The sequence below is a fragment of the Delphinapterus leucas genome, chromosome 18 (assembly GCF_059928025.1).
Source record: "Delphinapterus leucas isolate spDelLeu-1000000601 "Yukka" chromosome 18, BTC_Dleu_Yukka2, whole genome shotgun sequence".
Taxonomy (NCBI): domain Eukaryota; kingdom Metazoa; phylum Chordata; class Mammalia; order Artiodactyla; family Monodontidae; genus Delphinapterus; species Delphinapterus leucas.
The window spans coordinates 68,875,030-68,935,977 of NC_143146.1; the positions used below are offsets into that span (position 1 = coordinate 68,875,030).

The 60,948-nt window shown below is 40.1% G+C and overlaps 1 pseudogene; it reads left to right on the top strand.

Annotated features, from left to right (window-relative positions):
• Positions 1–37,475: 37,475 nt before the first annotated feature.
• Positions 37,476–38,780, top strand: LOC111175229 (destrin pseudogene; annotated as a pseudogene).
• Positions 38,781–60,948: the final 22,168 nt, after the last annotated feature.

Here is a 60,948-nt window from a genome sequence, read left to right on the forward strand (position 1 = left end):
AAATCATTGATCAGTTTGCTTAGTGACTAATAGTGTATAACTTTGGGGCTTTCTCTGTGCTTTCAAGGATATTTCAAAGCAAAGTTAAGGATGGGCCAGAGAAAAGGTGCAGAGCATCAGACACAACACTGAAAACCAATATAACAATCCCTGCATGCATTCTTTTAACTCAGGATCTAATAAAGATCACGGGAGAATTTGGTGAGACTTTGCAGAACTTATAATTTGAATGAACTGTGCAAACTTACTAAACAAAGGAAGCAAATGCTTGTGAGTGTTTATGCATATTCTCATGTAAGCTTCTAATATTAACCCAATGCTCCTCCTAAGAAATTGGTGAAACACTTGGCCAAACATGGCTGATGGCAATTCCAGTCACTTTGGGTTCTCAGTTTTGAGTCCCTTGTCTTCTTCTATGGCATAAGCTGGTGTGCTTTGAAATATTCTCTTCTTTCCATGCAGTGTAGGGAATTCTCTGTCTCTCTCCTAGGAGACAAGTGTCTTCATCCATTCTATTTCTATGTCTCTAGCTTGTACTTCCTTTTGTTTCTAGCTGGCTACTGAACAGACTAATTTAATGCTAAGACATTCAGTGTGCCCGTTGCCTTTCAGCTGAAGAAGTCCTGTCTGTTCCTCTTTCTCTGCTTGCCTTATTCTGTGTGCTCTTTCAGCTGACGTAATGGTGAAAATTATGTAGGTCTCTGTGATTTTTTGCCTAGAATAAAACAATTTTCAGATTGAATTCACTTGGGAAAAAGTCTCCTTATCTGCACAGGAAGTTATTGACTGTCCTACTGTACTTCCTGGGATGAATGATCAAAATGTCCCAGTGGCTGCAGCGGCCTTGGGCTCGGCTGTTTAACCATATCATGCCCAGCATGTGGATTGTATACACTCATTAATGGTGACTAATCCTAAACTTCATTCTGAATAGTGTTAAGGAAGGTTTTAATGTTTTGAGCTAAATGCAATTTACTTCAGTCAAGTCTTTGCTTACTTGAAGCCCTTAATTCACTTACTATTGAGTATATATTACTACTCGCCAGGCACTAAAGGCTAGAGATACAAAGACCAATAAGAAAGAAATTACAGGCTAATGCTGCAGAGGTAAAAGAAAACAACCAGTTGAAATGCAGGGTGATAAGTGCTGTAATAGAGATCAATACAGGGCTTCGGGCACTTAATCCAGACTGGACATATCTCTAAAGAGTACTGTGAGGCTTTTGTCTTGTTTTGTTTTATTTTTACCATCTTAAGTATATTCCCATTAAAGAATATCATTCTAAGAAAAGGATAAGAGGCATTATTTGATACCTTTTTTGATATTATGGCAGCACCAACTTTGGTAATTGGGCATGTGTGCTTTGAGTGATGCTATCTCCCTGACTCTCTGATGTTTGTCTCTCCTGGCATTTTATGCTATTGAAAAAAACAATTATTCTGACACAGTCAAAAAGATTCATTTATTAAGCTCCAAACACATTTAACATTCTCACTCCTATGTTTTTGATCATGCCTTTCCCCTTTTCTGAAATGTCATCCCCTTTTTTTCCACGTATCCACAGCTTTGGTCTATCTGCTCCTTAAGGCCCAAGATAAACCCCACCTGAAATCTATTTTCTTCAATCACCCACTTCAGGAAATCACCCCATCCTTTACAACTGTACCAACTTATTTGGAACTTAGTATATGTTACCTTGCAATGTTACTTTGACATTAATATATAAATCCTATCTCACCAACTAAGGTAGAAATCCCTCGAGGGAAAGGACCAGGTTTAACAATAAATCACATGTGCTTAGACCCTTAAGCATGCATTTAAAATGTATTAATAATTTACTATGTACAGAGACTATATTCAACATGAGGACATGATGACGCAGTTCCTGTCATAGAGAAACTCACTACCTAGTGCTTTCATTTACACGATCCTATTTCCTCTTTCAAAAAAAAAAAAAATCTGTGCAATAGTTAGGGAAGACACTATTATCCTAATTTTATGATAAGGATAATGAGAGTGGAGAGACTAAGTGGTCTGCTGATGGCATCGCCTACTATTTTCCAGGGCAATGCAACATACATAGTGAAGAGAACATGGGCTCTTGAAGAGATGGTGCTTTGGATTCCCACTCTGGTAATGGCCATCTGAGTGGATTTGGAAAAGTTATTTAATGTCCCAGAGCTTCAGTTACCTCATCCATGAAATCTGGTTGATAACGCCTAATGGAGTTGTTGGAAAGATTAAATCAAATCATTATGAGTAGTGTCCAGTGCCTAGTAAGCCCCTAACAAATGATAGTTATTACTACTACTGCTGCAACCATTACTACTGTTATACTCTTATTACAGCGTCTATGTCTATAATGCATCCCCAGAGCCTAGCACATGGTAGGTACTCATTAACAGTGTTGCACTCACCCACAAGCAGGGCTGAGACCTGGGCAGTGCATGTCAGCACAAGTGCCAGTTCTTTACAGCCGGTGTACATTCTGACTGGGCCAGTGTCCATTTTGATTGGTTGGTGCTTTTGATAGCTTAGTTGTGAAATATTTTGTACAACACCCCTGCCCATAAATGTTGTAGGACTGCTGTTTTATGCATTTTATGTAGTGTAGGTAACCACCCGTAACAAATGGCTCTACTTTTCTCCATCAGCAAACACCTGCCACAAAGAAACATTCCACTCAAAGACTTATTAGACTAACACAGTTTTGGAGAATATTCACAATACCTGGCACACTACCCATTGAGAGCCAATCTTGCGTAGGGATTCTCTGTAAATACTATACCAGGCAGCTGGATATCAGGGAAATAACTTGAAGTTGGGTTTAATGAACTAGCAGCCATGGAACTGATTTCCTTATCGCTCTGGTTCAGGAATTTCCATTTAGCTATATTTCTGACAGGTCAGACATTTCCTACATGTGATTTAATTTAATATAATTTATGATCCTTGCTCAATAATCGTGACTCCAAGCTAACAGATGCTTTGAAAAGAATAACAGTGTAGCAAGTGGGCCTTTCAGATGTCTCAGGTCTCAGGGCATTTTCCACTGTACCCTCGGTCTTAATACAACCAGGAGAGGTGGTCAGAAGAGGAACCTCATTAAACATCTGGGGGCAATGGAAACACAAAACCAATGAGCCAGATGGGACCATAACCTGCATTAACACTGCTCTTTTGAGTAAGGCCATGTGTGCCAATGGCACAGTGTAAATGCACACAGGTTTTTCAAATGGCCTCTGCCTCTGGTGCCAGGGAACAGGTTCCTGGCAACAGCAGCTTCTCTGACTCTCTCTGTGGCATTCCTCTGACAAAGAAAGTATTGTCAAAATCCAAGCTGGGAGCATGTGCTGTTTGGGGGAGCAGTAACAGAGATTAAGGGCATGAAATGCAAGTGTGCACTTGTAATGAAATTGCCCTAACTTACCGCCTGGTTAAAACTTATGATTGCCACAGTATGCCTCTGTGATCAGGCTTAGCATAATGAAAAACAGCAGCAAAGCTTAGCTTTTCAGATGGCTTATATCAGGAGTAGATAGAAGTGTTTTCAAGGCTGAGGTGGTAATGAAGAGGAATCCATGATGCACAGAATAGCAATTGATGCTTACTCATGGATAAAGGAGGGGTTCTCTGGGTGAGAGATATATTAGCTGGAGGACTTCCTACACACAGGTCTTAGTGATTTAATGTCTCTGTCCAAATGTCAACATCACACTGTGTTTCTGACTATCCCATCTTCCTAACAGATTGTATCATTTTCTTCGAGAAGTAATATAGCTTTACTTATAGCAGGTGGGAGTCAAGAAAGGTACAACTTTTCTGGAATAGAATTTGACTACACACACACACACACACACACACACACACACACACACACACTCACTCTCTCTCTCTCTCCCTCCCTCCCTCCAGAAACAGGGATTCCACTTCTGGGTATTTGGGTATTTATCCAAAGGAAATACTCATGTAGGTTGCAAATGTTTAATTTTACAGCTGTTCATTGCAATACTTTCTATATTTTAAGAGAAAAACCATAAATCGTCCAGATATCTAACAATAAGAAATAGGTTACAAAATCATGGCACTACTATATAATAGAATATCATGTAGCAAAAGAAATACTTGTAGAGAAAGTTTAAGGATGGGGAAAATGTTTCTAATATATTAAATATATACATATATACGCACACACACTGTAGGTAATAAGAATATATAGAGAATGTGAGCAGTGATTTTTTTTGGTAGTAGGTTTTGGTTGCTTGTTTTATTCTTTTTGCTTAATGATTCAATATAAGAAAAGGCATTACTTTTATAATAGGAGAACTGTTTTTTCTTTCTTTAAAGAAAAAAGAGAAAAATAAAAACTACAAAAACAGGTGCGTGAGTCAGTAGTGGACACACATAATTATTGACTATTAGAGCTAAATACTTATCTATACCTGTAACTATGATTCCATATCAACATGTGGTATAGGTTTAAGTTTTCATTTTATCTGCAGTTATTGTTATTCTTGGCTGTGCACAGAAAATATCTGACAGAGGTACGTAAGGATGCTGTCCATTCAGGGGGTTCTTTATCATCATCATAATGGATATACACCCCATATTTTTCCATATTGCTGTTTCCTCCCCTTGGAATACCTTTTCTTACCCATCCTTAGAAAGCCTACCATTCACCAAGACCCAATCCAAATCCTACTTTTGAGGATTGCTCTAATTCTACTCATTCAGATGAAAATTCTAATTCTTCATCTTTCTAGACTTTTGACATTTTGCATTGAGTTGTGTGCATATCTTCTCTCCTCTAATAGATTGTAAGCTGACGGAGGGCACAGTCTTTACTCATCATTCTGTATTCTAAAAATGCGAGGCATCGACGGGACAGGTACTTAAGTATTCACTGAATGTGTAAATGAAGTAACTGTTTTCGGAATACAGAGATACACAAAAGTCTGACTGTTTGCTTGAAAGTCTGACCCATCACTGATCTGAATGTGAAACCAAAATAAGTGTAGATCCCTGGCTATTTTGTGATTTTTTAAAAAATAGTTTCAAGTTTAAGTAGTACTCACTTTTTGAAGCTAGTCCTACTATAATAACTCAATGAGTATTTATGTAAAACAATCACTGCAAGGGAGGAACTCTGAAGTGCAATAACAACCTCAGTTTATGATCCTTTCCAGGAAAATTTTAGCCCTTGGGACTCACTAGTGCAAAGGTTAGGAATATGGTAGCTGGAAATGGTAGTCTTCTGACACTGGCTGCTCACCCATCTTTCCATGGCCCCCAAGGTAGTATTGTTAAGATCCAAGCTGAGTGCTTCTGAAATGACATCTTGGGTTGGAAGCACTTTGCAAACCATAAAGGGCAAGTGAAATGTCAGTTGTAATTATTACTATTCAGAGAAATCTTTTGTGAGATGCTTGGGGCATGAACCTTCCCATTTGAGAAGGTGAGTTTGGTACGCCTGAGTTGATGTGCACTGGTTGTTTCCCTTTCTCTTCTAGAACACACTTCAGGGGCTTGCCCTCTCTGGAAAATGACTCATTTTGTAAGTGTCAATGATTCAAAAACATTTCTAAGGGGGATTCCCACCACATACAAATCAGAGGCTCAGTCAGAATTCTCTGATACTTGAGGCCAACACTCATGTTCAGTCCCACAGTAGGACTTTCCCTCTGACCTTACATTCCAAGGAGTGCTTCCCAATGATTAGCCAACACCTCCTACGAAGTCCTCATTTGCCCCTCAGTATAAAGGACACTCTGATTTGAGCTTGCAATTGGCAAACTTTTTAGTAGCTATGTTTACATTTGTTCTTACTATTGTTCATAGGATGGATTCAAATGTGATTCCACTTGCAGACAGTTCATAAATAGTTGGTTCTAAGTTTAGCCTTAATTCCTTTGGGAATGAGTTCCTTTTATGGTTCACAATGTGACTTGCTAGTTTGAAAAAGAAAAAATAAGCAAATCCTCTAAGACTTGGAGAAACGCACTTTCTATTTCATGAGCTTTCATAAAAATTCTGGGAACATGATTAAGCTGCCTGCTTCCCAGCATGACATCACAAAGGAGAAGGCAGAGGTGACAGAACTTGAGGCAAGAGAGGAAAGAAAAAGATTCTTACAACTGTCAGAGTCTACAGAAATAGACAAACAAACAAAATAATAAGTTCAGAGTATTTTAAAAACAGAATCTAAAGCAAATTCAGTCATTCATTCAACTTGTCTAGCTTCAGAAATAATGAATACAGAATGGTATAGCCATAAGATACTAATACCTTGTATTACTTTCACTCCTTTTCTGCCCTCTCTGTTCCAGACATACTCACATTATTATGGGTTTTTACTTTGAGGTGTTAAACAAGAAAACACAAAATCTCCACTGTTTTAAAAAGTGAAGCTGTCCAACCCTTTGACTACCACCCACAATGAGAAGGTACTAGGACCAATGGAATCAGAGCCTGACCAAATCCATCGAGACACATGGATCAGGGATCCCGTCCAAGAGACAGACTGACGGTACCACGGCTGCTCCAGACTCTACCCATTTCACAACTCCCATTTTCCACTTGTGGCCACAGCCTCAATCACTTAGATTTAAAGTACTAATTAAATTGTTGTTAATCCTCCACAGTGTAGCTTTACCTCAAAGAAATCCTTTTGCTGTCTATTTTAAGTGGGTTTATGTGAATAATAATGAAATTACAGAGATTTCCAGATAGGGGAACTACATAGCATGTCTTCCAAACCAGGACATTTTTTAGAGTAAAAAACTTGCTATTAATAATTTCTCCAAGAGAGCAGGCACAAACCAAAACTGCCTAAGAAATTTCCTTTTTTTCCTCTCTCTTTCTTTCTGCTTACCCATGAAAGAAAAAAATATATATATATGAAAGACTGCAAAATGAACCAGAAAGATTATTGTGTATCTTCAATGGAGAACTAAGTGTTTTCTAAGCACCCTTCCAGATTGGCTGGTTTGATGGGGTCTCCACAACTTTCATTGTCTTTGAGCGATTATACTGGGTTAGCCAGCAAGTTTGCTGGGGTTTTTCCATTCAGGTTTTTCCATAACAGCTGAGGGAAAACTCCAAACGAACTTTTTGGCCAACCCAATATTTCTTGTGAGTTATATATAACTGACAGAAATGTAAATGCCTCTTGTCTGCAAAGATAAAAATAAAAAGGTGGAAATACAATTGATTTCCTCCCCCCTTCTTTCCAATAAGCCCATTTCACAACTGTTTATAAATTCATTTCAGCATTACTTATTGCTGCTATATCAGTGTTACTTTGGATTCATCTTTTAACTGGTTGTAACTTCTTACTGGTTCCTTCATTAATTAACAAATTAACTAAAACCTTTGAAATGTGTTTGACATATGTTTATATTTATAGAATTTTACCCTTTAAAAACAGTCCTTAATGTCTAAAATTTAATTTCTTCTCTTGTTTTCTTCTTTACATTATCCATGGACCAACAAATTCTCCATTTCACCATAATAGTGGTCCCTCAGTAGCTAAAGAGATCACTATCTTCTGAGGTCATTTACGCATTCATTTAACATGTACTAAGTATTCACTAGGTTCCAGACATTGATAAAATGGAGAAGAGAGAGGAGATTATAAGCAAGCAAGATTGGAAGCAGGGAGACCATTTGGGAGTCTATTGTAAGAGTCCCAGTGGAAGATGAGGGAGTGTGGATTATGATGAATGAACTTTGACTATAAGTAGAGGACCACTTTAAAGGAAGAGCTGACCGGATTTACTGATGGAGTTGATGTGAGGTAAAAATGAAAGAGAGAAGCCAAGGAAATCCCTAGGCTTTGGCATGATTAATGAGGTAACTGGTGGTGCCAATTTCTAGAGATTGGACAGACTAGGGATGGGGTTGAACTGAAACAAACACTCACTCCCCCAGCTGATTGGCTTCAGCTGAACAAGCTCCCCCCTCTTCTTTATCCAGTGACTGACTGATACAGGGATAAGGCCTGACCCCATTGGCCCAATCTGATTCAACTCTGAATGGCCATCCCAGCTCTGGGGGTCCCTCTGGGATAAACTGAGGCCTTTATCATGATGGCAGCAGCACTTCTCCCTCTGCCTAATCCTGCTGCCCTCACTCCCTCACAGGCATGGATCCTAAGGGCAAGCCCCCCAAACTCCTGCCCACAGGTCTCCACCTCTGAAGCTGCTTCCTAGGACCAACCTACAACAGGGAGCTAGAGTTCAAGGATCAGGAGTTCTCTCACACATCATCTTCCACACGCCTATAAAAGGTTATTGAAAATGGATATTTGATGCTAGACCCTTATTGTTTATCCTCCCCTCACTCCCAAAAAGAAAAAGAAAAACTTAATGGCTCTCTATTGCCCACTGCCAGCCTCCTTCAGGACATCTCACAACCTGGCCTCTATATTTTCAGCCTTTTCTCTCACCACCTTGCTGTAACCTCCCACCACAACCCATGTTTTTAATTGCAGTGACTATTCAATGTTTCCTGGAAACTACAAATAGCTCCAATTTATGATGGTTGACTTACTAGTTTTCAACTTTATGTTGGTGCTAGAAACCGTACTTCAACCACACAACCGTACTTCAACCACACAACCGTTCTGTTTTTCACTTTCAGTACAGTATTCAATAGATTACATGTAATATTCAACACTTTATTATAAAATAGGATTTGGGTTAGATGATTTTGCCCAACTGTAGGCTGATTTAAGTGTTCTGAGTACATTTAAGATAGGCTGGGCTAAGCTAAGGTGTCTGGTATGTTAGGTGTATTAAATGCATTTTTGACTTTGGATATTTTCAATTTACGATGGGTCAGTCAAGACATAACCCCACCGTAAGTCGAGGAAGATCTGTATGCATGTTTTCACAACTGTCCTTTTATCAAAGAGACTGGTACTCTCCCCGTCCATCTCACGTTCTTTTCTCAATGGTAAAACTATTCATACTCTAGCACCTAGTTCAAAACCACACTCCAAAATCTATCAATCTTTCATGAAATCTTCCCCAATTTTCTCCAAAAGGACATGTCATCTTTTTCTGTTCCCATAGCACTCTGCATTCTTTCTATTGTTTATAGAATCTACAGCATTATTAAGGCCCCACCATCCTGATCTTCCAATGAACCCTCTTAAGTCATCCATTCTCTATCCATATATTTCTAACAGAAATAAAATGAAAGTCTTTTGTTCGAGACTTGGTCTTTCCCTCTCAATTTTTTCATCTTTCCCTCCTCTGGACTGGGCAGAAGAATGCCAAAATGAACACCCAGTGTGTTCTCCTCCTCTTTATCCCTAACCCTGAAAGCCTAGATCTAGCTCTGATAAACTCCAATAATTTTATTCCTTTCTCCTGGTCCCACAAGGGCCCTTTTTATTTCTCAGCAAAACCACATCTAGCACCAAACATTGCTAAATGAAATGTAATTTTAAAGTATAAGTGTGCTGAAGAAATGTTCTTGAGTCTCCTCTGCCTGGTTCCCTCACACCCTGCCATATCCCCAAGAGTAAACACCCTCTTTGCATCTTGTATGATCCCTCAGCTCCTGGGTTGGGGACACTTGCAAAAAGATGAAGAACAGGACTTCATCTCTCTCCACTCCTCTCTTCTCTCCTACTCATTTGTAAGGATCCTCTCTGTCTTGACTCTTTGGTAGGAACTTGTGATCCCATTTTTATTCATATCTTCCAAAGAAACCTGGAGTAAATGTAGAAATCTAAATATCTGGTCAACTCTGGAGTTCAAAACTGCTTATTAATGGGAGGAAGGGAGCGAGGAATAAAGGAAGAGAGGGAGGGAGTAACAATCCAATTCAAAGTTCCATTTCTGCTGCTTCCCAGGCCAATAGAAGGTGCAAGAACATGCTTGGCACACATCATAGGCTTGTTCAACAAGGGGTAGTTTCTGAGGAAAATGCAGAGGAATGAATATAAGAAGTTAGTACCTTAGATTCTCATTCATACAGCTGTAATATCAAGTCATATTTAAAATGTGGCCCCAGGAAAAAAAAATTACTTTTTTCTCAGAAATGTATTTTAAGGTGATCAGATTACTTTAGACTTTCTTAAAACTTCTGAATCCGTGAAAGGTTGATTTTGATGGTAGAATTAAATACTTCCTTTGCAAAGACCTAAGTCTACTGAACTTAAGGTTAAATGGAAAATTACTTCCTCAGAATTTTCCTACCCTTTAAAAATACACAGTGTTCCCATGCCATTTTGATGAAAAGTGTCAGTGGCATAAAAAATTAAGGGAACAAAATACCTAATAACAGCTCATTAAAATTTAAAATCCACTAGTTCAGAATTTATGATAATCTTGACACTCACTAGGTTGATGCTTTCCTTTCTATTGCCTATGATAAATTATTTTGAAGTTATTAACATGTACAAGTAGATATTCAGGGGAAATAGTTCACTCTCCAAGGGAAGAAACTTCTGCAGTATTGTGGCAGCATCTCTTTACTGGCAAACAATAGTATAATTATTTTTAAATTTGCTCTTCCAATGAATCAAGTTGGATGAGGACCTCTACACTGGTTTATGAGGCTAATTTAGATTCTGAGCAGCCTGGTGGAGTGGAAAAGTCTCCCTCAGGTGCTATCTGTGTGATGTAGGAGATGGGTTTCACTTTGGGTCGATCTGCCCTCCCACTATCTTAGCTGCTATGAGAAGTAGAAGAGCTGCTCTCTGTGAAGGTCACCCCTTCCACCCTCACCAGACCCACTAGCTCTGCGAGAGGAGGGACTAGGTTTGTTCATCTTGTTTTCAGTGCCTGTCACGTAGTAAGTATTAGACACGTGAGCCATAACTATGAATGATATGCTGTAGACTTGCATTTCCTTTTGGAATATCTTTCATTTTTTTCTATTTATTTATTTCTGCATCCTTCCCCCATGCCCCCAGCCCAGTCATTCCAAATGTGTCTGGTGTTCAGCACAGCTCTGTGGGCAGAGCATGAATCGATTGCCTATTGTGGGCAGACAAAAGCTTTCATTTCTAGCAGGTGTGTGTCTGTGAATAACCTTAGAAATATTTCTTTTTCTGTGTTCTCTCTCTAATGCCATTTCAAGACATGAAGGCTTTCCTGGGAAGCCCCCAGCCACCAAGTCCACATGTGGGGGTCACTAGGTAACAGGATCCACGGCCACAGGAGCACAGTGTCCATACAGCCTGCTGCTGCCCAGGGCTCAGCGGTCTCCTTAGAAACCATCAAGGTTGCAGTGAGTCAGGGCAGCAGCAGGAGCAGGGCGGTGAGTCACATCAGGAAAGGGCCCATTCCCCACGCCTCTGATTCATCCCCACCTACTCCCATCTCTGTCTGTGCAGAGTTCATTCATCTCACCTCGTAGTGAATGCTTATCGAGGCCCCAAAGTAATGCCGGACACGGTACACCTGCTTCTGGGAAGAAACACTCTAAGGAGGAACTGTCATCCCTGTGTTTTCCCCAATTTTCAAGTTAAGAGCCTTAATGAGCTTCAGGCTGAGGATCATTTTCTGACAAGCCCCTCCCTTCTCTGTCCTCTGATTATTTTGTCTACAGTGGACAAATGTGCAGTGGCTCTCAGCACATTAAAAACAATACGATCACTAGTTAAGTTTCCTTGCTTGACTGGGGAAAGGGATCCAGGGTCCTGTCCTTCCATTTTTCAACCCAAAGTTGAAGAATAACCCTGTTAACAGGGAGAGGCTGAGGAGAAGGGAAAAACGGAAAGTTAAATGCAGCCATGAACACTGTGGAGAATCAATAAATATTGACAGGCGAGGGGGGCAGAGGGAGGGAGGTTTTGCCAACCTCAACTAATACCTGCTAATAATATGAAACAGCAATTTGTCACCAGCCTGGAGACTCCAGCCTTCCATCCCCCAGGGAAATCCCAGAGGCCCCTCCCAGCAGCCCTTGGAGAAACAGCACAGAGTTCCGGGTTGCTGGGAGAGGATAAAGTGCATGGAGGGTCAGAGCACCTGAGATTTACTGCTGACAATTACACTTACTTACGTTTTCCTTAGGTGCAGACTTGTATTATAAACAGAGTAATCTCCAGTTACCTAGCAGAGCTCACTAAGGCTATGGTCACATATCCCTAGACAGCATGTGTGCATGCAAAACACGTTGACCTGAGAGATCATTTGAGTCCTTGGTCTGGTTCACAAGTCTTTCTAAGATGTTTATGCTGAAACTAGATGAATCCAACGAGATGGGACTTTGGAAACTGCCAGCATGTCTGAAGGAGGATTAACAGAACACAAGCACCTTGGTAAGGTTATCTTATGTTTCCTGCTAAATTGCCCAGTAGATTCTTTCATACCTTGAGGAAGAGGTTAGAGAAACATAAATCAGAATGTTATCACCATGTGCTGAATTACAGCTCTGAGGTCCTTTTCTATGGCCTGAGGCAAGTTTAAAAATCCCTGTTTGTGTGTGGCTGGAGTATGATTCATACCTGACCCTCAGGACACATCCTGTCTCATCCTTTTATCTGTGACTCTAAATCATATCAAAACTTTTCTCCAGATACCACAGAAAATACTCCATATTCCAAGTCCTATGTTTTTCTAATTTTTAAACATTAGTCTACCTGCTATATGAACAAATCAAAGAACCAAATATTAACTGAGCTTATCCCAATTGTGTGCAATTCACAGGGCTAAACCTTGTGAAAAAAATGAGAAAGAAACAAGTTTTGTAAGGCTGGCTCTTCTTCCAGGCAGAAGGTCACAAGCTAATAATATTAGGTACCATTTATCGCAGTCTGCTATAAACGAGGCATTTCACATTTATTATCTCCTTTAATCATTTAATCTTTACAGGAATCTGGTGTGTGTGTATGTGTGCCTGTGTGTATGTGTGTGTATGATTTATATTATTTTATTTTATTTAAAAAATCAGTCAGTGCTTCTGATCTTGCTGAAATATATTCATGCAGCTTGGATGTATTTCATACTTTAAATATGATCCCAGATTAAAAATTAGGTTGTTAAAATAAGTGCAAATTAAAATGTGGGTCTCTTGCAGTGTAACAGGGCTGATTTCATCTCCATTTTACAGCTGTGGAAACTGAGGCTCAGAAGACTTACGTAAAATGACAGAACCTCAGTCGGAACCTGGGACTTTCTAAGTCTGAGCGTTTTGCTTTATCCCACATTGCTTCCTCATTCTACTTTGGGAAACAACATAAATTCCTGAGAAGTTAAATAAAAATACAAAATTTAATGTTATATCAAGTCAATTCAAGACATGCTACAAGATAGCAGAAAATGAATTTTCAAGTGTTTAGGTCAGATGATGCAACCTTTTTGAGAGGGAGCCTAGTAACCTTGAAGTAGGCCTTGAAACGGGTAAAATTTTAATACTTGGAATGCAGTGGTGGAAGACAATATTTTTCAACGTTTCCTTTCTGTTTTTTAAGAAGTAATTTGATCCCTTTTACGCATAGCAAATATTTATGAGTGGAGTGAGATGTCTGGGATCTGCTTATAATACTCAAGCAAAAACAAGTAAATCAATAAGTTAGGGGAATAGATCAAGCAGTGTTGGCAAAATGTTATTAGCGGTTGAGTCATGCAGCAGATAACAGGGAGATCATTGCTCGAGCCTCTCTTCCTATGTGAATGTTTGAAAAGCTCCTTACGAATGAAAACCTCCACAAAGAAAGTATAATGGCTGCACCAGTTTTGGCACAAGTGAAGAAGCCCCTTTCTAAGAGCTATGATGACAACCTCACCCTGAACTCTGAAACAAGTAAGTTCATTTAAGATGATAATCACCAGCCACAGGAAAACAGGAACATCCTCATGAAGTGAGATAAAGTTTACCTACAGCATGGTGATTTGAGTGAAGATAAACCTGAGAAGGAAGACAGAATTCAGACACCAGAAGATTGACTGCACTGCTCAAAAGCGTAAGTCATGCTTTGGAGGCAGACGATTCTGACTGAAACATAAGTCTCAATTATTTCTCTATTTATCTAGTCCTCCTCTTCTGCTGCTATTCTCCTTCTGTGCCAAGTGGGCTGCTTATCCTGTTCCATCATCTCATTCTGACTCTCATCTGAGAACATAATCCTTATTTCAGTTTTAAGAAAGTTATGTTTTTATTTCCATTCATAACAAAGTATTTCGCAGTGTTAGGATCATTATTATTTTCCTACTTACTTTATTCCTCTTTAACTGGAAGTTTCAAATGATTTAACCTATTGTTAGTGTCTCGGCTATAACACACACCATCAAATATTCCTTTTGTCTCTCCTGGAGCTGGGCTGCCAAAGTGGCTTGCATCAGAATTGGCCTCTGGGGGAAAGTTTTCAATTAGTTCATTATTCCAACCTTTTACAAAGCAGCATCTGTGAAAATTCACAGGCCAAATTGTATCAGCTCATCTGTGTACTGAGGAAGGCACTGAAGTTATTACATTAATTGATAGATTAACATATACTTGAGTGAAAAAAAAATGCACTAGATATTTAGGGCTTAAGACTAGCTCATTGTTTTGACATGACGTTATGTGCCCAAATGCTACAAATCAGTTTAGGAACAGTATCTAATTTTGCCCAATCCATTCCCTTATCTAGGGAGTTTCTTAGTGGGTTTCTTTAGCTATAAAGGACAGACTCTCTCCCAAGTTACCTTAAGGGAGAGGGCATCTATATAAGGGATGCATGTGATTTGAAACTGAAACTAAATTAGTACCGGGCCTGGTTCTGGCCTCTCTCTCATGGCATTTCAGTTTCTCTCTATGCATCTGCTTGCTCCACATGCCTCTCTCTACCAAAAGGCAATTTCTGGCCATGTTGCCAACAACCAGATACAAAAGTAGTAACAGTCAATCCTTACTGAGTATATCCTGTGTGGGGGGCACTATTCTCAGTATTTCACATACATTAATTTACTTGATCCTTGCAATAACTGCCACTGAATTCTGACTTACACATGAACGGGTCTCACTATGATCCAGACTAAAACATAAAGCATATTTCCATCTGTAGCCCCATTTGTCCAGCCTCTCCATTTCCCAGCTCATTTTTTGAGCCATGCTGCACAAGTCAACCTGTGGTTGGCTTCCCTTCCATCAGCTGCACAGCTCTGAACCCTTCAACTGTGAACCACAGGCAGGGTTGCTTAGTTTAGGACAGAGGAGTGAAGTGAGCTATGCCTACGAGTGGGACAGCTTCTTCCTAAGGAGTTGTAGGAGGGGCAGATCATACTGACATCTCTAGTACCAGGGGAAGAAGCAGGGTTTCCCATGTCTAAGGAATTTGCCTATGATCTGGGAAGACTTCTCTGGCTGTTCACATGTGAATGGTGTGTGTTGGAACCCACTCACATCTGGGCTGAGAGATGCATGAATGGAATAAACAGCCCTCAGAGGGTCTATGCCAAAGCCTGCCCATTATGGAGGTTAGAACAAAGGGTCACTTACATACTGGGGAATGGAGGGGCCACAAGATTCACTTCTCTCAAAATCTGTCTCCTACTAGGTCTTACATCCACCATTAAAAGAGTTCCTTTGGTTACTGCAGGAAAGCCCGTTTGTGTCTGCTCTCACCACGCTGCCCTCCCCATCCTGCTTTCCAGCAACATTGAATTTCTTGGCTCCTGCCATGCACTGTGCTCCCTTTTATTCACTCAGAACCACTCTCTCCTCTGAGGCCCCTCCTGTGCTTGACTAAGTGCCCACTCTTCAGGTCTCAGAAGATATTGTCTCTGTGAAGCCCTCTTGACTCCACAAGTCTGGGTCCACTAGTTGTATACTCTGGCCAATGTCCCTCATCAGAGATCTTATCACACTGTCTGTATTTCATGTTTCCTGTTCACTCTTGACTTCAGATCCATGAGGTCAGGGTCCATATCTTCCTGGTTATTGTTATACACTCAAATTTAACACAGTGTCTGATACACGTTAGGTGCCAATAAATATTTGTTTAAAGGAATCAAGTTAAAATAAAACTGTGTTACTTTCAAGGGATAACTCATTGATTATTGTTAGTTCACAGACTCAGTTGACTTCATAGAGTCCCAGTAAGGCTCCTGAGACACGGTTCATAGGTCAAATAAATTTGGATTGATAAGAGGAGCAGGAGATAACCTAGAAAAGTTCAAACCGGAGAAGATAAAGCCTAGAGAAGGACACCCTGGGTCTGTAAAATGGGGAGGAGGAGGGCACCTAGAGACAAGGGTTGATGCCAAACAATTCTTCCCCTGTCTAAATTAGCTCCAGTTCTCACAGGCTCCTTCTAGGAGTTGTACAACTGCTGGAGCAACCCCTGTTGGTGGGTTGGTTCTGTTGGTGGAAGACATCACATGACGGAAACTAGATCGGGGTACAGAACCAGGATTGGGACTCATTCTACATGCAAAGCCTGTAAAAGAAATGAGTGACAGTCTCTGGTGGGCAGGCTCCCATTTCCATTTTCCTAGTAGACAATTCGTCTGCAGTGTTAAGACACTGACTACTTGATGGACAGCCAGGTCTCAGGAAACTTCTCTTTTTCTCTAGCCAGGAAGTACCCATTTATTAACCAAATAAAACAGAAAAGAATGTTTTTCAGGGAAAATATATGGGAATACTATAGCAAGGAAACTCAGTTCTTCATAAGACACACCATACTCTGAAACACAGAGAAATGTTTGATGAAACATAACCACTCCCTTGTCTTAAACTCAGTTGTACATCCTTGTTTTACCAAGCTTTTCTACAGGTTGTATAAGTGGTAGCTTAAACTTTTAAAGTTTGACCTACACTGATGATTTGATCTTTTAAAAAATTTGTCCTAACAAGAGACTACTTCTGGTTCATCCAGTCTTACAATTATATTATTGTAAAATTATATTTGAAGAAGCATAATTTAATGGCCACTTATGACAGATTTGGTGCTGTATGTCAGCCATCCTTTTAAAAATGTTTTGATTAATAATGTTCTTGCAGAATGTGATCAAGTAGAAAGGGGAGGGGAATAAATATGGAAAGGAAAAAAGACAGAGATAAAAATTAAGGGGGGAGAAATGAAAAGGAGGAGGAAAATGTTCCTGACTTTTCTCTCTCCTCCCCAAGGAAGAGGGTTTGCAGTTGCATCCTGATACTCAAGGGAAACTGTCCCATCTCTCCCAGAGATGATCTTCCACTCCAAGTTCTACAAATTTAAGATTTTAAGATTAAAAAACAAAATTTAACTAGATTCCCCAGAAATATATTCAGCAGTTTAAAGTTGGAATGGGGAAAAAATGTATTTCTAAGAGAACTGCCTCACTAACTGATCTTAAAGAATATAATTTTGCTTTTAAAATCTCATTTTACTGATGGACTAGAAAGGGAAAATAACTGTAACCCTAGAGAACAGGATTTTCATCACTTCCACATTTTAGAATGTTGCAGAAACAATGAGAAAAAGAGAGGTGAAAGAAAGACATATCAATAAAGAAAATTCTTTTAGCTTGGGAAAAAGTCTTTACGTACAACAGAGTTCTAATCCAGGTATTGGGGGACAGCCTTGCAGGTACTGGGGGAGGGTGTCCTTTGAATCTACATTTTGGCAAGCATGACTGGAGCCCCTGAGGATGAGAATTCAGACTTTTGTTCATGCTGTCTCTTGTAAAAGGTATTTAGAGAAGGTACCATTAGCATTCCCTGAACCATGTTCACCCAGAAACAAGTAATTGAAGGGATTCATAGCCCTCCACCTTCTCCTCTTTAGAATTAGCAGGCAGGTCTCTGAATAGGAGAGAAGACGGAGTCTGACTTCAATAATGGATTCCGAGAATAGCTGAACAGCGTGGGTCTGCTGACAGCTCCCCCCCCCCCCCCGGTAGATTGCTTCTGAAAAGGACAAGGGGAGAGAAAGTCAGAAATACACTTGTGTGTGCCACAGAGAGGTGTGGAACCGGATACAGCTCATGAAGAATTGCTTTCCACCCGAAGTATATTATCATGCAACATCTGCTTCATTGGAGGAAGCAATTGCACATAAAGATGGATGTTAGTGATCTGATTTCAAGTACCAAGTGGTACTGTACCTGTGGGGTCACCTGGGAGAGTAAGACTTGGGGAGGAGATTGGACAGAGATAATAAAAGGAAAAGAGCTGTTTGACTTTATCTGGAAGTTATCTTTTATCTAACTTTGTAACTTTCACCTGCATTGATGCCATGTTTCCTGTAGAAATTAAGAACATATTTTATTGGGGTCAGGAAAATTTGGGATGTTATCCCACCTCTATGTCTTACAGGGTGTATGACTCTGGGTAAAGTTATTACTTATCCTCTCAGAGACTCAGCTTAAAATAGAAATACTAATATTACCTGCTTTGCAGGGCTATTGTGAAGATTAAATAATGCCTGTGACATCAATAGCCCTAAATATGGCTTTCCCTAAACCCTGCAGATACTCTGACACTACAACTGCTGTGGTGGCTGCTGCTCTGAGGGCCCTTCTTATGTGTGGAAGAGAAGAAACACACATACAAGGTGGGGTGTCAGCGCCAGAATAGTGTGCTCAATGCGTGTCTGTCTATAATGAAAATGAAAACATACAGTGAATTAAGGAAAGAATCTAAGCATTGATGCTGTTTACAAAGGCCAGGAAACTAAAGAGATTAAAGCAAAAACCCTGGGAAATATTGGCTACGTTTTGTGAAAGTAAAAGAAATAGTGTCAGTCAGCCAGCAGTCATTTCTAACCAGTCATATGCCCCACCAATCCCCAGAGCAGGGCAGTGATGTTTCTGCATATCATTAATACACGGCACATTCATTTTGTTGTAAGTTTAATGTGACTACTTCACTAAATTCTGTTATTAATACTCAGCCTTCTGCTGCTCGTGCAGCATGGCCAGCTGTTCGTGATTTTTAAAAACGAAGGGACATGTTTGTTCTATATCCACCCAGCAGGAAGGAACATGATATCTCCCAGAGCCGGGAGGAGAATGGGCCCCTGTAGGGTAAAGTGAAGCAGGTGCAGTGGGAGCTGGTGTGGGAATGAGATGTGACCCCTACCATCCACTTCCCACCAATATAAGGGGTCTATCCCAGAATATCCCCAGATGCATTTCACAGTATCCAGTCAGAACAAAAAATCCTCTCCAGGTCCTTCAACAAAGGGAACTGAATACAAGAATTGGTTACAAAGGTGATGAAAAGTTGAGAAGGCAAATGGGCGACTGTGATAAAACTTGCAATAGCAGCATCAAGAAACCACTGTGACTCCGAAGCCTAGAGTGACAAACAGGGAGGGGTGGTGTTCCCAGAGTCCAGTAGCAGGCTACCTACAGGAAACAGAACTGCAGGTGAGGGTGGCATTTGAGAGCTTAGAGAGAGGTACTCCTGGCAGGAGCTGGAGCTGTGAGGGAGGTGCAGCTGCTGCCAGCTCTGGAGACCCACCCAGGGAAGAGGGAAATGGAAAGAATACTCTCACTTGCCCCCTCCTTCCACCTTCCAGATTTCTCCAGTGCCTCTCATTGGCCAAAACTACCTGGAAGCCAGTTGCATGGGAGTCTGGGAAACGTCGTTTCCTACAATATTGAGAACAGGGCCAAAGGAGAGAAGGAACTAAGAGCAAACAGGCCAGCAGCGCACCAGGTTCTACTGAACTGACCAGCGGCCGGATGTGAGTTAAGCTGAAATCCCTCCATGGGAAGACCCCCCAGAGAACAGTCACCCTGGGCACCCTCCACACCCTTCAGGGTGAGGAAGCTGGAAGGCACCTCTGGGCAAAGATGAGGAGCTTCAGCTGAGGAGACATAATGTCCTGCTCACTGTTCTCTGTTGTCTCCTGTCTGGAAACAACTATATGTTAATTGGTAGTTAGCGGAGTTTAAAAAGGTAATAATATATGCATACAATGCAGTCTAATTTCCTTATTCTGTTAACTAATAGTCTTTTGTTTTGGATTATCCATTTGAACCTTTTCCTCATCATTCTGGATAATTGAAAGTTGCATCTTATTGTTCTCAGAATAATTAACTTTTTACATTTCTGACTCCATGAATAATCCAGCTTTATAATAAGATGTTAAATTTGTGATGATCTTTACAGTTTATGGCCCACATTCACATACTTTATCCCATTTTCTTTCTTTTTTTTTTTTTTGTGGTACGTGGGCCTCTCACCGTTGTGGTCTCTTGTGGCACGTGGGCTTCTCATTGCAGGGGCTTCTCATGTTGCGGAGCACGGGCTCTAAATGCGCAGGCTTCAGTAGTTGGCGGCACACAGGCTTAGTTGCTCCACAGCATGTAGGATCTTCCCAGACCAGGGGTCAAACCTGTGTCCCCTGCACTGGAAGGTGGATTCTTAACCACTGCGCCACCAGGCAAGTCCCCAGGATTAGTTTAGATCTATCTACCGTCAGGCATTCAAGACCTTCCAGCTCTAGGAAACAAGCTGGACTTCTCTAGAGAAGGTGTTAAACATTTACTTGAAACTCATGCAGGAAATGGCCACAGTGATACCGACAAGGATTTCAGAGAAATGAATTTAAATTATATGAAATGTGGCCAGAATTTTGGAAACTCCACTCTAAATAAAAATGTAGATGGATTTAGGAGAAAATATAAAAACTAGAGGAAAATGTGGATCAAGGTAATCAGCACACAATATATCATCAAGGTTCTGTCAGGAGATAGGAACAGGCTGGTTGGGCTTCCCTGGTGGCCCAGTGGTTGAGAGTCCGCCTGCCGATGCAGGGGACACGGGTTCGTGCCCCGGTCCGGGAAGATCCCACATGCCGCGGAGCGGCTGCGCCTGTGAGCCATGGCCGCTGCGCCTGCGCGTCCGGAGCCTGTGCTCCGCAACGGGAGAGGCCACAGCAGTGAGAGGCCCGCGTACCGCAAAAAAAAAAAAAACAGGCTGGTTATTTCAACAGAAAGAATTTAATATAAAGAACTATTAACTAAATAACTGAACATGCAAAAAGAGAATGCTAAGATAGCAAGGCAGTAGCAACTGCAGGAAGCAACTACCGCCCCGAGGCTGGAGGAAAAAAAGAAAGAGGCTGAACTTGTCAACACTTAGATGCTTGGAAGATGCCCTGAGAAGGAAGCAATAGTAATGATGCTGGGGTCTCCAACCTTGGAGAAAGGGCCCCTGGGGCTAGGCCAGAGTTCCTGGGAGAACTCATGAGGCTGGTTCTGTGAGTGATGGGAAGATGGCAAAATGAATTCAAATTCTGCTCAGAATGAACAATGCTGTCCGCTGAAGAAAGAGGCTGGGGGTACACTGACAAGACTGAAAGTAAGTAGGGAGTCAATAGGGAATAAAGACAGGAGGGCCTTCCTCCCTCTCCAGCCTTGCAGCTCCCTCTAATGCCTCATGGAAGCCAGCTGGAGCGGGGCCTCAGTGGAAGTCAGCTGGCAACGGAGAAACACTTCCAACATTGCAAAGAGGAGTGTCGATGAGATAATACGTTAAACACTGGTGTACACTGTATTGTTTGTTTTGTTTTTTTTTGCGGTACGCGGGCCTCTCACTGTCGTGGTCTCTCCCATTGCGGAGCACAGGCTCCGGACGCGCAGGCTCAGCGGCCACGGCTCACGGGCCCAGCCGCTCCGCGGCATGTGGGATCTTCCCGGACCGGGGCACGAGCCCGTGTCCCCTGCATCGGCAGGCGGACTCTCAACCACTGCGCCACCAGGGAAGCCCCACACTGTACTGTTAATCACTTACTATTACAAGGTTGATAATAAAAATTATATTTTGGGAGTATACCCCAAAGAGTGGAAAGCAGGGGCTCAAAGAGATATCTGTACACCCGTGTTGACAGCAGCGTTATTCCAAAAGGCGGAAGCAACCCAAATGTTAATGGGCAGGTTAATGGATAAACAAAATGTGGTCTATATGTACAGTGACATATTATTCAGCCTTAAAAAGGAAGGAAATTCTGACACATGCTACAATATGGATGAGCCTTGAGAACATGATACTAAGGGAAATGAGACAATCACAAAAGGACAAGTACTGTATGTTTCCATTTACATGAGGTACCTACAGTAGGCAAATTCATAGAGACTGGTGGTGCCAGAGGCTGGGAGAATAGTGGTGCCAGAGGCTGGGAGGAGTGGGAAACAGGAGTTATTGTTTAGTGGGTACAGAGTTTCAGAGAGTTCTGTAGATGGATGGTGGTGACTGTTGCACTACAATGTGCATTTACTTAACGCCACTGAACTGCACACTTAAAAATGGTTAATGGAAAACTTTATATTATGTGAACTTTACAGTAGTTAAAGTTTTTTGAAAAAAGAATAGACACACACATAAAGATAGTGAGATAGCAATTTATCTATGAATTTTACTGATCATTAAAGGAGTATTATTTTTCATAATTACAAAATACCATGTGAGGTTCACAATCTGGTAATGGAGGAGCTGAACTAAGTAATCAATTAACTAATAATTTTTAAAAAAGCTTTCCCCAAAACTAAAGCAATTTTTTTCTATCTCCTTCCCCTGACCAAATATCGATATTTTATTTTCAAAAGTTTATATATCCTTCAAGGCCATTTTCAAACGAGACCTCATGCCCTGTTCAACAATCAGAAAGCAATTTCCTTCTAAGCCCAAATGTGTGTTGTATTTCTCTTACGACTTTCATTGTATGTGGCCTACACTATGTTCACTAGATTTGAAGCTTAAAAGTAAGGTCTATGTTTCATCTCTCTTGTCTCTCACAGCGTGCAGTGCAATAGAAGTTCTCACAAATACTTTTGAATTGAAGTTGTAGCATCACCTAAACTACATAAAAATTCAAAATTTGGGTTGCAAATAGTGACCAACTGTCCAAGACTGCCCATAGCTAAGCCATGCAGGGATTTCAGTACTGAACTGGACCATCCTTAGAAAACCAGGACAGGCAATTACCCTAGGAGTCAAATTTAGTATCCTGAAACAAAATGGGTGCTTTGTTTTATAAAGTTATTATATAAATTTGGCAAAATACACTTCTCAAAAGCAAAATATGCAGGAATATCAGAGTAAAATAACAAGACACAATTATACGTAAATCATCTTTCTAATCAGAAATCCATTTCTGATATAGTAACAATTATTAATATACAAATTTTGATAAATTTCCTTTCATAACTATGAAAATCAGCTTTTTTTCCCTATTTTGGTGGGAAAGAAATAAATCCATACTAACGGTTCTAATCAAAAATTCCTGCATCTCACATCAGAACCACTGCAGGTATTAAGAGTCTTGAATGTTCCAATGAAAACCATGAAGCATTTGCCCTACAATATGCAGCCTCATCCCCCCAGGCATCAATATGAAATTGAAACTGGATGCCAGGAGCCAGAATACTTTGATCTAATGGCATCTGCAGTAGGACCACATCATAATGTGCTCATAACATGCTGATCGCATCTGAGCCTCTAGCAAAGCATTGTCAGGAGGTGCTAATGACCACTTTACACTACACTTGGACTTACTCCGTCTAAAGCTCTTTGTGCCATCTCAGACCAAGCCAGCATGACTACCACCCCGCTGCTCTGTGACGCAAAATAAGTCAGCAGAAAAAACACCAGAATCCGTTTATCATTCAGCTGTTCACTCAAACACATTTACTGGGAGCCTAACTAAGGGCGACCGTCATTCTGTTAAGTGCTGTGAATACAAAGAGGAATAAGGCCATTTCCAAGGGGGTTACAAACCAACTGGGAAATAAACAAAGTGCTGTGGGAGCACAGGTTGGAGGGCAATTTGTTTTGCTGGGGAAGTCAAGGGAAGCGTCAGTGAGGAGGGGACGTTGGTGCTAAGGTCTGGGGAATTCAGCAGTTAAAAGTGAAGGAATGGAAAGGAAGGGAGGAACATTCTGGAAAAGTGAGTGTGGGATATGCCCTGTGTAGAGTATCCTCAGACTGCTGCAACAAGTACCTCAAACTGGGGGGCTTAAACAACTGAAATTGTCTCGCAGTTCTGGAGGCCAGAAGTCTGAAATCTAGGTGTCGGCAGGATTGGTTCTTTCTAGGGGCTGTGAGGGAGAATCTGTTCCACACCTCTCTTCTAATATCCAGTGATGTGCTGAAATTGTTGCTGGCTCTTGTCTTGTAAAACACCATCCCAATCTCTACCTTCATTTTCACACGACATTCTCCCTGTTTGCACTTCTGTGTCCAAATTTCCTATTTAAAAAAGGATACTACTCATATTAGGGGTTAGGGCCCCCCGACTCCAGGAAGACCTCATCTTAATGTAACCACTTACATCTGCAATGACCCTATTTTCAAATAAGGTCACATTCTGAGGTACTGGGGGTTAGGACTTGAACATATAAATTTTGGGGAGGACACAATTCAACCCATAATATCCTGGAAAAGGAGTCGGATATATTAGCACAAAGGGGGAGCATTTTTAAGACAAGAGTGTCTGTAATTTTTAGAATGGTAGGAGAGGAGGGTGGAGGCTGGGATTTGAAGAGATTCTAGAGTGATGTTTAAGGGTGAAGAAAGTTGAAATATATGCTCAGGTGTTCTGGGAAACACAATTGATAATGGGATAAAAAGATTTGTGGGGCTTCCCTGGTGATGCAGTGGTTGAGAGTCCGCCTGCTGATGCAGGGGACATGGGTTCATGCCCCGGTCCGGGAAGATCCCACATGCTGCGGAGCGGCTGGGCCCGTGAGCCATGGCCGCTGAGCCTGTGCGTCCGGAGCCTGTGCTGTGCAATGGGAGAGGCCACAACAGTGAGAGGCCCATGTACCACAAAGAAAAAAAAAAAGAAAGAAAGAAAGATTTGTGATTGTAAATTAGGTGAAATGTTGCATTAAATAAACTTTAACAGGACTCTTTATGACAGAGCTTCTCAGAGACTGTAACACAGTAATGTGCTCTTTAAAATCTACAAAAGTGAGCGTATGCAGTGCTTCCTAAACTTATTTCACTGCAGAGGCAATTTTTTTTCAGTGATCTTCCACTAAAAAATAATAATTTGGAGATGTGGGCACAGTCACTGCATAGACTTCCCAGCTGGCTTCCTTACATCACTGAGTTCCAATTTCCTTCTCTGTGGAGCTGGGATAATCACTGTGTTTTATAAGTTCAGTCCCTGTGAAGGGAAGGGAGAGCACATGGAGGTGACTCCTACAAGTTAAACCACTAGACACATGGGAATAATTGGAGGCCTTTCGAGCAGGAGTGGAGAGGTTTATGTATTTGTTAGAAATAAGATAAGAGAGCAGACAGAGCAATTATTTGGGGGAAATAAAAATCCCTGAGGAGTACAAATCCACATACGGACACCCAGTCAGCATCGAAAGGAAGGCCCCTTGCCGGGGCTGCTCATGCCCTTCCCACCATTGCTCCTTGTTCCTAATTCATTCATTCAACTAATATTCATTAAGCCCATTATTATGTCCTGAGTTCATTGCTCAGCATTCTTCAAGGCACATTTCATAGACTACTTGAATTTAATCTGGCCTCTCCTTCCTCTGATCTCCTGGGCACCCAGCTTGGCATCTGAATATGCATTGGCTTAAATGATTACCTCTTTGTTTCCTTTTCTTTGGATGCACCTCCTAAATGAGACTGTAAATCTTCCCTAAGCAATTACAAATAATAACCCATGGATTTCAAGAATCATAGTGCCAAGTGCACTGAAGATACTTAATGAGTATGCAATGCATCAAAGAAAAATTTGTATCTGGGACAAGAAGACCTCTGCAACATCTAGTTAACTTATTGTAGTGTTACAAAGACACTGGCAACTAAACACAAAATGTGGAGAACTACCTGGAAATATGTTACATATTTTTTCATGAGTGTCCATATTAATAATCAGTAAATGATTCCTAAGTGTTCATGTATGCAAGGGAGCCACTATGTATAAGGCACACTTTGATTCAAAGGAGCTGAGCTTTGCCTCTAACCAGCACAGAGCTGTCACAGACAATAAGAAAGTGATGAACAGATAATGTGAAATGAGCAGACAACACCTTCTATTTATTTATAAAAATGATGGTTGAAATATGAGAAACTGGGAGCTGATTTATTTAGACAAATGACTTCCCATTTCATTTTGCTATTAGGCCCTTTTCGAACGATTTTTTTTTTTTTTCCCAGTACGCGGGCCTCTCACTGTTGTGGCCTCTCCCGTTGAGGAGCACAGGCTCCGGACGCGCAGGCTCAGCAGCCATGGCTCACGGGCCCAGCCGCTCCGCGGCATGTGGGATCTTCCCGGACCGGTGCACGAGCCCATGTTCCCTGCATCGGCAGGCGGACTCTCAACCACTGCGCCACCAGGGAAGCCCTCGAACGATTCTTAAAATGACTTAAGGAAGTTCAGATGGAAAGTTTATTTCTGCTTGAAGGTCATTTATAGATTACAGAAGATACTGACTTGTTAAGTTAAAAAACACCAAATCTCTTTGGGCAATTTGCCATGAAGATCAAATTGGCACTTGCAGATTTCCAGTGTTAAACTATTCAGTGTGTTTTGTTAATTTGTCAGGTTGACACACTGCATTAAGGTTGAGAACGGTTTCTTTGGGAGGACATTTCCTTTCACCAACTTTAAAAAATGACTCTAGTCTATTCAGGTAATATTTTGTCAAGAATTATCTTATAAAAATACTGAGCTTTAGCTTTGTGATTTAATAAGCCATCCTCATACGTTATAATTGAAGATAAAATAATTATTAAATCAAAATATGCAGCTGATAAGAATTTTCTTCAAAAGCCTTACACATCTACAAATGAATCAAAGGAGAAGAAAACAATCAAATAATGATCAGGTTCCTGGATCATTCCTAGCTGCCTTGTTCAATCATTCAAGTTTGCCCTCAAAACATCCCAACCCTATTTCCAGCACTTCCACCACTCAATATTGAAAGTTATTCTCTTTTTTATTTCCAGCTTCACTGAAGATTACTTGAAAAATATAATTGTTTACATGTAAAGTGTGCAATGTAATGATCTGATATACATATACATTGTGAAATGATTACCAAAAAGTTATTCTCAGTAATGATTTCCTTCCAACCAAGCTTAGCAGTGTTTTCAATCTCTCCAGAACCTAGAACTCCATATAGCTACTTCTTTTCAAACTATTTTTCAATTCAGGAAATGTAAGAAAACTGACAAAAACAAGGTCTCTGTGAGGTATAGCAGCATAGGCATGGTAGAAAGAACACAGACCTCAGAATCAAAGCTCTGATTCAAAGTTAAGGTCAACTGTTTACTGGCTGTGTCAACTCACTTAACTTTTTGGAACTTACTTTCTCCATTAAAGGATATTAACATCTCAGAGCTCCCAAATTCATAACAGATTTTCAGTTCTTGTTTAATGACTGAATGGATGAATGATCTCACAATATCCCCTCTCTCTCATACTATGCTTTGGTCTCCCCCTTTTCCTTTTCCTATTTCATATTTCTTCCTTCATACTACTTCCTACTTCCTTTATACTATTTCCTACTTCCTTTCTTTCCTACTCCCAATTATGCAAGAAGTTTCTTTCCCCGTGACCTTTCACTTAAAATCACTTTTCAGTTTCTTCATTTGCTCCATACAATCCAGGCTCATGTCCCCTTGTCCCACACCAGCTCTCGTGCTTGGAAAAGCTTCCCACCTCACACTCCCAAAGCCAGTTTTTTCCTTTCATTTAAAACCTGACAAATATCCCCCCCTTTGCCTATTACACGCACTCAGTAAATAATAAACGATTAAAGTGGTGATGATGACCCACAAAGAACATATAATCTGAGCAATAAAATTTGGCAAAGAAAAGATAGTAACTGCAACCCACTTAGCAACAGGTGTGATTTCTCTAACCAGCCATTAACACATTTGCACTGCCATAATTACTGCTCAGGTAAATACTATATTGCCATAGAAACATTGTTTCCAAATTACATATTTATAGATTTTTTTGGTGGATATGTTGACTATAAAGTAGTTTTCCACATGTTGTGAGCTTTGACAATGAAGGGTGATAGGAATCGTATTCATCTCTAAAGTTGCCCCAGGTTGAAGGGTTTCAAGGTGCAACAAGAAATTCTCCCACCTTCTGTATTTCAAGGTGAGAAGAGCTGGCATTCCCCTGGATGCACACGTTTAAAAGTAAAGGAACTGGCTAAATAAAGATCACGTTGAACTAAAGTAACAGTCAAAATGTAACCAAATCGGGATGAGTCTGGCTGCATCTGTAAAATGGGAATGATAATAATATTGCTCTTAGAAGATTTTTATTTGCTCCAATGAGACGTAGCAAATAAAAAAACCTGTGAACTATACAGTGTTAAGTAAATATCAATTCTAGTTTGTATTCAGCATCAGCACAGACTGTCCTCACCTATTGGAAGGAATTCAGTTTTGAGAGTTCTCTTGGTCCTTCTTTAATCACTCTGAAATATTCTTCCTTTCCTATATATTTACGGACAAGCACAGTCAGCGTCCTCAAGGTTTAACCTCAGTTCCAGACCCTGTGAGGAAACAGTTCCTGCTAGCAGATGAGATTTTCTCTGGCTACCTTGTGGACTTCTCCTACCTCTAACCTATAAGGAAAAAATATCAAATAAAAATCTTTGGAATTCACATTTTTCATTTCTATTGATGAAAATCAAAATGAAGATGAGAAACTACTGAATTCAAGAAAAGCGATATAAACTCACACCTTTGACCAGCACAGAGGAAGAAAAAGTCAAGGTTTAAACTGAACACTTTCTCCTTAAAAATGATAGATAAAAGAAGGAACCCTTTTTTTAAATAAATAAGGAGACAAACCTCTTTTAATGACAAGACCAAGTGGCTAAGTTCTGATTCAAGTAATAACAACAATTCATGTTTGCCTCCCCTATATAACCACAAAGTATTTCCTTGTACTTGATTGTAGCTGATCTTCATTACCACACTATGGAGTAATCAGAAGTGAGGAGTGATGAGACAAGGTGTTTTTAATATTTCCTGATTTATTATCCCTTACCTATAGACTGGTTTATTTTTGTGCACTTCTTCCACTGTTAATGCTAATCACAAGGCTTATTGCCCCCAAAGAAGAGAAGTGAATGAACCACTTAGAGGTAAGAAGTTCACAAGGCTGGAAAATGAGGCTGTAACACAGGGGGGTAAGTCTTCTCAGACCGATTGTGCAACGGAGAGAAGAGGTTTGCAAGCCACAAATGAAGGGAGAAGTATAACCAGGGGCTTGGGAAAGTAGGACTTCAACCTCCCTGTACCTGATCCTCACAGTGAAAGTGAAGGAAAAGAAAAGAAGCCCAGATAGTACAAAGGAGCAACAAAAGTAAAGGGGACCTTTTCTCACTTCCTGTTCAGAAACTGCTTAGCAGGGTGCCCTCAAGCTAACATGGCAGACATGACAGAAAAAAACAGTGGTGTGGCATGTTTCGGCAAGAGAGGGCAGGAGAAGGTCCCTACGTCCTTTCTAGCTTTTATGTGACAGACACACATGCTACGGATTGTGGGGAGGTAGCCAAGAGTTGGGAGCCAAACTGAGGCAAGGGGTGAGGGAGCCCACAGCAGAGACTGTGGGGCACACTGCCTAGGCAGGCACTAGATACAGTAGTCCACTAAGACTCCAGAGATCTGCACACCGAAGGGCCGAGGTGAGGCCAACTCAGCTGAGTCCTCACTATGCCAAGTGCATAGATCTCCAGGTACACCAGCCACAGGCAGAGGCAGAGAGGAAAAGAGCAATGTCCAGAGACGTCCAATGTATCTCAGCAGGAGGGCAGTATGTGCCCGGCAGAAAGGATGGGACGAGATTGGTCACTCTTCACTGATACTATGGGAACTGTGGAAATAAGCAAAGGCTAACTAAATGAGAAAAGCAAGTGTCTGAACAAATAGGTTCAGAGCTTGCTATAGGAAGAGAGTCAGCCACCCACCGTCACGTGCATTTTGACAGAGACTCAACACCTGGCAAAGAAGTAGGAAAGCTTTATAGTAGAAGAAAGGGAAGGCTTCGGGTGTGCCCTGATTGGAGGCTGTTGGCCTGGGGGAGTTGTAAGGGGATTGACTGAAGTGGGGCATCCTTTGTGGTTGGTTAGGTGCATACTTGGCTTTCTCTAGTTGATCCTAAATTTGAAGCGGGGTCAAAAATTAAGGAAGATGTCAGTTACTAATCAAGTCCTGGCCATTTGGATGGGTGGTTAACAGAAAATATTATTTAGTTTCTTGGATTGTCAATAGAAAGAACAACTAGGCTTCCTGCAGGTCTGACTTAGAGCAGGCTGACTTCCTGAGCTGTTTATTGCAGATAATGGGTTGGTTTCCTGGGCAGGTTGCTGCAGGTTGTGGGTCAGAGTTCTATTTTTAATACATGGTCTTGCCTTTGACTGTTTCTATAGTCAGTCTCTCAGAGCACACAAATGTCCCCTGTCACCGAGGTCATACCTTATAAAGAAGAGAGGGGAGGGAAAACTCAAAAGAAGAGGAACAGAGGAACAGCTCTTTTGGAGGATTCAAACTTTGGATAGATTGAATATTTATCCAAAAGAGACTGAGTTAGCTGGAAAGAGAGTTTTATAGCCTGGAAGAGATGAATTTATCACTAATGAGAAAGCTTAGGATTTGGGGGGTGTTTTTTGTTGTTTTTATACTTTTGCTAGCAACAGGATTGGAGGATACAGAGCAAGATAAAATTAGATTTGGAAAACAGAGTACCTACATTTTTTGTGCTCCCAATATGTGGTGTGCAAATTTTGACCCTGTTGCTGGTATTTTTGCACACAGTTTACAAATGAGGAATCTAACACTGAGAAAATTTCAAAATAATAATGAATATCAAAACCATATATTCCAAGGTGCCACTTTCTTGGAAACTAGTAGGTTCTGCCGGGGATTCTTGGATGGAGAAAGTAGCAGCTCTGGTTATTGAGGGCCAAATCCTGATACAGACAAACACAAAGCCAACAGACCACAGGTTGAGAATGTGGAGAAAATACGTACCCATCCCTAAGGAAACGAATTTATAGATTTTCCAGGATTGTGACATTTCAGATGTTGTAGTCCATTGTTCTCACAAGTATGCACACGTGGCATTCAAGCATTCCCATTTCTGACCCAGATGATATAGTCATCACACTCTGAATGTCAAGAGTAAGTTCACTGGGATTAGATGGTGTAAATTGAGCTAAAGAGTCACTCAGAAAAGCCATAATTAGAATCTAGTGCCATATCATCTGAGCAGGCTGCTCTGGGCAAGAGTTCTCTGTGACTGGAAGGAAGGAAGAAGGGCTGGTAGAGTATGTGGTGGGGGAGAGAGGGGAAATGCAGTGTTGAGGGCTGAGAGAATTTATGAGAGAGAGAAGATAATTTGTTTCTGTTGTTAATATTTTTCTTCTCAAAGTTAGAAGGCTGAGGGATAATAAACAAGTAAAGGAAAATCCACTAAAAACTATGATGTCTCTCTGAAAATACTACTTAGAATGTGGGTTTCTTTTTAATTCCGATTTTTTTTTTACTTCAAGAATCAGTTGTTTGTTTAATGAACTGAGAAGCATCTTGTCCCAACTTCCCAAACCTCCCCTCTGATCTGTATCTTTCAACCTCCCATTTTATGTGTTCCAGTATTTCAGAATAATTTTATTATTTTGTGTTTTTTCATACCTCAGTCCCCTCTTCCTTCTCCACATTTCCTAAATCCTAGAGCATATTCTTAGGCTTTTCATGTTTGTAAATGATGTTTCTAAATGACAAATGGCCATGTGATGATGTGGACTCTACTTTGAAAGAGGTATAGGAATAGTTTTCTCTGGATCAAAAGTGTAATGTACATTTCCAAAGTGTCTACTTTACAAGAGTAGCATAAAGTCTAAAACAATTCATTCACATTTCAATAGCCTCCTTCTCCCCTTATTGTTATTAGACTTCTTGTTTGCTTTCTAATTATTTTGCTTTTAAGAGTAATACTTTATTGTTTTTATGGAATTATATATTCATCATTAAAAATCACAGTACACTAAAAATGTAAAGAAGAAAGTTAAAACAAAACCACCCAAATTTTGCCAATACAATATTATTGAGGCATTTTTCTATTTATATACAAAACAGAAGGATAAATCAATAAAGAAATACAGATGGAAAGACTCAAATAGCTTTCTAGTCTACCTGCTAATTTTCAATTAAAAAACATGACTGTAAAAAAAAAAAAAAAAAAGACTGTATTTCACTAACTCTAATACACTCTTTTTCATATTTTAGCATCTCTAAAATTTGGACATGTCTTATAATGGAAAATATCACTGTGGCCAGGCAGTAATGCTGATATGATGCCCATTGCTTGGAACTTCCTGAAATTGGCTGCTATTCCTGGTGGACTGATGGCCAAATACAGCCCTTCAAAACTCACACAGAAAGGAGGACTAGCCTTGGTTGCTGCCTAAAAAACTCCCTTTAACACCTTCCGATTAAAAAAAGACACCGTGTCCCCAAATGAGTGACACACACTATCTCTGGATTGCAAGTATTATCAACTCTTTGTATCTCTGATGTTTTCCAAATTTCATACAATAAACAAGAATTATTTTGAATTTAGGAGGTAATTTAAATCTATAAAGTTTTTTTAGGGGACTCTGGGTCGATGGTATACCCAATTTTTGCCTCCCAACTACTTTCTGAATCATGAGCAGTTTCCCTGCGATAAAGAAAAGTGGGTCTGAGACACAGCTTCTCCCTGAATCTCCAGGGGAAGGAACTGTGCACTGCAGCCTCAGAGGAAGGTTTTCATTGAGGTTCAGGATGAAGATTTCTTACTTTGCTGAGACCTCGGGTCATCAGGACCTACTGATCTCACTGAGAGGAGTAGAGTCTGCTTACTTTCAAGAGTTCTGGAAACAAAAAGATATTCTCCCAACAGGAGGCATAGGGTTAACAGTTTTCCAGACTGGACTTTAAAAAATCCAGTAATATGTTGTTTACTGGAGACACATATAAACAAAAGATACAGAAATTATGAGTATTTGATAAATAATGGAAAAGATATACCAGGTAAATATAAACCAAAAACTAAGCTCTAAAAATGAATATGTCATGATCAAGAGGATTGATCAGCGTGGCTAATCTGAGAAATGCAAAGATTGTTGAACTCCATAAAATCAGTCAGTGAAATTTACTACAACAGTGAAATAAAAGAGAAAAACCACATACAATACCGTCTCTACAGATTCAGAAAAGGTGAATGATAGATTTTAACATCTATTTATGATTAAAAATAATTCTCTGATAGATAAGAATAGAAGGAATCTTCTTCAACTTGATAGAGGGTAGTTACCAGTAATCATACTTAATGGAGGCATTTCAGATACAAAGCTCAGGAACAAGACAAAGATGCATTCTACCACAGAAATGGTTATGTCATGGCCAATGCAAAAGCCAAGAAGAGATGAGTTCCAGTTATGCTTATCATGGAGTAGTTGGGATCCTATACAAACAACTGTTACAGCTGGTCAAAAACATTATAAAACTCTCCAGACATAATCCTTGAGAAAAGGAAAAAACACACACACACACACACACACACACACACACACACAAAAAAAATCCGTGGAAGTCAGAAGACAGTAGGATAACATCTTTATAACACTGAAACTTTAAAAATATGTCAGCCTACAGTTCTATATTAAGTGAATATATCCTTCAAAACTGAAGCCAAAATGGAGATGTTTTCAAACCTAAAAACAAACTAGCCAACAAAAAAACTCAAAGCATCTGTTACCAGGAGGTATACACACAAGAAGTAATAAAGATAAATTTTCAGGGTGAGGATAAATGTTACCAGATAGAAACATGGGACTGTAAGAAGGAATGAAGTGCACCTGAAAGGATAAATATGTGGGCAAATAAAAATAAATATTGACTCTTTCAAACAACAACAATAATAATATTTTGTGGGATTTATAGCATATATAAAAGTAGAGTATAACAAAAATAGCACAGGGGAGGGACGGAGTAATAGAAGTTGAATTTTTTGTAAGCTTCTTTTATTGTTTGAGGAACGGTAAAGCACCTATCTAAAGTAGATTATAATGAATCAAAGATATGTATTACAATTTCAAGTGCAACCAATAAAATCATAATAACAGATGATATAACCGAAGAGATAATAGAGGAGAAAATGAAATAATAAAAAAATACTTGTTAAACCCAAAAGCAAGCAAGAAAGGAAGAATAAATGACACAAAACATATGAGAAAATGGAAAGCAAATATCAAGGGCTTCCCTAGTGGTGTGGTGGTTAAGAACCCACCTGCCAATGCAGGGAACACGGGTTCGAGCCCTGGTCCGGGAAAATCCCACATGCTGCAGAGCAACTAAGCCCATGCACCACAACTACTGAGTCTGCGTTCTAGAGCCCGCAACCCACAACCACTGAAGCCCGCGTGCCTAGAGCCCGTGGTCCACAACAAGAGAAGCCACCGCAATAAGTCAACGCACCTCAACAAAGAGTAGCTCCCGCTCGTCGCAACTAGAGAAAGCCCGCCTGCAGCAACGAAGACCCACCACAGTCAAAAATAAATAAATTAAATAAATAAAAAAGAAAGCAAATATCAACATAATAGATATAAACACAATTATATCAGTAATTAGATCAAATGAAAATGGCACTGAAGATAAAAGAAGAGCCTGAGCATCTTCTAGTGCCAGAAAGTGAAGCAGTGCTCAAAAAACAAAAGGACGGAGGCATGGAAAAATTACAACGGCCAAAGCTAGAAAAATTTGAGCTACAAAATAAAATAACATTTTTTTTTTTTTACCATAAAGCAAGCATATTGGCTAGTCATAGTCCCTTGCCTGATAAGGAAAATCAAACTTTCAATTTTAAAGGGCCTGAGCTATTAACATTCCTGTCTGAATTTTATTGTTGTATTTTTCCATTGGCTTTTTTTTTGGGAAACAGCTTTGTTGAGATATAATTCACATACCATACAATTAATCCATTTAAAGTGTACAACTCAATGGTTTTTAGTATATTCACACAGTAGTACAACAACCACTACAATCAATTTTAGAATATATTCATCACCCCAAAAAGAAACCCTGTATCTACTAGCTGTTACTCCTTCTTACCCCTAAGCCACCCAGGTAACTACTTATATACTTTCTGTCTCTATAGATTTGCCTATTCTGGACATTTCGTATAAATGGAGTCATATAATAGGTGTGGTTTTTTGTATGTCTGGTTTCTTTCACTTAGCATGATGTTCTCAAGGTTTCTCTATATTGTAGTATGTGTATTAGTACCCCATTCCTTTTTATGCCTAAATGCTATTCCATTCAGTATGAAATATATCAAAATACACAGTAAACAAACAAAAAATCTATATATTTTGTTTATCCACTCATCAGTTGATGGACATGCAGTTTGTTTCCACATTTTGGCTACTATGAATGTGCTGCTGTGGACATTCATGGACAAGTGTCTGTGTGGATTTGTTGGCTTTTATCACAGGACATGGGAGGATTCAGAGCCAGACCAGAGGATCTCCTGCATTATAGCTCTTCTTTATCTCCTTTGCATATTGGCAACCTGATTTCCCTTTCATTGTCAGGATCAATCACCCCAGCCACTAAAGTCATCATTTTTTGCCTATTTATTCAATGTTATTAAGAGCCTGAAGTGGCCAGTAGCAGTCTCAGCTTCTAGGTAAGAAAGGGGAAAGATGCTGACTGATATCCACAAAACAGGTCATCTTGTCCAAGTTAGTATTAAGAGCTTTCTCTTCTGAGTTGCTTTTTGGTGAGCACTCAGGTAGGACATAACATATCTTCTCACTTTGTGCCTATTAGGAGAGGTCAATTCACATATCTCTTCCCTAGACCTCCTTCTCACAAATGTTTTAATCCTTCTATCTCCCCACAGCAAACCAAACCATTAGCCACAGCCCATGAAAAGATGTATATTTTTACTTCTGTCCATATCTCCTTCAAGAAAAACTTAACAATCGAATGCACTGCTCAAAGTTCTAACAAATGGGAGAATTTTTCTTCACCACTGTCCTTCAAGGCCATCTTTTTGGGGCTATAGTGCTGCAACCATCCATTTTCAGGTGGTACCAACAAATAATGCAGAGCCATTTGTAATTCAGATCTAAAGGTTTTCTTCTACAGTTGACTAGTCATAGGAAAGTCCTCATAGGTGTGAGTTGAAAACAGTGAAGCAGGAGTAAGTTGGATATCGCTCATGGCTTTAAGGATCTTCTTGGGTTCAATGTTATATATTTATATGACTTTCATTCACTGACTGAGGGTTGCTACACATGTATAATTTTGTGACTTGGTGGGTCAGACAACATCCATTCAGGATAGGCAGCTCAGGTCACGTGGGAAACTTGGTAGTCCATGGTCAAGCATTCAGTCCAGTAACAAATCAGAAACCTGTTTCCCAAAAACATAGCTGTCTGCAGAGGATGACACAGCTTTGCTCCAAAATCATAAAGGTCTGCACTGTAATTCTCCTATCAGGGCCTGCCAAAGGTTCAAGCAGCACCTCTATCTTCCACAGACACCTATGGATACCATGGGTGTGTTAGTGGGCCCCCTATGAGGCAAACCTGAGCCAAAATTCCATTAATCACCTCAAATTCAAAATCCCCTACTTGTGGCTTAGGAATCTCTAGGAATTGGTGTCAGTTCAGAGCCAGCGTTTAGTAAACCCTGAAGAGTCTGATTATTTTCCCTTCCTCAGTGCATAACCACCCTGGCAACTGGGCACAAGTTCCTTGGGAGACAGCTGAGAGGAGGCATCAATTTTCGGCTACGTACAAGGTTCCCTCTTCAAGAGGACGTGGCCTCCCCCTCATTCATGAGACTCTAGATTTATCAACTGACTTAAGTCTTGGAATTGATTAAAGAACCATAACTCTCTTTGGAGATTCAGGTCAGGATTCTTACACCAGACTTGGAGCTTCTTGCTTATATAAATCAAATAAAACTTTAATAAGCTGTCTGTTGTACACTGAGTGGTAACCTGCAAAAATGTATATTGAAGACCTAACCTCTGATATCTATGAATGTGACTTTTTTGGAAATAAGGCTGTTGCCGTTGTAATTAAGATTTAGTTAAGATGAAGTCATACTGGAGTGGGCTAGGTCCTTAATCTAATGTGACTGATATCCTTATAAGAAGAAAAGAAGAGACACAGAGGCCAGACACAGGAAAAATGCCATGTGATGAAGGAGGCAGAGATTGGAATGATGAATCAACAAGCCAAGGAATGCCAAAGATTGCCAGCAACACCAGAAGCTAAGAGAGGCATGGAACACATTCTCCCCACAAGGCATCAGAGAGAACATGGTACCTATACCTTCATTTCAGACTTCTAGACTTAGGAACTGTGAGAGAGTAAGTTTCTGTTGTTTAAAGCCACCTAGACTGTGATACTTTGTTACAGCAGCCTTAAGAAATTAATACACTGCACAACTATTCCAGCCTAGGAACACCATAAATAATTAATTAATTGTTGACAATCTCCGTGGGCAAGACTGCTGTGATGATTGCTTTTGTTCTGTCATCCATTACGGTAACAAGTCCATCTTATTTTTAGTGATTATGTACTGTCACTTGGTCGCTGCCATCCAAGATCCCATCATGTCTGTTGAATTCAGGAATTCTTTTGTGTGTGCACAGTGAAATCAAGGACAATGTTAACAGATATGTGACAGACTGAAAGACATCCAAAACCAAGATGGAATTATTAACTAGACCATACAAAGAACTTCTACAAATCAACAAGACAAAGGTAGGTAATCAACTGAAACATGCGGGTCTGCGCTCTGCAACCACCACAGTGAACATGGCCACAGGAGTGCAAGTTGCTGATGAAGTATGCCACGTTTTTATGACACTAAAGTTTGGAAGTGCTCCGCACCAGAAGAAATCAAGAAAAGAAAGAAGGCTGTCATTTTTTGTCTCAGTGTAGACAAAAAGCGCCTCATTGTAGAAGGCAGCAAAGAGATTTTGGTGTAACCACAACTGATCCTTTCAAGCATTTTGTGGAAATGCTTCCTGAAAAAGATTGTTGCTATATACTTTGCATGATGCAAGCTTCGAAACAAAGGAGTCCAGAAAAGAGGAGTTGATGCTTTTTTCGTGGGCACCAGAACTAGAACCTCTGAAACATAAAATGATCTATGCAAGCTCCAAGGATACAATCAAAAAGAAATTTCAAGGCAAAAAACACAAATGTCAGGCAAATGGGCCAGAGGACCTCAACCGGACTTGTACTGCTGAAAAGCTAGGTGGATCCTTAATCGTAGCTTTTGAAGGATGCCCTGTATAGATCACTGTTTGGTGTCACGAATTGAAAGCTTCCATGTTTAATGTTATCCTCTTGCTATATAAGTAAAGCAAATACATTTAGGCCAGGGACTCACTGAGGGCGAGCTGTCTCATCATTTGTTAGGGTAAACTAACTATTCTATGAACATGTGCAAATGGCCCTAAATAAATCTAAACTCTAAAGTTCAAAAAAAAACATGCAAAAAGGATATGAACAAGCTGAGGAAAACCTCAATGGTTAGAAATGTAGAAATGTTTATCCTCACTAACCATTAGGGAAACTTAAACTAAAATAATGGGAGATCCCTTTATACCCATGAAATTAGAATGTCACACAGTACCAAGCATTGGTAAGGGTGGAGGACAATGGGAATTCTGATGGATTGTTGGTACAAGTATAAATAGTTTTAGCCATTCAGAAAAAAATTCAGATGTAGCTCATATCTCAGTATTACCAGGTCAGGGATGCTACTCCACAAGCCCATGAGGAGTTATACCTAAAGGTTATCAATATAGCATTACTTATAGAGATAGGGAGTTGGAGGCAACCTAGATAGCCACCATTAGGAAAAAACACAAATGATTTTTTTTTAAATAGAATCTAATTGTGGATGTATGTTATGCAATACAACACAGCAAGTCTTGCTGAATTTTCTTGCAAAAATAGATCTTTGCCTGACCTTTTCACTCTATATCTCTACTACTACCTCAGTCCAGGTGATCTTCACAGTTTGTTAGATGACTGCAACAGCCAAAAGTGATCTCCATATTCTACTTTTGGAACTTCCTACCTTCTTTCAACACGGTAGGAAAAATGACCTTAAAACATGTCAGTGTTCCCAAATAAGAACATGATCTGCCTTCCCATCAGTTCAAGTCTTATGCTATGTTCTCAAATAGACTTTATAGTTTTCTTCACTTATTTCACCACATATTGACCCAATAAAGATTTTTGATTCACCTATCATGTACTTAGTCACTGTTTTCTAGGCATTGGAGTACAAAAGTCTTCTACCCTCAAGGAAGCTGCATTCCAGTATGAGTTTTAGTTAGTAAGAATGCAATAAACAAATAGCAAATGCAATGTTAGGAAGTCACATGTACTTTGAAGAAATAAAGTATGGGGCTAGAGAACCTGGGAGCTAGGCAAGGCAACTGCTATTTGAGAAGGTTTATACTTTCCCAGTTAATTTTTTTAGTTATTTTATATTTTTCACTATTATTTATGAAGAAAATAGAGAATGCAGAGAGCAAAATAATACTTCAAAAGTTACCAGTATTGGTCTCCTAAAAACACACTACTTATGTAAAAAGCTACAAAAGGAAAATTCAGAGAACAAAATAAACTCTAAGACATTAAAAATTATGATAGCAGAGATACAAAGCCCTATAAAACGTTGGAATTTAACCTCCAATAAACTAGAATGAAAAGGTAACGTGATGGAAAACAGAAGATAAAAATTAGAAAAAAAAAGAGGATCAGCACAATCAGAACAACATAAAAATTAAAAAATCCACAAGATCGGGAGAGAGAAGAGAGAAAATACAAGAGGACAATTATCAAATAAGTAATAATAATAACAAATACTCAAAATGCAGGATGTGATTTTCTGCATTAATGAACCTACCAAGTGCTCAATTCAATGGCTGGAAAAATGTCTTACACTAAGTCACATTAGTATGAGATTTCAGAACATCGGAGACAAATAGAAATTTGTAGAAGCATCCAGAGTGGGTGGAACCAGTTTACATGGTTTGTAAATACGTTATAGAATTTTTTTTAACTTCTAGCAGAGGATTTGGGAACAACTAAGTAATAGGCTCATATAAAACAAACAGCTATAACTACTACAAAGAAATTTTTTAAATTACTAGAAATGAATTTTATTATAATACATTGCATGACTTGGCTATAAGTAATATCCACAGCCATAAAAATGTAAAAACTAAATACATAGTATAAATGTGCTATAACTGTGGAGAGGCCAAGGTAAGGAAAGTGTGTAGGTGTGGGTTGGTGAAGAAAGAAAAATAAATCCTTGTTGGATGTCAATAGATGATATTTAAAACTAAAAAAATGAAAAAAACATTGTACAATTAAGTCAGAATGGAGCAGGTTAGAACCCAACATCATTTTTTTCTTTTTCATCTCACTTTCTACTTACCTCCTCCCCATTAACAATGAATCTGATTTGAAGGTAAAAGGCAGAAGGTAAATGTTGATATAACCCTGATTTTTGCTCTACTTTCATTCTCTTTGGATTTTGAGAATAAGGAAACTCTTACCTTAGGTTTTCTTCAATTCCTCTCTCTGTGTATCATCACTTTGACAGTGCTATCTTCTCTCTGCAAAGGAAATGAAAGATTTTACCAATTGTTTTTTTTAATATTACTGCATACACATCTGATGGCCTCATGATAGACATAAACTGTCTCAATATCTTATCTGTAAACTGGACATTATATTCTCTCTCTTGCCACACTTTTGAAAGCAATCTTGAAAATGAGGATTCTAGAGTAATACCTGGCATATTAGAGATTCACAGTCACTGGTGATTGTTGCCAGTAGTATTAGTAGTAGTGGTACTATTACTAGTCCTTGTTTTACTTGCCCTGTTGCCAAAACTGATTCATATCACTGTGTGTATAAAATGTAATTGATGGACACAGTATACCTTGGACAGCATATGCACTCAGAAATATTGGTTGAATGAATAAATCAATATATATGGGAATGAGTGCTAGGTGCTGGAGGCTTTTTTCTATAAAATTGACTGGCCTATTTACAGTGAAGTGATCTTTCTGGTTAGATTTCTCCCCAGAGAATTCTATTTTTATTTTAATTGAAGAGCAGTTATAAAAGCTAATTGACTCTTTGCATTTGCAGGAAACTATTCCTACCTCCCATCAACCCCATACCCCAAGGGGCAATCAATGTTTAGAGGTTTCCCACCTATACCAGTGGTTTAAAAGAGGTTAAGCCCAAGATTAATGTATATAGCTTGTTAGATACGTACTTAGAGTTTTTTTTTTTTAATGAATCCAACTCAGGCAGGTTGGGAATTGATGCTATAAAATTCAGCTCAACAGAAACTCAATTGAAAAATGAGAATGATATAATAGCGAGTGCTACTGAAAAAATGGCTTTCCAAGGCTGCTGTTTTTGAAAAGTAATTCAAGGTTCTTTGTCACTTAAAGCAAAGATATAGGCACATTGTACTGTATATAAACACAAAAACTTCCCCCCTTTCTTTGGAACTATATTCAATTTATATATATTAGTTGCATATAATGCTTAAGAAGAGTATTAAAGGTATTTTGAGGGCAAGGTATCAAATTAGACAGAAAAACTGAAGAAAAATAAGTAAATTTTTAAATCTACAAGCATAGTATATTTACACATCTAGGAGATAAAAATATTCAACATACCTTATTAGACCAATTATCTAATTACAAGAAAAACAAGATTATAATGGACTTGGAAGAAAACCTTTACTAATTTCCAATTCGTTATTTTTTTAAATGTTATCAAAATTAACCTGTTCTTTTTTTCTCCGTTATGCAAAAAAGAACTGGAGTGGGAAGAAACAGATTACCACTCACTTAAAATTAGATAATTCAACAGACATATTCGTTACAAAAAAAAAAAATCATCCTTTATCTAAATGTTATGTCAAATAGAATAAAAATACGTGGGAGACAGAAATTTTAACCGATAAAAGAGGATTATTTTAAACCCAATGTAGGCTAATTAGTAAGCAAGTATAATATAAACATGGGTTGAACTGGTTCAGATACCTAGATTTTAAGAAATTGATTATCTTATACTTTGGCATTCTCCAGCAGTCACTTAAATGTGCAATTGTGTGTTTGTGTATTTCTATATGTATTATTAAAATATTTTACAACAACAAATTAGGGCAATAGGGAATTTAGAATCAAATCTAGAGGTAAATATTTTCATATGAAATAGAACAACTGGCTACAGTTGGATTGATGCTTACTTTACACAGTATTTCCCAGATTCCGGTTCACTAAAACAGCTTTAGGTCCAACCTGAGTTCTACTAGCTCCATATTAAGTTTTTTAAAGTAGTATTTGTTAAGTTTTTTTCTCAAAAATAAAAATGAATGCAGCCATGACTCTATGAACATATCTGGCTCCCCGGCCTTCCAGGGAAGATACAACAGTACCCGGAAGCACAGTAGTGCGCTTCAGTTCACACACTTCGATGGCTTTTCTTTCTACTACACGATCAAGTTGAAATTTGATTAAGGCAATCTTCACACCTTTCTTTAATACGACCTTATTTTACTCCACCCTACAACAAACCACTATCAGAAAGACTCATCTCATTGCCCTCACTCTCACCCACAAACATCATGCACCCCCTCTTCACCCACCAGACCCAGTGGTCAATGCTCAGCCAAGATGGTACTCCACCCCTGTGGTCACACAGTAATGAAGACCAGCGCTGACCTCTTTCCTCTCTCGGGGGACTTACAACCAGTTCTATATTGTCCACTGATTGATGATTTACTGTCTTTTATATATACATATAAGATATAGTAACTATATATGTATATACTTAAATTGCCAAAACTAAAGTTTGAACTTTAGCTTCTCTCGTGTCTTGTGTGTATTAAAACAAAAACAATAACAACTGAAACAACTGTTAATTTTCCAACTTCATAAATATTGTAATGTTTTTTCCTATAAAAGACACCTTTATTTGTTGACAGATTACTCCTGATTGCCGGTGTAGGGGTGGGAAAAAGCTAGAACTCAGGGAAGGAGATAGAATGGTATGGTGAGTGCACAGGGAATGTCAGTTTGGCTTGAGGGCTTTGAATGAATATTTATTCACTCATCAAACATTTATTTAATGCCTCCTATGAACCAGGATTTGTGGAGGGCTCAGAGGTAAAACATCTGTACCTGCCTGTAAGGAGTTCACATGCTCACATTCTCGTGGGTGAGACAGCAAGAAATCAATATTTATAATCTAGTGGGATAAGCACTGTAATCTGGGTTTGCATAAAGGTAATGAGAACATAAAAGAAGGGGAGCAAAACGAGTCTGACTGGGAGAAATGCCTCAGAGAATTGCTGCTGCAGGTGACGTTTAAGCTGGGCCTCCAGAAGAGTAGGAGTTAGCTAGTCTCATAAGGGAAGATCATTTAATACAAAATAAGGAGCATGTGCCCAAGAAAACAGGCAAGAAAACACAGAGTGTAGTCGGGGAATCACAAGTATCTCAGTACAGCTGGAGCATGGAGTACTTACAGGAGACTGGGAGGGGAAAAATGGGAGGAGAGTGAGACAGAGGCCAAAGCATTGTACGCCATGCCATGGCATTCAGATTTGATCCTACAGAAAATAGGGAGCCACTGGAGGGTTTTAAAGCAGGGCGATGATGTGATCGCATTCGCCTCTTAGAAAGATCACTTTGACAGCTGTGCCAAGGACAGATTGGAGGGGAGGAGTCAGAAGTCGGGGAGGTGAATTAATAACCGAAAAGAGAAACAATAAGGGGCTGAACAGGCAAGAGCAGCAGTGGAGACAGAGAGGAGGGAGCCAGTGTAAGTAACAGGACAGGGTATGATGTGGACAGCACTCAGTCCCTGTTGTGGAAGTGAGAGAGGAACCTAGACTGACTCCCACAATCATGGCTGGAGTGCAGTCCCTCAAGAGAGAAACTCAGGAGGATGGGTGTGGGGGAAAGTTATGGAGACATTAAATCTGCAGTGCCAAGGTTGGGACGGTCATTTAGCAGTTTACCAGGATATATGTGCCTTGAGGACAAAAGAGAAATTTGGGCTGGAGTCATCAGCATGTGTAGGGCAGCTGAAGCCAAGGATGTAAATGGGATTTCTCAGGAAGAGTAGAAAGAGAAGAGGGCAGAGAACAAACCCTGGATGATCTCATCATGTAAGATGATAATGAAAGAAGAAGGGACTAGGGAATGAGTGAACTAAGAGAGAATGATGTTAGGGAAGAGATTAGAGAAGGAGGTCAGTTATATCAAATGGTCAAATTCTGCAGAAAATCAGAATAATCTAAGGACAAAAATACTGCCTATTTGACCTGGCAATTAGGAAGTCTTCGGTGACTTTAGTGGAGCCACATAACAACAGTGGTAGAGACAGAAGCAGGATGAGGAAGAACTGGAAACAGTGAACTTGGACTACCCTTTTAAGAAGCTCTACCAAGAAGACGTGTGCCATCTTGTAGTAATCACGTGTCATCACGTGTAGTCTGGTAGTAGGCAGCTTCTCAAATGGTTCCCAATGATCCCCACCTCCTGGTCCCCACACTCTATGTAATCTTCTTTCCTTTGATGTGGGCTGGACCTAAGGACTTGCTTCTAATGAATGGAATATGGTAAAAGTGATGGCACGTCAATTCTCAGATTAGGTTACAAAAACCTGCAACTTCTGTCTTGCTTGTTCTCTCTCCCTTATTCGCTCTGGACATAGCCATCTGCCAGCTTGCAGACTGTCCTATGGAGAAGCCTATGTTGTGCGTAGCTAAGATCCAAAGTCCAACAGCCAGTGAGGACTGAAGGTCTACATGAGGGAACTTGGGAGAGTCTCCTCCCTTGGCCTCAGATGAGACCATCGCAGCCCTGTATGACACCTTGATTACAGACTTCTGAGTAACCTAAAACTGCATCCAAATTCCTGACCCACAGAAACTGCGAGACAATCCATTTTTCTGTCTTAAGTTTGGAGAAAATTTGTTACACAGCAATGATAATTAATACACTGCTACGGTGTGAATATTTATGTCCCCCCCCAAATTCATATGTTGAAATTCGAAGGCCCTATGTGATGGTTTTAGGACGTGGGGCCTTTGGGAGGTGCTTAGGTCATGAGGGTGGAGCCCTCACAAATGGGATTAATGTTCTCAGAAAAGAGACCCCACAGAGCTCCCCAGCCCTTTCAGCCATGTGAGGGCACAGAGAGAAATCAGCAGTCCGTGAAATGGAAAAGGGCCTTTACCAGAACCTGACCATGCTGGCACCTTGATCTTGGACCTCCCAGCCTCCCAAACTGTGAGAAATAAATTTCTGCTGTTCATAAGCTACCCAGTCTGTGGTATTTTCATTTAGCAGCCCAAATTGACTAAGACATACATCTTCTGAGAAAAGAAGATGATGAACATGAAATGGTTAAATGTATTGGAAACAAGAGGGCTTCGGACAGATAAATGCCTGGGAAGAAATGAGACAAAGAGATTAGCTTTGGAGAGGACGAGAAACAGATTTCCTCTGATTTTAAAGAGGGAGGGGAAGTACGTAAGCAGTAGTTATTTCCTAATGGCTCTCTATTCCTTAACACAAAGTGGCCATCTATTGAGGATGGCGAAGCTGAAGAGTAAGGGATGTATGGAAACTAGTAATCCTAGCTTCCAAGGAGAGTGTGCAAGGGAGTTGGATAAGGAAAAAATAGAAGTATAACAGACCAGTGATAAGGAGCTACTGAAATTGTCGAGAAGAAAAAAAATGGAAAGATAAAAGTAAGAAAGAATGAGAGGGTGGAAGAACAGAAGGATGGAAGAGAAAAGGAAAGAACAGAAGAAAGTTGTTTAGTTGGTTAAGATGACAGAGTGAATACTGGAGTTAGCAATGCCTACAGTGTGAAAATTTTAGATAAGGGCAAGAAACAGAGCGTGATAATGACATTAGGTTGGTCAAACAGAATGAGATGAAGGCAACTGGAATTTAAAATCAAGAAAGGATAAATATTTGGATTATTAGTCCACCATATAGACCTGAGTTTTCCCATGATGATGACAGAATTTATAGTAGAGAGAAATATTACTATTATTAATATTGTTAATACTTTTAAAATTATTTGATAACAGCAATTACTATTTATAATGTGCCTATGATGTGCAAATCACTAGGCTAGGAATATGAACTTAATTCTCCTATTCTCATAATGGCCCTAAAGACTATTAGCTCCTTGTTTTGTGAAAGCTAGGTAATTTGCCCTCCTTTGGACAGTTAAGTAAGTGTAGCAGAGACTGCTGGTCATCTCCTAACATCAATTCTCTTTTTCTTACACAGACTATATGGATTATTTGGCATGCCTGCCCAAATAAAGACTACATTTCTCAGCTTTCTGTGCTGATGCTATGTTGTGACCGTGTACATGGCTATGCTTCTAGATTGTGGCCAATGAAACATGAATAGAAATAATGTGTGCAACTTACTGTTTGTGCTCTGAAAATAAACTGTGTGTATATCCCTTCCCCTCTTCCTTTTTCCATTAACTGGAATGTGAATATGATGGCAAGAGCTGAAGCAGCCATATTGGATGAAATAATGCAAACTGCTTATTGAGAATGGCAATATTATAAGATAGAAATAAGTCAGATCCTTATTATGTGGTTGTTTAGCAGGGTGTAGGATCAATGCCCTCTCTCTAAAATTGGTTCAGATGTCAAGACTGATGATCTCTCTCTCTCTGTCTCTCTCTCACACACACAGACACACACACACACACACACACACACACGGGATATGAAAATGTTTATTACTCATATAATGAGGCTTCCTGGGGAGAGCAGGGCAGACACTCAAGTAGGTCCAAAATGCCTTGAGCAAAGGGAAGAGTAAGTGGCCTTGGTTTTTACTGTGATTAAGACTTGGGGCCGAGGTTAAAGTTCCCAAGCTGGCCAGCGTTTGTGTGGTTTGATCTTCCTGCTGGTGCCAATGGCAGGTTTACAGGGGTTTCCTTACTGCCTTGCCCAGATGTGCGGCAAAAGTAAAAGAGGGAGGGGTGGGGCTTGAGAGCTGTCAGTCAAACATCTAAAATGGAGTCAGACTCTATTACATCCTCAGCTCTATTGAGCTCCATGCTGTCCCTGGACCACCTACTTGGATATTTACATGATGGAAATAAACTTCAAACTTATTTAAGGGCTTCCCTGGTGGCGCAGTGGTTGAGAGTCCACCTGCCGATGCAGGGGACACGGGTTCGTGCCCCGGTCCGGAAGGATCCCACGTGCCGCGCAGCGGCTGGTCCCGTGGGCCATGGCCGCTGAGCCTGCGCGTCCGGAGCCTGTTGCTCCACAACGGGAGAGGCCACAACAGTGAGAGGCCCGTGTACCGCAAAAAAACAAAACAAAACAAAACAAACAAACAAACAAACAAAAACTTATTTAAGCCATGGCTTCAGGGCATTTCTTTGTTATAGCAAGTTAAACCCTACCTGCCTGATATAGGGAGTGATGCTGTGAAACTCTGAGAGGTAAAGTCCTCAAAATACATGGGAGAGAGATGAAAGCTATGATAAGGATGAGGAGGGAGACAAAGGAAAATAAGGCTATACATAGATGTCATAAGAAAGAAAGAAGGAAAGGAAGAAAGGAAGTTAGGAAGGAAGGGAGGAAGGGAGGAAGGGGGAGGGAGGGAGGAAGGCAAGCAGCCAAAGGAGGAGAAAAAAGAGAGGAAGAAAGATTTTATAAAAGAGTGCAAGTCTGATAGGTGTAGGAGAGACTGTTGAGCCCTCTCTTGCTGTGCTAGCTCTTACATGAGCCATAAACCTGATATGTGGGGAGAAGCCTCCCTATAAAAGGAGTGCAAGAAAGATGGGGTCCTTGGAGAGAATGGTAGTTTTCACTTAAACAAGAGTGGTTGAAGGGAGAATTATGTGAAAAGGTATGAGTTAAAATGGCGGGTTTCCAACAGATTGGAACTTCCCAGGGCAGAACAGGTTCAATATAAGAAGACGAATCAGGGAAGAAGTATCAAGTTGTTGGAAAACGAAATTAGTGAGGTCAGTAAACAATCACAGGGGTTGCATTTTATGCACAGGATGAGAATGACAGGGATGGGAACAGAAGGAAACTAGTGGACTCAGGGTTAGAAATGAATCATGATGTAAACTCTGGTGTTGAATAATGTCTGGACTTTAATCTGTATGTAGTGAAAAAATCAGAGGGAGCCTTTGAGAAGACAGGTGTGATCACGTTTACCTTTTAGGAAATCTAATCTAAGAGCAAATTTTAAAGAGTGAAAAATTAGAGGTGAGTAGAAGAGACAAGATGCAGGACAATAGAGTTTTACTTGGTTGATGTGTTATAATTTGTATATAATTTACAACTTTAAGTGGCAGAAAATTCAAATTCTTCCTCTGGGCTTCTGAAGCCCTTGTTTCTATCTCCATTATAGCACTTAACCAAATTGTATCATGCCTTTTCTGTTTTCACGTTTGCCATCCCCATAGCCTGGAGGCCCTTTCCAAACATGTGCCGCCTTTTACATCTTTGTATCCCCAGGGTTCTGGGCCTGACACTGGAAGGCATTCAGAAAAATATTTTTAAATCAATTAAATGAATAAGAGGCTGTTGGAATATTTAAGATGTATGGTGAATAGGCCTCCTACCAAAGGAGTAACAGCAGGAATGGAGGGAAAGAAGGATATCAGAGGCATTTAAAGGAAACAATCATTAGGATGAGGTGACTGAATGAAGAAAGGAGAAGACTCAGAAACAACTTCAGTATCTAGATTGAAAGGCAACTCAGACTACAATGGTGTATTGATACCACTGGGGACCATAGGACCAAGTAGATGTCTAGATCCCCTCACTTCTCCCTCTCACTTCAACACAACTGATATTTGTCAGTGCCTGGAAGTGATGTGGAGGGCAGGAAAGGTGGGGGGATCAGTGAATATGATTTCCTCTTCTACAATATAAGAAAAAGCATATGGGGCTTCCCTGGTGGCACAGTGGTTGAGAATCTGCCTGCTAATGCAGGGGACACAGGTTCAAGCCCTGGTCTGGGAGGATCCCACATGCCGCGGAGCAACTAGGCCCGTGAGCCACAACTACTGAGCCTGCGCGTCTGGAGCTTGTGCTCCGCAACAAGAGAGGCCGCGATAGTGAGAGGCCCGCGCACTGCGATGAAGAGTGGTCCCCGCTTGCTACAACTAGAGAAAGCCCTCGCACAGAAACGAAGACCCAACACAGCAAAAATAAATTAATTAATTAATAAACTCCTACCCCCAACATCTTTAAAAAAAAAAAAAAAAAAGAAGCAGCATATGTAAATTCAAAGGTACATAGTCAACTGAAAGCCCAGAAATAAAACAAGGTTTAAGATACAGATTAATATTCCAAACTGGACTAAGATATTGATGCTCTGACAATACTCTTAAGGACGTTTCTGATTCCAAAGGTCTATGAGATTTGAACCAAAGCAAAATGTATTTTATCAATATCAAGCATCACTTATAGAATACCTTCAGGGATTATATGTATGGAGTATCCAATGTGAATGTGAATGAGAATTTTTAACCAAACTATTTTAAGGAATTAATACAACCAATTGTCTAGATCTCAACCGAAGCAGAAACAAAGGCAAAGTTTATAACTATAGATAGAGTGAACTGTGTATCAAAACATTTGAAAAGAATATAGGATCAAATGAAAATTATAGAAAGATCAATATCAATATAATAAATATGCTGGCAATAATAAAACTGATATTCTATTTCAGAGAAAAACACCTATTAGTATAGTCGTCCAAGAATGCAAAAATAAAACATGTCTGGATATTTACTAGAAATTATTTTATTCTTTCCTAAGAAAAAGACTATTCTTAAAGACAGAGACACCAACTTTCCCCAATGCAGGGGCTGACACATAAAGGGAAGATAACACTGAATGCTTCTGAATATGATCAAGTTAGCAAGAACCATGATGCTGGGCGTGAACTAATGGTAATGGGCTTATTTCCACTCTAGGAAGTACATGAATTTAGTTTAGCTCATGACTGAGATCGATCTAGAGTATACAGTGGCTCAAAAAAAAAAGATGATAGGGTCAGCCAAACACTGGCCACAGTCAAACAAGCTCCAAACAGAGGAGGCTCAGGTTTCCCTGTTTTGCCTAGAGGTGCTGCAGCACAGAAAGTCAAGCTGTAGGTATTTCCAAGGCACTCACTCTAGCTATCAGCCACACCTGAGCGAACTATACCCACGAGCATCCTTAGCCAAGGACAACTGGGGTCTAAGACCTTGCCCTTCACAATTGGTTTGGTATCTCAGGAATGTTGAGAAACTGCTTAAGAAGATGAATATCACTTGTGTGATGGGGCCAAGTCTCACCATTTCAGAGAAAGGACGATGCTATGAAGGGTTGCTCTGCAGGCCTTTATTTGGCCCAAAGCTTGTTTCCAGACACGAATGTCTTACCTATCAATCATCCCAGTGAGATTAATGCCTATTAGATGTCTGAATGCATCTTTATATTAAACTTAAATATGCTTGCTTTAACTTATGGACAATGAACAGAAATTATTTGGAAAGAATGAGTATAACAAGTGAGCATCTATAGAAACAAGAAGACCACTAGCACAGAATATGTAGGCAATTTGACAGAAACCCCTCTCTTCCATTTTATTGATATAAACAGGCCTGTTTTCCAACCACTACATCACATAAACATCAACCCATTTTCACATATCTTCTAAAAGGGAAGACAGAAACAGTAAAACAACAAAGACTTCCGTAAGAATGATTTTGAAACAAAGAAATGTGTTTCAATGTCCTTTCCAAGTGCCCGTTAATGTAAATGTGTATAAGGAAAATTGTATCACGCGTATGCCTCACTTCTAGTAAGAATATTGGGGCAAAAGCAATTGACTTTCATATCTGCCACATATTAAAACTTATAAGGTGTCCGTGGGCTTCACCAGCCACAGTTTGTCTATTCTAATCAGGTTTCCTTCTGAAACTGGTTCCCTGAGGAGAGAAGGGCTGCTACCGGCTGAGACAGAGCTCCCACAGGGAACAGTCAAAATGGAAAACTTCACATCAGCAGTCCAAATACCAATCTAATCTCCCATGAAGAATAATATTTTGACCTAACAGGTTTAATCCAATTAGTAATCCCAAGTTCTTCATGTGTTTCTTGGGCTTTACAATGAAAGAAATGTTATACTTAGGACATGGATTTAAATATGGAGGAGGAGAGGATCACGGGAAGATGGCGGAAGAGTAAGACGCGGAGATCATCTTCCTCCCCACAGATACAGCAGAAATACATCTACACGTGGAACAACTCCTACAGAGCACCCACCGATCGCTGGCACAAGACCTCGGACCTCCCAAAAGGCAAAAAAACTCCCCACCTACCTGTGTAGGGCAAAAGAAAAAACAGAGACAAAAGAATAGGGACGGGACCTGCACCAGTGGGAGGGAGCTGTGAAGAAGGAAAGGTTTCCGCACATTAGGAAGCCCCTTCACGGGCGGAGACTGCAGGTGGCGGAGGGGGGAAGAAGCTTCGGAGCCGCAGAGGAGAGCGCAGCAAGAGGGGTGCGAAGAGCAAAGCGGAGAGATTCCCGCACGGAGGATCGGTGCCGACCGGCACTCACCAGCACTCACCACGTCAAGAGGCTTGTCTGCTCACCCGCCGGGGCGGGCAGGGGCTGGGAGCTGAGGCTCCGGCTTCGGTCGGATCCCAGGGAGAGGGCTGGGGTTGGCAGCGTAAACATAGCCTGAAGGGGGCTAGTACGCCACAGGTAGCCGGGAGGGAGTCCGGGAGAGGTCTGCAGCTGCCGAAGAGACAAGAGGCTTTTTCTTGCCTCTTTGTTTCCTGGTGCGCGAGGAGAGGGGATTAAGAGCGCTGCTTAAAGGAGCTCCAGAGACGGGCGCAGGCCGCGGCTATCAGCGCGGGCCCCAGAGACGGGCATGAGACGCTAAGGCTGCGGCTGCCGCCACCAAGAAGCCTGTGTGCGAGCACAGGTCACTCTCCACACCTCCCCTCCCGAGAGTCTGTGCAGCCCGCCACTGCCGGTGATCCAGGGACAACTTCCCCGGGAGAACGCACGGCTCGCCTCAGGCTGCTGCAACGTCACGCCGCCCTCTGCACGCTCGCCCCGCCCTCCATGCCCCTCCCTCCCCTCGGCCTGAGCGAGCCACAGCACCCGAATCAGCTGCTCCTTTAACCCCGTCCTGTCTGAGCCAAGAACAGACGCCCTCAGGTGACCTACACGCAGAGGCGGGGCCAAATCAAAGCTGAACCCCGGGAGCTGTTCGAACAACGAAGAGAAAGGGAAATCCCTCCCAGCTGCCTCAGGAGCAGCCGATTAAATCTCCACAATCAACTTGATGTACCTGCATCTGTGGAATACCTGAATAGACTACGAATCATCCCAAATTGAGGAGGTGGACTTTGGGAGCAAGATATATTATTTTTTCCCCTTTTCCTCTTTTTGTGAGTGTGTATGTGTACGCTTCTGTGTGAGATTTTGTCTGTATAGATTTGCTTTCACCATTTGTCCTAGTGTTCTAACCGTCTGGGGTTCTTTTTCTTTTTTTTTACTTTTTAAAAAGTTTTTTCTTAATAATTATTTTTTATTTTATTAACTTTATTTTATTTTGTCTTACTTTATTTTATTTTATCCTCTTTCTTTCTTTCTTTCCTTCTATTTTTTTCTCCCTTTTATTCTGAGCTGTGTGGAGGACAGGCTCTTGGTGCTCCAGCCAGGAGTCAGGGCTGTGCCTCTGAGGTGGGAGAGCCAAGTTCAGGACACTGGTCCACAAGAGACCTCCCAGCTCCACGTAATAACAAACGGCGAAAATCTCCCAGAGATCTCCATCTTAACACCAAGACCCAGCTTCACTCAACGACCAGCAAGCTACAGTGCTGCACACCCTATGCCAAACAGCTAGCAGGACAGGAACACAACCCCACCCATTAGCAGAGAGGCTGCCTAAAATCATAATAAGGCCACAGACACCCCAAAACACACCACCAGACGTGGACCTGCCCACCAGAAAGACAAGATCCAGCCTCACCCACTAGAACACAGGCACTAGGCCCCTCCACCAGGAAGCCTACACAACCCACTGAACCAACCTTAGCCACTGGGGACAGACACCAAAAACAACGGGAACTACAAACCTGCAGCCTGCAAAAAGGAGACCCCAAACACAGTAAGAAAAGCAAAATGAGAAGACAGAAAAACACACAGCAGATGAAGGAGCAAGGTAAAAACCCACCAGACCTAACAAATGAAGAGGTAATAGGCAGTCTACCTGAAAAAGAATTCAGAATGATAGTAAAGATGATCCAAAATCTTGGAAATGGAATAGAGAAAATGCAAGAAACATTTAACAAGGACCTAGAAGAACTAAAGAGGGAACAAGCAATGATGAACAACACAATAAATGAAATTAAAAATACTCTAGAAGAGATCAATAGCAGAATACCTGAGGCAGAAGAACGGATAAGTGACCTGGAAGATAAAATAGTGGAAATAACTACTGCAGAGCAGAATAAAGAAAAAAGAATGAAAAGAACTGAGGACAGTCTCAGACACCTCTGGGACAACATTAAACGCACCAACATTAGAATTATAGGGGTTCCAGAAGAAGAAGAGAAAAAGAAAGGGACTGAGAAAATATCTGAAGAGATTATAGTTGTAAACTTCCCTAATATGGGAAAGGAAATAGTTAATCAAGTCCAGGAAGCACAGAGAGTTCCATACAGGATAAATCCAAGGAGAAACATGCCAAGACACATATTAATCAAACTATGAAAAATTAAATACAAAGAAAACATATTAAAAGCAGCAAGGGAAAAATAACACACAAGGGAATCCCCATAAGGTTAACAGCTGATCTTTCAGCAGAAACTCTGCAAGCCAGAAGGGACTGGCAGGACATATTTAAAGTGATGAAGGATATAAACCTACAACCAAGATTACTCTACCCAGCAAGGATCTCATTCAGATTTGATGGAGAAATTAAAATCTTTACAGACAAGCAAAAGCTGAGAGAGTTCAGCACCACCAAACCAGCTTTACAACAAATGCTAAAGGAACTTCTCTAGGCAAGAAACACAAGAGAAGGAAAAGACCTACAATACCAAACCCAAAACAATTAGGAAAATAGGAATAGGAACATACATATTGATAATTACCTTAAATGTAAATGGATTAAATGCTCCCACCAAAAGACACAGACTGGCTGAATGGATACAAAAACAAGACCCGTATATACGCTGTCTACAAGAGACCCACTTCAGACCTAGGGACACAGACAGACTGAAAGTGAGGGGATGGAAAAAGATATTCCATGCACATGGAAACCAAAAGAAAGCTGGAGTAGTAATTCTCATATCAGACAAAATAGACTTTAAAATAAAGACTATTACAAGAGACAAAGAAGGACACTACATAATGATCAAGGGATCAATCCAAGAAGAAGATATAACAACTGTAAATATTTATGCACCCAACATAGGAGCACCTCAATATATAAGTCAAATACTAACAGCCATAAAAGGGGAAATTGACAATAACACAATCATAGTAGGGGACTTTAACACCCCACTTTAACCAATGGACAGATCATCCAAAATGAAAATAAATAAGGAAACACAAGCTTTTAATAATACATTAAACAAGATGGACTTAATTGATATTTATAGGACATTCCATCCAAAAACAACAGAATACACATTATTCTGAAGTGCTCATGGAACATTCTCCAGGATGGATCATATCTTGGGTCACAAATCTAGACTTGGTAAATTTAAGAAAATTGAAATTGTATCAAGTATCTTTTCCAACCACAACGCTATGAGACTAGATATCAATTACAGGAAAAGGTCTGTAAAAAATACAAACACATGGAGGCTAAACAATACACTACTTAATAATGAAGTGATCACTGAAGAAATCAAAGAGGAAATCAAAAAATACCTAGAAACAAATGACAATGGAGACACGACGACCCAAAACCTATGTGATACAGCAAAAGCAGTTGTAAGAGGGAAGTTTATAGCAATAAAATCCTACCTTAAGAAACAGGAAACATCTCAAATAAACAACCTAACCTTGTACCTAAAGCAATTAGAGAAAGAAGAACAAAAAAACCCAAAGTTAGCAGAAGGAAAGAAATTATAGAGATCAGATCAGAAATAAATTAGAAAGAAATGAAGGAAATGATAGCAAAGATCAATAAAACTAAAAGCTGGTTCTTTGAGAAGATAAGCAAAATTGATAAACCATTAGCCAGACTCATCAAGAAAAAAAGGGAGAAGACTCATATCAATAGAATTAGAAATGAAAAAGGAGAAGTAACAACTGACACTGCAGAAATACAAAAGATCAAGAGAGATTACTACAAGCACCTCTATGCCAATAAAATGGACAACCTGGAAGAAATGGACAAATTCTTAGAAATGCACAACCTGCCGTGACTGAACCAGGAAGAAATAGAAAATTTGAACAGACCAATCACAAGCACTGAAATTGAAACTGTGGTTAAAAATCTTCCAACAAACAAAAGCCCAGGACCAGATGGCTTCACAGGGGAATTCTATGAAACATTTAGAGAAGAGCTAACACCTATCCTTCTCAACCTCTTCCAAAATATAGCAGAGCAAGGAACACTCCCAAACTCATTCTACGAGGCCACCATCACCCTGATACCAAAACCAGACAACAAAGTCACAAAGAAAGAAAACTACAGGCCAGAATCACTGATGAACATAGATGCAAAAGTCCTCAACAAAATACTAGCAACATAATCCCACAGCACATTAAAAGGATCATACACCATGACCAAGTGAGGTTTACTCCAGGAATGCAAGGATTCTTCAATATACGCAAATCAATCAACGTGATAAACCATATTAACAAATTGAAGGAGAAAAACCATATGATCATCTCAATAGATGCAGAGAAAGCTTTCGACAAAATTCAACACCCATTTATGATAAAAACCCTGCAGAAAGCAGGCATAGAGGGAATTTTCCTCAACATAATAAAGGCCAAATATGACAAACCCACAGCCAACATTGTCCTCAATGGTGAAAAACTGAAACCGTTTCCACTAAGATCAGGAACAACACAAGGTTGCCCACTCTCACCACTCTTATTCAACATAGTTTTGGAAGTTTTAGCCACAGCAATCAGAGAAGGAAAGGAAATAAAATGAATCCAAATTGGAAAAGAAGATGTAAAGCTGTCACTGTTTGCAGATGACATGACACTATACATAGAGAATCCTAAAGATGCTACCAGAAAACTACTAGAGCTAATCAATGAATTTGGCAAAGTAGCAGGATACAAAATTAATGCACAGAAATCTGTGGCATTGTTATACACTAATGATAAAACTCTGAGAGTGAAATTAAGAAAATACTCCCATTTACCACTGCAACAAAAAGAATAAAATACCTAGGAATAAACCCACCTAAGGAGACAAAAGACCTGTATGCAGAAAATTATAAGGCACTGATGAAATAAATTAAAGATGATACAAATAGATGGAGAGATATACCATGTTCTTGGATTGGAAGAATCAACATTGTGAAAATGACTCTACTACCCAAAGCAATCTACAGATTCAATGCAATCCCTATCAAACTACCACTGGCATTTTTCATAAAACTAAAACAAAAAATTTCACAATTTGTAAGGAAACACAAAAGACCCTGAATAGCTAAAGCAATCTTGAGAACGAAAAATGGAGCTGGAGTAATCAGGCTCCCTGACTTCAGACTATACTACAAAGCTACAGTAATCAAGACAGTATGGTACTGGCACAAAAACAGAAATATAGATCAATGGAACAGGATAGAAAGCCCAGAGATAAACCCACACCCATATGGTCACCTTATGTTTGATAAAGGAGGCAAGAATATACAGTGGAGAAAAGACAGCCTCTTCAATAAGGGGTGCTGGGAAAACTGGACTGGTACATTTCAAAGTATGAGATTAGAACACTCCCTAACACCATACACAAAAATAAACTCAAAATGGATCAAAGACCTAAATGTAAGGCCAGAAACTATCAAACTCTTAGAGGAAAACATAGGAGAGCACTCTATGACATAAATCACAACAAGATCCTTTCTGACCCACCTCCTAGAGAAATGGAAATAAAAACAAGAATAAACAAATTGGACCTAATGAAACTTAAAAGCTTTTGCACAGCGAAGGAAACCATAAACAAGACCAAAAGACAACCCTCAGAATGGGAGAATATATTTTCAAATGAAGCAACTAACAAAGGATTAATCTCCAAAATTTACAAGCAGCTCATGCAGGTCAATAACAAAAAAACAAACAACCCAATCCAAGAATGGGCAGAAAACCTAAATAAACATTTCTCCAAAGAAGATATACAGATTGCCAACAAACACATGAAAGAATACTCAACATCATTAATCATTAGAGAAATGCAAATCAAAACTACAATGAGATATCATCTCACACCGGTCAGAATGGCCATCATCAAAAAATCTAGAAACACTAAATGCTGGAGAGGGTGTGGAGATAAGGGAACACTCTTACACTGTTGGTGGGAATGTAAATTGATACAGCCCCTATGGAGAACAGTATGGAGTTTTCTTAAAAAACTACAAATAGAACTACCATACGACCCAGCAATCCCACTACTGGGCATATACCCTGAGAAAATCATAATTCAAAAAGAGTCATGTACCAAAATGTTCATATCAGCTCTATTTACAATAGCCAGGAGATGGAAGCAACCTAAGTGTCCATAATCGGATGAATGGATAAAGAAGATGTGGCACATATATACAATGGAATATTACTCAGCCATAAAAAGAAACGAAATTGAGTTATTTGTGGTGAGGTGGATGGGCCTAGAGTCTGTCATACAGAGCGAAGTAAGTCAGGAAGAGAAAAACAAATACTGTATGCCAACACATATATATGGAATCTAAAAAAAAAAAAAAAAGGTCATGAAGAACCTAGGGGTGAGACGGTAATAAAGACACAGACCTACTAGAGCATGGACTTGAGGATATGGGGAGGGGGAGGGGTAGGCTGTGACGAGGTGAGAGAGTGGCATGGACATATATACACTACCTAGCATAAAGTGGATAGCTAGGGGGAAGCAGCCGTGTAGCACAGGGAGATCAGCTAGGTGGTTTGTGACCGCCTAGAGGGGTGGGATAGGGAGGGTCGGAAGGAGGGAGATGCAGGAGGGAGGAGATATGGGAACATGTGTATATGTATAACTGATTCACTTTGTTATAAAGCAGAAACTAACACACCATTGTAAAGCAATTATACTCCAATAAAGATGTTAAAAATTAAAAAATGTGGAGGAGAAACCAACATTAATTTTGCCTGCCAAAAAATCAATAACTGATGTTTTAACCTTTCACTCTCTTTTTTTCTCACTCACTCCGGTTTAAGAAATAAACTCTGTGTATATTCTTTCCTATGATTTATGTGCTGGTTTGAAAACTTAGAAATAAGTCAATAACCTCTTTAGACCATCCTGTTTGGAAAACTGTCTGATCCAGGAGGCAATCAGAACTCAAGCTTCCATCAAGGACTTTTCTTTGTCGTTTTCAAATCCTATTTTCTTATAATGATCACCTACAATTACAAGGCAATTGGTCACTATTGGAATGTAAATTCTTAGAAATCAAAATATTCACAGTATTCTGACATGACATCACATTCAGAAAGGTTGCTGTCCAGGGAACTGTTGGACACCAACTGCACATCAGTGGTAATGACAAGCGAAGTCAAATGGAGCTGGCTTAGGAGACCAGACTTTCTACCTGGTTAAGGATGCCAGTTCCATTTTTGTTCTAGAATCTCAATTAGTCAGAATAATTTCTTGCATATTAATCTATTTCTGATCTAGGATAAAGTCTAAGAGATTTCCTTTCATCTCTACTTCTTCAGGCCAAGCTTCTGCTATGCTAAAAACTTCTCCCATCTCCTTGCACATGTCCAGGGAGCTCATATGCTTGGATTTTGTTTTGATCTTGAGTTCTCCTAAACCCAGGGCCATTGTTTCTCTTCTGGGCAGGCAAAGATGTTCCTCACCTTTACTTACTAACAGAGTCTCTAACCTGGTTGCACAGAAGTGTCAAGCGATTTTAAAATATAGTCCGTTATCTAAAGGATGACATAGATACATACATATATATGCATGGACCAGCTCTAGAAGAGTACACAAGAATTAGGTAACAAGCAGCTTCTGGAGAGGGGAACTGGGTCATTCAGGATAACTGGGTAGGAGGGTGACTTACTTTACACGGTTTCCCCTTTTGTGATGTTTGAATCATTTTACAATGTGTTTTCTTATTCAAAGAAAAATGTATTTAACTGTTCAGAGGGAAAAATAATACAGAAAAAATGCACAGTATAAAACAATGTATATGTTATGCTTCCATTTGAGTAAACAAAAGAAACTCTGTATACAAATGGAAAATTTCTAGAAGGATACACAAAAATTTGATATTAGTTAACTCTAAGGAGTGGGACTGGCATTCTGGAGTGGGTGAAAGATACTTCTTAAAATTCTTAATTATAAAATACAATCTAAATATAACATGAAATGGGTTTGGATTAGGGGAAAGATAAAGGTGTGATTTCTAGCCTAGTAAGCAAAATTCCCCTCCCAAAGCACACACATGCACTGGAAAAGCCAGACACAAACATCACTGGCTTGCTTGACTGAGGGTGATTTTACATCTTATCAGTAAGAATGAGCTGTCCAAGCAGCATGCATAGTTTATCACACATCTAAGCCTTATTTCAAACTTTTGTGTTATTAACATGTCAAAAACAATCTGCTGCATTGTCAAGACTACATGAAAGAAACATAATTCTGGTTTCTAACACCTATATCAGTAACTTACACAACATGTTTGCTCTTAAGACAACTCTGAAGTTTGTTTTAACATTTGCAGGCCTGAATTCAGAGAGTTACAAGGAAAAATTAGGGAAAAAAATAAGTCCATCTCCACTACTCTGCTGTCTTCATGGGAAGTGGGGAGAGTGCCTGTGGAGGAGGTATTCCCCCTCTGCTCTCCTGTCTCTGTTTTCTTCCCAGCAGAACCACCCAGGTCTCCATGGGCATGTCAGACATGACTGGAGAATGAAGTAGGAAATTCCAATGTGTGAGTGGTGTGTGTGTGTGTGTGTGTGTGTGTGTGTGTGTGTGTGTGGAGGCATTCTTCTTGTCACATTTACTCTGTGTTTGAGCAAAATAACAACAACAGTAACAAAGGGATTATAGGTAGTTATGAACAACGTGCATCAGAATGATCAGTTCAGTGTTTAAAATGCAGATGTATATTCTACCACTCTATCATCAAAGCATATTAAATCACTCTCCCCAGGAGTAGAGATTTGTTCTATATTTATTTATTTAAATTTATTTTATTTATTTATTTTTGGCTGCATTGGGTCTTCGTTGCTACGCGCAGGCTTTCTCTAGTTGTGGTGAGTGGGGGCCACTCTTCAATGCGGTGCGTGGGCTTCTCATTGTGGTGGCTTCTCTTGTTGCAGAGCACGGGCTCTAGGCGTGTGGGCTTCAGTAGTTGTGGCATGAAGGCTCAGTAGTTGTGGCTAGCGGGATCTAGAGCGCAGGCTCAGTAGTTGTAGCGCACGGGCTTAGTTGCTCCGCGGCATGTGGGATCTCCCCGGACCAGGGCTCAAACCTGTGTCCCCTGCATTGTCAGAAGGATTCTTAACCACTGCGCCACCAGGGAAGCCCTTTATTCTATATTTAGAACAAGCTCCCCTGGCAATCCTTAGGTATATAATTGTTTGAGGATCAGGGATCTAAGAAATAAAGGCAATAATAACACTAGAGCTGACATTGATGGAATGCTTTCTATTTTCCAGTTTCTGTTGTCATCATCCTTCCTGCAACACACTTTCATTACTCACCTGGACCATT